Consider the following 53057-nt stretch of genomic DNA (forward strand, 5'->3'; position numbering starts at 1 on the left):
TCGGTACCTCGTGCTTCACATGGGTTTTTAGCTTGTAACCAGAAGCTTTATGCTTTGGGAGGCTGTTGTGGGTTTGAAGATTACCTTGATTCTGCAGAGTGCTTTGACTTAATGGAGAAGACCTGGACTCCCATATCTAGGCTGCCGTTTGCTCTGAGCTGTTCCGCCTCTGCTGCGCTCAAGGACAAACTTTACTTAATAGGTGGGGAGAGAAACTACTTGTTCCCAGAGATGTATAAGGGGGTTCTGATTTATGACATTAACTCTGGCATATGGACACAGGTTCCTCTGGCTGTAGAGTGCTGCTCTGCAGGTGCTGTTCCCATGAATAATGGGATCTATGTCATTGGTGGCTATGCCAAGGAAAGAATGAGACACCTTCCTGTTAGGTCCCCTTCTCCAGGAGTTATTTGTGGCTCTGCTCTGTGTTTCTTCATCAGTGAGGATGGCAGAATGGACGAGGATGTTTTTGTTCCAGAGTTGCCAAGAGGAATTGCTGGTGCTGGTGTGGTGCAGTGGGAGAGGAGAATCTATGTGCTGGGAGGGGAGAACTGCTGGGTATATACTAACCCCAATGTACATAATGAAAGTCCGGGCACATATTATGACACCATTTACTTTTGGGAACCCAGTGACCTCACCTGGACTGAATGCCCAGAAAACCTCCCTATCATTGCTGATGGAGTAAGTGGGTTTGGGTGTGTGACTATGAAGATACCAAAAAAACACATTCTTGCCCTCTTGTCCTAAAGGGGACAGTACACGTGCGGCTACTCATCAGGTGCACATATAGCTGCTGTTAATGTTTTCTAAAGCCTATACCTCACAGGGCTGTCTGCAGGGGAAAACCACAAGAATATCTGCCCACAAGAATATCTGTCTTGTCTTAGCCTAACCATAGATTTTTAACCTGAAATACAAGGGACAGCATTTGAAACTGACACTTGATTCAACCAATAGTATGTGAGAATGGAAACCCAGTAACTATCTTTACATGCCTTAAAACTTCATGCTGACCCATTTTATTCCCAAAAGTTGACCAGCCTCCCTTTTCTTTGCTATGAAGTCTTGGTAGCTGGGGATGGTCACTGCTGGGATATATGATGATGACTCAAACTACCTGCAGCTAATATTTTAAGTATTGTATGAGTGAAGATTCCCTTCCTTCCACACTTGCTTCTTAAACGTGTTTTAACTGCATATTTATTGATGTCTGGCAGGGTTTTATCTTTGACACTCTGGGGTTCTTTGACACTTGAGGTGATGCTAGAATCTTCCGTTCATTTTTCATTTAATTGATAGGGGGTCTGGTGGTACAGTTGGGGCACAGACAGTCAATATCCTTCTCCTTAGATGTGGAGGTAACTTAACCTTCTTTGCTTGTGGTACCTGTTTACTGTCCACACTGATTTAAAATACAAGTAAATGCACAGAAACTTTCAGACTCCTTGAGAACGTCAATTAACTCTTTAATCCCTAAACGTCTTTCCAGACCTGTTTTTAAACATCCTAAACTTAGGCATGTAGCTAAGTGGCAGATTTGCTTCTCGCTACTAAAACTGGGGACCAGATGTCCTTTATCTGGTGTCAGGTGCTAAAGGGAAGCTCCCCTGCCACTACCTGGGCTGAACCTGTTCTGTAGGCAAACTGAGCTCCCCAGGGCTCTAAACTGTCACCAAAACCGCTCTAGTGAGAAACTATTGAAATTCCTCTTCCATGTCAAGGAGTCAGCTCTAAAAATGTGATGCCTGACTGGTAGGTGTGATCTCAAAGGGTGTTTTATCCCCCAACTCAACAAACAATTCTGTTGTAGCCCTAGGGAGCAGGAATGAGGATTCCAGATATGGCTGTTCTAGACTGAGTACCTGATTATTTACACAGACACAGACAGACACACAACCTGTATGAGTCAGACATGTTAGTTCTGTATGTCAGACTACAATGGAAATGTCTTGTAACATTACTGGACTGATTGAATAAAGTATAATAACTTCAATGATTCTAGCATAACGTAGCCTTGATTCCTCTCCCTGTAAGAAGGGACCTATGAACAAGAGAGCAGTTATGGCCCATATGTAGTAACAATTCTAGGGGTGGAAGTAAGAGGGGCATGTGCCTCTGTGTTCATGGCTATAAGGTCCTGGCCTGGGCCAAATGGAGCATCTGAGCCTGCCTAAATGAAGGCTGGGCCTCAGGGTCAGAACTGCAGGACTAGAAGAGTCGCATTAATGTTCCAGAAGGATGAAGCTGAAGGTCAGACCCATCCTGCATCTTCCTGTCCCCTGCCCCTTCCCCTGTAGGGCCTGCAGCCACTTAGTGCTAAATTCAGATCTCCTCCTCCCAGCTGCCATGTGAGATGCTGTGTGCAGGGTTGGGAACTGCCTCTGTCTGGCAAATGACAAATCCCACTCTAGATAATAAAGGGAGGAAAGCAAGGCCCTCTGTGTCCCTTGTCTTGCTAGTGTAAGGGGGGGGAATGGTCCCATTATTGTGGGGAACTTTCCTGGCTTATACATGGCCCTGGTGTGACGGTGCTGCCCGTGGGAGCCAGCTGAGGTCACTCAATCAGGGTGAACTGCAAACCAAACGGGGCAGACAAACCCCAAATGCTGGTGGTTATTTCAATACTTAGATTTACCAACCAGCACAAAACAGCTTCTACAGCACCTCACTGGTCACTTAGAAGTCCAAACCACGCAGTTCCCTTAAAGTGCCCAGCCTCAGGCCTCTGTCCAGACACACCTGTCAGATATGATGATGATTCCTGAGAATCTTACTTCATCATATAAAAGAAAAGGTTCTTCCAATCCCAAAGGATCAGCCACATACCCAGGTCCAATTATAACTTAGATCTTACCCAAAATACACGCTATAGCCAATTCTTATTAACTAAGCTAAAATTTATTAAAAAAGAAAAGATAGAGAGTGTTGGTTAAAAGATTAATCTACAGACAGACTTGAATTCAATTCTTGAGGTTCAGATACACAGTAGAGATGAGCTTGTAGTTGCCAAAAGTCCCTTTAGAAATAGTCCATAGGTTATAGTCCAATGTCCATATTCAGGGTGGCTCCAGTCAATGACTGGGGATCTCAATCCTTATGGCTTAAGGTTTCCCCCTCTTGAAACCCAAAGCAGATCTGAGATGAAGAAGGATCGTGTCCCAGGCTTCTTATACATTTCCAGCAGCCTTTCGGCCTGAGAAAACAATAGGCTCAACTCCTTCTCCCAAACATCCTGGCAATTAGCACAGAGTAATTTACCCATTAAACAGTTCAGATACAGGTTAGCACAACCTTCAAAGAGACACAGAGACAATAATACTATTTTACTCAAGTATCATTATAAATGTTAATATTCCTTTTTTTGATTTTTGAATTAAAACTCTAGCAATAGACAAGACTTGTTTGCTGCCATCACAAGACCTGAGCAAACATCTCCCCTTCTATCTCTAACAATGCAGACTTGCATTTCAAAGCTCTAGTCATTTACATATCTTCCTAACCCGTCCTCAAGGTTCACCCATGGGTTAGGTCAGTTTGTGAGTTAATTAACTCTTTCTGTTCCTGTCATCTTTCGATGAGATATTATATCACAGTCATAACGTCACACCTGGTGAAGTGGGCTAGTGAAAGGATCTGAGTCCTCGCTCCCACTCCCTTTTGCCCTGCCTGACCTCCCCTTCCACGGTCCCATGTGGCAGAGTCCTTGTAACCCCAACAAGGCTGGGCCCAGGATTCCTGTGGGGCTCAGCCCCCAATCTTGTCACTTAAGGCAGGGGCTAGGGTGTCCCCACTCTGGGCTGCTCTCTCTGCACTGATCATCACAGTTCAAAGCAAATACAATTTATTAAACAGCAACCAATTAAAAAAATAAGGAAAAACTGGGAAAGGTTGAAGGAAAACCCATCACCCTGCTCTGTGGCAGGGGAACATCACAACCAGTGGCTCTGGGATGTCAGGGAAGTTCAGTCTGTTCCCAGGGCCGGTGCAAGGAAGTTTCGCGCCCTAGGGGAAACTGCCACCTTGTGCCCCCACCCCATGCCCTGCGGCAGCTCTGCCTGGAGGCGCCCCTCCTGTGGCAGCCTCCCCCTGGGGAGCTGTCCGGCACCTCCCCACCCCAGCTCACCTCTGCTCCAGAAGCCCTGCTGTTGGGAACCCCTGGACTGGCTGCCGGCGGCTCAGACTCCCTCTCCCTCCCAGCGCAGCGGTTGCTGAAAGGCTTTAAAAAAAAAATTGTGGGCACCGCTTTTTGGCACCCCCAAATGTTGGCGCCCTAGGCAACCACCTAGCTGGCCTAAATGGTAGCACCGGCCCTGTCTGTTCCTCACATGTCCCAGGCCCTTGCTGTGCTGCAGGGACGCTGTGGGTCGGACACTTGCTCTGGGGGTGGCGCCACACCTCCTGCTCAAGGTGGCAGGACCCTTCTTCCCAGTGTCACCCCCACCCCGTCAGGCTTACGATCCCCCTCCCAGTGCAGCCTGCAAGGCCTCATGCCTGGGGGCCTCTCCCTGTGCTGGCCCCACTGCCCAGGGTCCCCCTCGCTCTCTGCAGCTGCTCACCGCACCCAGCTCCAGTTCCACCACTCTGACGCAGCACAGCTGTTGCTGTTGCTGCTCTGCCTCCAGCTCCCTGGGCTGCTTCTCTGGCCCGGCTCTGCTCCCCAGCTCAGTTTGAGAATCCACAGAGTATTTTGTTTTCAGCCCCACCCACAAAGTCATGGAACCTCCTTGTCAGCCACTTCCTAGCATTCGCCACCATGGCCATCTATAAATCAAGAAGGAGAGGATTGGACAGGAGGATCCCCAGCATCCGAGGCTGAATTTTGTGCGCTTGCCTCTTCATGTCTCCAGGTGGGGTTCCTCTGGTCAGCATCCACTAGTTCCTAGCACTCTTTTTGAGGAGCAGTGGACGCTGTCCAGGGTTCTCTGCTTGGTATCCCCTTTGGGAAGCCTCATTCTAACCCTATGGCTTTCAATTCCACTCCTCTTTTTTTCATTTGTTGGTCCTGGAATCAGGTGATCCCTGTGTTTTCAGGGTTGCACTCCTTCTAAAGAAGGGTGGGCCCTTTCGTATGCTAGATGGATCCCCATAGGGATTCATCAAGTTCATGGGGACTAAACAGGCAATCCTAATTTATTTGCAATGAAGAATCTCCACGAATTGATCAGCCCTGAGTGCACAACAGTGATTGTTAATGGGTTCATAACCAAGAATCTCTGCAAACTGATCGGCCCTGAAAGGTCAGCAGTCACTCCGAATTTCCTGGATAGTGGCAGTCTCCAGGACCTGTAAGCCCTGAATGAAATGCAGGTACTCCCAACTTGCTTGGAAAGAAGAATCTGTGCAACTTGATCAGCCCTGAAAGATTAGCAGTGACTCCTATCTTGTTTACAGTGAATAAATCCCTGGAACTGATAAACCCAGAATGATCAGCAAGAATTCCTAATTTATTGGCAGTGACTGCAGCACTTATCAGTTCCTGTGATTGTTCAACAGTCACTCCTATCTTGTGGGACAGGAGCAGTCTCTTGGGATCTGTAAATCCTGAATGATCAGCAGTAACTCTTAACTAGCTAGTAATGATGAATCTCTGCTAACTGAGAAGCCAAGAATGGTCAGAAATGACTCCTCACTTATTTGTCATGAAGAATCTCTGCAAACTGATCAGCCCTGCATGGTCAGCAGTCACACCTGGTACACTTGACATCGGCAGCCTGTATGCCCTTTATGCCCTTACTGAAAAGCAGTGAAGCAATAAGTTATTGCAATGATGAATTTGCGCAAACTGATCCACCCTGAATGATCAGCAGGGATTCCTATGTTGTTTGCCATGAACAATTTCTGCAAACCAATTAGCCCCTGAATGGGCAAAGGTCTTTGCAATGAGGTATTTGCACGAGCTGACCAGCCCGGAAAGGTCAGCAGTAACTCCTAACTTTTTTTCAGTTAATAATATCTAGCAACTGACCCCTCTGAATGGTCAGCTGGGACTTCTAACTTCTTTGCTATGAAGCAGCTGAGTGAAGTGATATTTTATTGGGCCAATGTCTGTTGGTGAAAAAGACAAGCTTTTGAGCCTATCAGTCCTCATCCTCAAAGGAAACCTTTCAAAAGACAAGCCTGGGAGCTTAAATTCATAACTCTGCTAGACAGGAAACATCATGGTCTGAACAGAGGCACTATTTATGGCTTATTACCAGGCCTGAAGAATAGATCTGTGTGGCTTGAAAGCTTGGCTCTCTCACCAACAGAAGTTGGTCCAATAAAAGATATTACCTCACCCACCTTCCCTCCTTTTTGTTTTTGGAAACTAACCCTGGCAGAAAAAAAATTTACTCTATTTGGGACTGGCTATCAAGGGAGCATTAGAGGAGTGGAAACTGCCTTTAACAAAGACTGTAGCATGTTAAGTTAGGTCTTAGACCTTAAAAAGAGCATTTTTACTTTGTTTGCAACCCTTTCTACCTTTATTCCTTTTACTTGGTCTAACTTAACCCAGTGGTTCTCAACCAGGGGTACGTGTACCCCTGGGGGTACCCAGAGGTCTTCTGGAAGAGTTGAGTGCTCCCTAGATCAGTGTTTCTCAACCTGTGGGTGCAGGACAGGTTTAGGTCAGTTGCAAGTGCAGGGCCAGTGTTAGGGGGTAGCAAGCAGGGCAATTTCCCCAGGGCCCCAAGAAGCTAAGTTACATGCTTCAGCACTGGATGGCGGGGCTTGGGTTTCAGCCCCTCTACCAGGGACTCCGGCTTCAGACAAAGCTCACAGGGGAAAAACAAGGATCACACTGAAATGTAAGTACAATATGTATTTTCCAATCGATTTATTTTATAATTATGTGGTAAAAATGAGAAAGGAAGCAATTTTCCAGTAATAATGTGCTGAGACATTCTGTGTCTGATCTGGACTTCTGAAAGGGGTACAACAGTCTGGAAAGGTTGAGAACCACTGACTTAACCTATTTTCTTTTTTAATAAACTTGTTTTATTTTTACTATAAACCAACCCAGTGTTGTCTTTGAAGGGAAGGGTGTGTTTACCCCAGAAAGTTAATAAGCTGTAAGGTTCTGACTCTTTAAAAGAACAGTAAATTTAATATTTTCTGTGAATTTGCTGTGGTAGGTGCTGTGCATTGCAAAGAAACATCTCGGAGGTGCTTAGGGGGCTGGAGTTCACTGATTGTTGCCTGCTAGGCAAGGTCTGGGCTGGGAGAGCCTTGAGGTGTTTGTTGGTGAGGAGGACAGACTGGTGTGGCAGGAAGCTGATGCACAGTCTAATCCCCAGCAAGAGGTAACTCAGTGGTTCCCATTTCTGGGCATTTCATTCTACTATATCAGTGCGCATCAGTGTAGAACTGCCATGTTCCCAGGACAATCAGTAATCCTGGCTGTAGTCAGCCTCCTAACAAAGATGACACACTTCCTACTGTTCCTGTACTGTACTGTTCCTACTGTGTGGGAGATGGCTCAACTCTTCCTGCAAAATGTCTTCCATTACCCCAGGTTACTGATGTGCATTGAATTGGACTAGGTACCACAGGTCATCTCTCTATTCTGGTGGGAATTTCTCAGACACCTTGGCATCAAGTCCCTCACCTCGTCCATCTATCACCTGCAAACTAATGGGCAAACAGAGAGAGGCAATCAAATCTTGGAGCAGTATTTTCAGTGCTTTCTGTGTTGCCACCAGGATGACTGGTTCCCCGTGATGTTCCGCACTGAACTCACGTATACCAATGTGGTCCATGTGTAGGGTAAATATAACATTCAAGTATTAAAGTTAGCTTAAGTTTGGTTAAGGAAATACAGATCTGCAGCAAAGAAAGGCCCTGACTAGCAAGTAGAAGGAAGGCCTTGAGAATAATCATAGAATCTCAGGGTTGGAAGGGACCTCAGGAGGTCATCTAGTCCAACCCCCTGCTCAAAGCAGGACCAAACCCAACTAAATCATCCCAGCCAGGGCTTTGTCAAGCCTGACCTTAAAAACCTCTAAGGAAGGAGATTCCACTACCTCCCTAGGTAACCCATTCCAGTGCTTCACCACCCTACTAGTGAAAAAGTTTTTCCTAATGTCCAACCTAAACCTCCCCCTCTGCAACTTGAGACCATTACTCCTTGTTCTGTCATCTTCTACCACTGAGAACAGTCTAGATCCATCCTCTTTGGAACCCCCTTTCAGGTAGTTGAAAGCAGCTATCAAATCCCCCCTCATTCTTCTCATTCTTCAGACTAAACAATCCCAGTTCCCTCAGCCTCTCCTCATAAGTCATGTGCTCCAGCCCCCTAATCATTTTTGTTGCCCTCCGCTGGACTCTCTCCAATTTGTCCACATCCTTCTTGTAGTGTGGGGCCCAAAACTGGACACAGTACTCCAAATGAGGCCTCACCAGTGCTGAGTAGAGGGGAATGATCACATCCCTCGATCTGCTGGAAATGCCCCTACTTATACAACCCAAAATGCCATTAGTCTTCTTGGCAACAAGGGCACACTGTTGACTCATATTCAGCTTTTCGTCCACCGTAACCCCTAGGTCCTTTTCTGCAGAACTGCTGCCCAGCCATTCGGTCCCTAGTCTGTAGCAGTGCATGGGATTCTTCCGTCCTAAGTGCAGGACTCTGCACTTGTCCTTGTTGAACCTCATCATATTTCTTTTGGCCCAATCCTCTAATTTGTCTAGGTCCCTCTGTATCCTATCCCTACCCTCCAGCGTATCAACCACTCCTCCCAGTTTAGTGTCATCTGCAAACTTGCTAAGGGTGCAGTCCACACCATCCTCCAGATCGTTAATGAAAATATTGAATAAAACCGGCCCCAGCACCGACCCTTGGGGCACTCCACTTGATACCGGCTGCCAACTAGACATGGAACCATTGATCACTAACATGGAACCATTGATCATGAGTTGTAAGGCCAAAAGAAATGTAGGGAGGATGTTCGGTTCAAAGAATAACTAATGAAATTAGGGAAAGTTTCTAAAAAGAAGGCCTCTGACCGATAGGTGTGACCGGCACATAGTTGTCAATAAGACACAAAGAATCTCTCTGAAAAGGGTCAACATGGATCTTCCCACCCCATATACCAGTGTTATCTCCCTTGTGAACCTAGGTGCAACTAAAACACAGTTGGTCAGCAGGAAGGAGTGCAAGAGATAAGGAGGAAAGGCCTTGAGGAGAAAGAAGGTTGTAAATCTTATCTGGTTTAAGACTGGAAATAAGAGTGAACTGTCTCAAATTGGTTTTTAGCTGAAGCCAGTAATTGGCAATGACATCACTTGTTTGTTAAAGGGTATAAAAAGTGAACTCTTACAGGGTTCATTGCTAATCCTGCCTGACCACACTGGAGCCAACATCCCAACAGCACGCCCTGGGTTTGGCCCGCTTGTAAGTATCTTGATCAGATGCTTATAAATGTTTTATTAGTGTTTGGAGGTAGTAAATTGCTTATTTTGGGGGCATGTTTAGAGCAATTGTATAAGTACCATGTGGCCTTTGGATTTAATAAAGGAATTTCTGGTTCAATTAGTGTTTAGTGATTTCCCCCAGATTAATATTAATAATTTCAAATATTATTAATAATTCCAACCCCACATACCTATTCTTTGAAAACTCTGGCTTTCATCCCTCCTTCCACCCAGACTTACCCATAAATTCACTAGTACTGGCCCCCACAGATTTAGCCTCCCACCTACACCAGGAGCTCCAGAAACATTTGCAGTCCACCAAACAAGCCTATAAACACCATGCAGACCAAGACTGGCCCCAAATCTGACCCTAGAGGGAAAATAACAGCTCTTAGCCCAGAACCTTAAAATGAGCCGCCCATCTACCACACTAGACTACCAATACCTGGGCCCCTTCAAGATTATAGAATGGGTAAACCCTGCGGCCTTCAGGTGAAAGATGTTCAAGTCCTTTTACTTTTAAAGCCCTATACCAAGAACCCAAAGTCAAACTTCTCCCATCTGCCACTGCCACCTACAACAGTCCATGGACAGGAGGAGCACTGGGTCCGAATCCTCAACTCTCCGGGAGTTAGGGGAAGGCTGCAGCGCCTGTGGACTGGGAAGGCTATGGGCCGGATGAGCAGTCTTGGGACCTGGTAGAGAACATCCGTGCCCCAGACCCATTGCGATAATTCCATCGGACGTACCCCAAGAAACCAGGCCCCAAAACTCCTAGGAGGCACCCTCAGTGGTGGGGGGATACTGTCAGGAATCGGCCTGCTGAAGAGCCAGTTCCCAGGCAACCTAACAAGTTCAGCTGGCCTGATTGACGGCACCGGATTGGTGAGAAGAGTCAGCAGACCAGTTCTTAAGCCCAGCAGCAGCAGCAGTTAGGTGGCTGCTCAAACCATCTGTCCATCGCAGCAATAGCTCCTGTACGTCCTTGTTCCAGCCCTGCTCCTGCCTCGGACTCTGCCTTGCCTCCTCTCCCTCCAGGTAACCTGGGGCTGACCCTTGACTCCGATTCCTGACTCTGGCTCTGACCTTCAGCTCTAGTATCTGGCCTCTGCTGCAGTTGAGAGCCTTAGCTCTGATTCCTGGCTCTAACCACTGGTCCTGACTCCAGCACCAACCACTAAGCATGACTGCCCATATCCCTGTCTCTGACACTCAGTTAAATATGTCCCTTTGTAATTTTTTTATCACTTTTATATTTGATTTTCCTCCCAATAACGTTTTTCATGAGGTACCCAGGAATATTGCTTGTAACCCACGTGGTGTTCTTGCTGAGAGAGTCCGTGTTCACAGCCAGCTGAGGCAGGGTTCCTGCAGTGCCCAAAAAACTCCTCCAGAATATAAACCATCCTTGAGTTTTCACTCACAAAATGCAAGTAAATGAGTGGATTTTTCATATCTATTCTAGCCAATTGGTTCATTTGATCATTGTGTCATCTATTGTTATGGTCATTGTAATCAATGGGTGCTAAATAGATGTAAAATGGATAGATGTAAATTAGGAGTATAAGATTGACGAGTATTTAGGAGTGATGAGTGTGCAGAGATAAATAAGTAAAGTGTGGCTGCAATGCAAGGCCTGCAGGCTGAGGCCTGTAAGATTTCAGTTTAGGAACTCTAGCCCTCAGGATAAGGACACTTGACGTAAGGGGGTGACCTAAGAATAACCCTATGCCAGTAAAGTCACAAAGAATGTGCCAATAGGTGATGTTCTGGAAAATAGACCGCAATGTACTGTTCTAGACTGAAAGACACCTGACTGTAACGTCATAAATTCTGCTTTCACCACAGATTACCCTGGGAACAGATTGATGTTAATAAAATGCTAGTGAGAATAAGGGGAGCTAAGAGAAAAACCTATGAAAAATGGGGCACCCCAACATTGATAGGGTGTGGAAGCACAGATAAGGAAAAAGAGGGTTGGAACCCTCATGCATATGCATAAGGTGTTAGGTGCGGTCAGAACTATAAGATAAAAGAGATTCCCTGATTGGGCAACAGTAGGAAGACCTCAGTGGAAGATCTCATTGGGAAGACCCAAGCAGGAACCATCCCTCTGTCAATGACCACCCGTAAAAAGATCCACCAGACTTTACTGGTTTCAGAGTAGCAGCCGTGTTAGTCTGTATCCGCAAAAAGAACAGGAGTACTTGTGGCACCTTAGAGACTCTACAATGTCTTTGGGTATGTGACTATGAATATGGAATTGGCTGTTGCTTGGGCTCTGGGAATGGGAGTGTAACTTATGACTAAGGTCAAGATTTTGTCACAATTATTTTTAGTAATAGTCATGGACAGGTCGTGGGCAATAAACACTAATTCACAGAAGCCCGAGCCCACTAGCAGGTCTGGGGTGGTTGACAGCCCGAGCCCTGCTCCTGGTGTGGTGGTGGTGGGGCTGACAGCCCCAGGGCACCCGGCTGAAGCTGAAGAAGTCATGGAGGTCTCTTAAAGTCATGGAATCCGTGACCTCCATGATGAAATCGTACCCTTTACATATGACAAAATGACCAAGATTTTTATTTATAACTCTGTTTGTGGTCACTATATTCATTCTTTGTGTGCTCCTAAGGCTCTCCCAATCTAAGAATTACAAAGGGTAACTTTCACCCTACTGATCTGGAAATTGTAGCACCATAAAAGGCGAGCTCACTCCTTAGGGTCAGGGACACTGTATTTTAACACAGAACCTCTATGTAGTGGGTGACATTTGCATTGGAAGTCAGTGAATTCAAAAGCTTATTAAAAAACTGTACCTATAATATGTCCTTTGGGTGGATAGTGCTGACGGGACAGAGTTAAGGAGCATTTTAGCACCTTAAACTATGAAGTTCTTCACTTTCAAATGTTGTTTTTATAGATCAAAACTCTATTAATACTTTGAAGTCATGACTATTTGTGTCAAATCTTTGCTATCTTAAAGAATTTTCTTGCGGCTTGTCTACACGGGATGTTACTGTACAGAAAGCTCGGGTGTGAATCTACAGTGCACTGGCTTAACATGCAGTAACACCCCCGGTGGCCAGTGCACTAAGTACACTTAATGCACTGCAGCTGAGAGGGAGCCTAACTAGAAATAGCCGTGTGGATGTTGCAGCTCTAGCGGAGGCTCGGGCTACCCACCTGAGCTCAGACCCAGGTGAGCTTGAGAGCCTGAGATGCCACCTAAGCCGCAGCTCTCTCAATGCTATTTTTAGCTCAGTAGCTCCAGCCCTGCAAGTCTGTGTACCCAGGCTAGGAGGGTCAGTCTCAGCTGGAGCATAGACATACCCTAAATATTTTGACGCCCTGGGATGCGGTGCATTAACAGGGCTGTGTAGAAAAGCCCTTAGTTTCTTATGCAGGCCTTGTGCAAGTCAAATGCTTTCTGTCTGTGTTGGTGACACTGGCTTCTTTCCAGGGCTGGAGCACAGAAGTTATCGTTCTGCCGCTTATGCCAGTGGATGTTGTGATAGACGCAAAAGGCCCTGCTCTGCCACCGACGATTATAAGAGAGGGTTTTGCGATGTTTCATTGACAGGGCTCAGAACTGGAACATGTTGTAAAGGAAGCCGCACAAAAGCTGATGGTTTGGGGTTTTGCTACAGATCTGTAACACACTAAGGTTCACCACGCTCAGGTTGACATTTTGCACCAGCTGGTGCCTGGCCATCTGTTCCAGTGCACAGCCCACTCTGGAGGACACTCTTGTGCTTAGTGTCTGAGCTAAACATTAGGGTGAATTGCAAAAGAGGTTTCTATCTCTCAAGTGATGTCTTGAGTACAGGTCTCTGAAGCAAGGTGGGAGGATTCAGAGCATTTCCAGCAAGCAGGGCCATCCAACTGGGTACTAAACCAGACTCGAGAGATTTAGGCAGGACATTACAAGCTTGAATCCCAGCCAGGACTGATTTTTAAGGACCTCCATGAAAGTCTAAATGAACAGGCAGCCCTTGCACTTCCTAAGTGTGGAGGGGAAAGAAACCAAACCTTTCACAAGTGGAGTCCTCTTTTCAGCTGCCCTCTCTTCCCAGTCATAAACCTCCCTTGCATCCCTCTCACCTGCCTGCCCTCCTCCTAGGCAGACATGCAATCCCAGTCTCATGAATCACAACACAGTATGCAAAACAGACTGTGACTCATCTCCCAGTCTGACCAATTGGGAAACAGAACGCAGATCGAGTGGAAACAGCAACATCTTCACCCCTTGGCCGTTGTAACCCAGGTGTCCCCATTGTTGCAGATTGTAAAGGCTGCAAAACCACACAGGCAATAGCAGGAGGAGGAGCAGGTAGGTGAGACCACACAGAATGTGGGTGAGAGAATGTGGTATGATTGTACATAAGGGACTGGGGTTAGGAATGGGGGAAGAGTATTTCCCAGGATGATCTCGATTGATGAGCCCATTTTGCAAAGAAGAATCTTTGGTGTCACTTAAGATCCCAGGTCAGTATGTAACAAGAGCTATTTCTTCCCTTGCAGGGAACACCTATGTCTTCTCCCCAAAGTCTAGTGTTTTGTAACTGAGGCACCAGCCTACCCATCTTCCAAAACTGGACCAGAATGGGGGAAACAGTTTCCTGTTCATATGGTCACCTGCAGAACCCATTCTTCCTTTAGGATCACATTTTCAAAAGTGACCAGACAGCACTTCCCATTGAGAACAATGGGATCTGCCGGGAATTGAGCACTTCTGAAAATCTTGCTACTTTGCTTGGGTGCCTAAATGGGAGATACGATCTTCTGGCAATCTGATCCCTGTTGCGGATGCTCAGCACTTCTGAAAACCTGTCCCTTAGATCCTCATTTCTCAGTGAATGACTGTCCGTCGATATCTTTGAGAAGGGCCTTTTGATAGCAAGTTATTGAGCAATCCCGTCAGAGCAATTGTCAATGGAGGAGATTTGACTCACTCTCAGTAGTGAACAGTCATGCGAGTCCAAAATGTTTAGTTAAGATAGATTTACTCACAAGTGCAGCACAAACTCACATCCCCCAAGAATTATATGACATGGAGGCAGGCTCTTAATAAACTAGGCTACAGATCCGGGGGTAGTTAACTGTAACCATCCCTAAGCGCTGCATCCTCCCTACTCACCAAGAGGGAAGGGGCTAGGTATGTTTTGCAGGCAGCATAAGGGATGAAAATGGGGAAATCTCAGGAATTCACATGCATTCTTTCCCTCTTCCCCCCATCCCCTTAAGAAATTCAGAGTCCCAGTTCTGACTCCATTCCTGAACTTCTCTGTTAAGCCTAGTTGTGTATGGCAGAGATGTCTGATCAGTGTGGCATTTTACCTGCTATCCACACTGCGAAACCAAGGGGTGAGAGGGGTGACCTAAATAGACAACTCCTATCAGTTACACTGTCTTGGCTTTTGTGGTTATGTCACACCTGTAATGTCACACCGGGGGATTTCTGTGAATGTTTTCTTCTGCCCGTCACACCACGGACTATTCAGGGAGCAGAATGTGAGAGCCAATCACTTGGAAACCCAGAGACTTTCCCGGCTGTAGATCTGAGGCAATGGTTCCTAGTGGCTACCACGCTGCCGCACCTAGAGGAAGACCCAAGAGCATCAGAGAGACTGGATCATTTGCTTATTAAGGTAAAAGAGCAGCAGACATCACTTAGCTGCAGGAGAAGTGGGGGGACAATGGAGGGGGACTACCTCAGGACATAAGGGTCTTTCCCACTCAGCTACCCCAGGCAGGTGGCTGGAAAATAGTGACCTAAAGGATGCTCTTGACTGACTGGGAGATATTGGGGGTAGTCACGAGAGATCTCTGCTGAGCTAGCACTGCAGAGACAGGACGTTAAAGGAGCTGCATCTCTCTGATGATCAGTGTGAGCTTAATTTCCTGTTCCTCTAGCTGGGCCCACCTGTGATAAACCCTGAGGTCCAGCTGCACTTATCAGAGGTTCCAGGCACATCTCAGAACCGAACTGATAAATTCCCAAATGGTCATGGAGGAGGATGACACAGAAGAGGCACCTAAACCACTGGGACACTATATTCGAGAGGGTAGGTGTGATACTCTTCACATTTGGGTCACATCCCACAGAATGGCTCCCTTCTGGATCAACCATGGAAGATGAATGGTCTTGTGCACAGACATCACCAAAGAACAATGCTGAGCTGCAAACTACTTGCAAGTGTTGTTCCTTCCTTTTATCTTTTTTGGCTAAATTTGGTGCAGGTGAGAGACACTGATGTGGCAGCCCTGGAAACTGAAGTCTCCTATTTATCCTCAGAATAACACAGCTTCAGGAGGCAGTGCAAAGTTCCCGCCCGCTGCCTGATCTGTGTTGCCCTGTCCCGGACTTGCAAGAACCCTGTATAGGAGCAAGAAGGGAGTTCAGTCCCCATGGCATGTTCGGTCCTGAGCCTCTTGGCTGAGACTACCAACAAGGGGAGCCAGCTGTGAAAGTGGACCCCCTTCATTATGTGAAATAGGTGCTAGTCTGAGACACCCCCCTCCCCTAGCTCATTTCACATAGGCCACCAAAGAGCCATCAAATGGGAACAGCTTTTGCTCACCTGGAGCAGTCACTGCATCATTAGTACAACTGACCTGAGATTTGATGCCATTTAAAAATTCCTTTAGACCAAGTTATTTCTTCTCTTGCCGGCTGATGTTTCTGTTGCAATGTCTGTTCTGACACACCCTTGGCTTTGTCTTCCCCTTCCTGCAGGTTTGAAGCAGCTGTACCAGGAGCAGCGACTGTGTGATGCCACCATAGTGGCTGAAGGAAAGAGGTTCCCATGTCACAGGTTAGCAAGGTTCTGCATATGCCCCTCTTAATTTCTCGTTTTGTTTAAATGGAAGATCATCATGTAAACATAACACAATAACCTGACATTTCTTAAGCACATAATTTAAAAATCTCATTTATCTCCAGTCAACCTTGTGGGTGGCTTTATTTGTCTCTGACTTCCTTGGATATTTCCTTGTAAAAATGTCTTAGCCATTTGCAAAATCTCTTTTATGAGCCTCTTAGCAAAGAGAAATACATGCTGCAGCCATTCAGCATCTAGACATTTGTTTTACTTCTTGTTGGTTTCATAATTGGGCAGCCTCTTGAAATCAAATAAATGTTCTAGTTACTCTCCTCCACGCTTCTTCTGTGGTTACCACCCACCCTTCCCTTTGTGTTACCTGTCCTGGTACCAGTTTAAATATAGCAATTTCCTTATTCTGAACAGGCTGTTTCACGCCTACCATGCACCTGAGTCTACTCTCACTCACACCGGTGTAATTCAGGAGTAATGCCAATGAGGTAAAGCTGGTGTGAGAAGGGGACCAAGACCCAGCATGGCAGGGGTGAGGGTGAATTGCAGTTGAAATCTTGTTTGATTTAGTTCATTTCTTGGTCTCTTTTTCTGACTGTCAATGATGCTTAGATGATTTCAGGTAGCTGTATTCTCAGTGATCTGTTAAAAGGGGTTTGCCTCACTTCCCTGACCATAACTTTTCAGAAAAGCAAGGGCCATGGATAGCCATATATATATTTGAATTGGGAATGGCATTTAGCATCCCATTTAGCCCTGAGTAATCCTTGAACCCAGGTGCGGATCACAGAGGGAGAGACTAGTTTTTCTTCTTGCCAGCCAGAGGAGGCAGATTGCTGAACAGCCAGGGGCATGGAGTAGTAGAACCAGAATCCTCTTCAGCAAGCCTGGAGAGGGCAGCATCTAGCACCGCAACATAACAAAGACCAACAGTAATTTCTGGGATGGAGGGGCAGGACTATCCAATACTTAGGACATTACAGAAGGTGATGGGGGATCTGGCTGCAGTGAAATTCTCTGTCCTTTATGAAGCAGGAGGTCAGACTAGATAGCCAAAGTGATCCCTTCCCTCCTTCAAATCTAGGGGCGAAATCCTGACCTCACTGAAGCCAATGGCCATTGACTTCAGTAGGGTCAGGATTTTGCCCTGTGTACCTGAGGTCCCAGCCCTCCAGGAGAGAACAAGGACGGGGTGGAGGGAGGCTAATGTCACTTGTGCTCTGATAGTCCCCTTTCCCGAAGGCAGCGCCTTTGCTCTCCCATTTCCAGGAGACACATTTGATCAGTCCCTCTGCTCCATTCCTCCCCATCTCTATTCAGAGTGGGGGACTCACCCATCCTAGGGCTAGTGGTAGGGGAGGGGGATCTGGCCAATCTCTGCTCCTGGAGAAGGGGGAACCATAACTCCTTCCAGCATTGGAGGAGGAGCTACATTAAGAAGCCCTCATAAGAGTTGCCCCTTCCTCAGACAAAAGGGTGGTTGTTGGACAGAAGGTCTCAAGGCCAGAGGCAGGAACCAGGAAATTACTGAGGAGCGAGGATGCCCCGCACACCCACCCTGGGACTCTGTCCAGCTTCAGAGAATCTCAGAAGGAAGAAAATAACCAAACAAGGGCACAAAACCACGTTGGGAATACTGGTTATAACTGGCCTCTAGTCAGAAGGCCTATCAGCAAGCCAAGGGGCAGGTATGGAACATGTCCTCACTGGCCAGCTGGATCAGTGCAAAAGCAATGGAGTTCCTTTTCCAGAGCCGTGAACATGCTCCATTGACCGTGTTTCCTCTCTCTCTCTGCACAGGATGCTGCTGGCTGCAGTCAATCCCTACTTTCGAGCCATGTTTGTCAGCTCCTTCAAAGAATCCCAGGATGGAGAAGTTCTGTTGCAGGACATGGCCCCCTCCACTGTGCAAACCATCTTACAGTATCTGTACACAGAGAAGATATCAGTGACTTCAGAGACAGCCCAGGCTGTGTTCGTAGCAGCCAGCAGGCTTCAGATCCTCCCTCTGCTGGAGATCTGCTCCAGGTAAGGCTGACATGGCAACAACTGTGATTATGCTGTAAATGTGCACAGTGCTGGCTGTTTGGAGAGTCCTGCCAAACAGGTCACGTTCCCTACCCAAGGGGGCTTGTGTTCCGTGGATCATTCTGTTCTGTACAGGCTGGTATAGTAGAAGGGCAAACAGGACAAAATCTGCCAGTATTTTCATCAAAACTGACGTGCACCTTGGATAACGGGGGTCTAAGGGCTCTTTCTAAGGAGAAAGCTTTGTGTGTGGGCTGTCTGGGAGGGTCTCCCAGATGTGATGGTGATTATGGATGTAGACAGGAAGTTGGGAACAGGCAGAAACAAAGGGAGTAGCAAGGATACAAGCCAGACGAGTACGGAAATGGGAGGTGGTTATTATAGGAACCCATAGAACAAAGTGGAGGTGGGGATACAGTACAGCATTGGATGCAAAACGGAGAAGATCAGGGTTAAAGAAGATTCAGAAAGTCGGGAGATGAAAATTATGTTGGCTGCATTGTTTTGGATGGACATGAGTGGGGATTGATGGGAGGGTGGTAAGCTGCAGAGCGAGAAGCAGCATTGATCACAGCAGGCAATAATGAGGGAATGAACTAAAGTTTAGGATGAACCTTAGAGACTGTGGAGGAAGAAACGGAGGATTCACTGGGAGTCTGGGTGGGAGTAGAGAAGGACTGAAGATGGCTGTACAGTTACAAGTCCAGTGGCAGAGAGAGCTTGTGGAATTGCTAAAGAAAGCGGTGAAAGGGGGCAGAGGAGAGGAAAGATAAAAGGCTCTTCTCTGGACATGTCCAGTTTGAATTAGTGGCACCACATCCAGAGGGAAAGGTAGCAGAGCCAGGCAGAGAATGTGACTGCCGGATGTAAGCACCTGGGTTAGAGAGGTAGGTTTGAGAGTCATCAGTGTGGAACTCAGAGTTGAATCTATAGAAATGAATATCAGTTTTGAGAGAACAGTGGGATGGGGTGGGGGGGTGCTCAGCGGTGTGTTTGAAAGAGAGAGAGGGAGGAGCCAGAGTTAGAGATCAGAGTTGATCAGGAATTTTTCAGTGAAACAGTTTTTCTTTGGCAAACAGCAATTTGTTGACACTGCAACTTTTCCCAGGACCATGGCAGGTTTGATGAACGTTTCCTTGGGAAGGATTATTTGAGTCCACAGTGGAATTTCTGGTCAAAGCCACAGAGACCCACCAACACCTCAGAAAAGCCTAGTGGTTAGAGCACTCACCTACGATGTGGGGGACCTGGGCTCCGGGCCTGCTTTGGAGCAGGAATTTGAACCTGGCCTCTAATCACACAGGGAGCGCCCTAACCAAAGGCAACTCTTCCAGGGTAGTCTGCTTTCAATCTCTCCTACTGGAGCTGTTCTACTTTGTCTAAATAAATATTCATTGTAGCAGGAACTTGAATGTGACACTCCTACATCCCAGCTGAGCATCCTGACCACTGAACTATAGAGTCAGCATTTCTCCTTCTCTCTGGTTTTAACACTGGCAAACTTTGAAAGCTCTCAGATTTGACCCAATGTGGAAAGGAAAAAACAAAAACCCAAACTCAAAAATAGTTGCAGGATGGACAAACTGTTTCCCTCCCAGCTCTGTGAGAGGATGATTAAAGTTAAGGGCCAGAGAGGGAGTAGGAGAGGATGCAAGGGAGATGAGCTGAGAGGGCCTGGCACAAATTGTGGGATTGGAGGAAGGCAAGAGACTATACTTTTCTGATCCAAAGAGATCTGGGAAGGGATGGTTCTGGGAAGGGGATAAAGAACAGGAGGAGGAGAGTTTTTGATGGATGGTGCCGATGTTTCCTTAGCAGAAGCCAGCTATATATTGAGAGGAGGTGGGATGGACGCTTCAGGAGGGAGTCAAAGGTTTAGAAAGGACGGTAAGGTTTGTATCCCTGGGAATCTGTGAGGAAGGAGATATAAAGGCTTTTGGCAAAGAGGAAAGCAGAACTGACAGGATACAGAGCAAACCCATGACTGGAAACAGCCACCCTTCACAGCTATCTGGATTTTTATGGCTGTACAGGGAAATCACGTGTCCTTATGTGAACCACAGAATTTTGCCTGGAATTTGTCTACATGGGTAAAATTTTCAAAAGCACATAAGTGCCTTAGGAGCCTAAGTCCCATTGACTTTCAGTGAGATTTTGGATCCTAAGGCTGGGATGCTGTAACGGGTCAGACTCACCCCTGCGGCACCTCCTGCTGGTCGTCCTTGGGAATTAGCTCAGTCCAGCGTTCGGAGCACCCTCTGCAGGCCGGTGATCCACCTGTCTTCTCCTGTCCCCCATGTCCCTCCCAGGACCCCGGTGCCCCTTTAACTGGGTCTCCCCCTCCCCAGGGGAACCCACACCCTACTATCCCCACTTTGCCTCAGTATTGGCCACTGCCAGTCATTCTCTAGCCCCACATCCTGGGGCAGACTGCAGTATCAGCCTGTTCATCACTGGCAAGGAGGGTTTGGACCTGCTGCCTTGGCCTACCCCTGGGCTGCCCCCTGCAACCCCCAGTACCTGTTAGCCCTCTGTTATGCCGCAGCCTGGGGCTTTCCAGGCTGGAGCTCCCCAGTTCCTCAGCCTGTCCCCAGCCCTACTCCACTCAGGTACCCGGTCTAGCTCCCTGCAGCCAGGCCCATCTCCTTCTGAATACAGAGAGAGACTGTGTTTCTTCTGGCTTCCCTGGCCTTCTTATAAGGCCCTGCAGCTCTGTTTGGGGCATGGCCCCAGCTGCAGTCACTCCTCCAATCAGCCCAGCCTAAAGCCCCTTCCCAGGGCTGTTTTAAAGCCCCAAAGTGCAGGAGCGGGTAGCCACCCCGTTACAGATGCATTAAAGGAGTTAGGCACCTGGAAAAATCACAGTGCTAGACAAAGCCTGAGAGAGGTCCTCTACCATAAATGGGCAGAGATAGGTGCCTCAGACTGCAATTCACAAAGCTAGCACGCTAGGCATGTAGCTGTCTCAGCTACAATCATAGAATTGCAGGACTGGAAGGGACTTCAAGAGGTCTTCTAGTCGTGTCCCCTGCACTCAAGGCAGGACCAAGAATTATCTAGACCGGGGTAGGCCGCATCCAGCCTGTCAGACCTTTTAATGCAGCCCTCAAGTTCCTGCCAGGGAGCAGGTTCAGGGGCTTGCCCTGCTCCACACATGCCATGGCTCTGCGCAGCTCCCGGAAGCAGTGGCATTTCCGCCCTCCAGCTCCTATGCGTAGGGGCAGTCAGGGGGTGCCGCACGCTGCCCCCGCCCCAAGCGCCAGCTCTGCAGCTCCCACTGGCCAGGAACTATTTGTTCTTGACAAATCCATGCTGACACTTATTTATCACCTTATTATCTTCTAGGTGTTTGCAAGCTGATTTCTCAATTGTTTGCTCCATTATTTTACCAGGTACCGAAGTTAAGATGACTGGTCTGTAATTCCCTGGGTTGTCCTTATTCCCCTTTTTATAGATGGGCACTAGATTTGGACTTTTCCAGTCTTCTGAAATCTCTCCCATCTTCCATGACTTTTTGAAGATAATCACTAATAGCTCAGATATCTCCTCAGGCAGCTCCTTCAGTATTCTAGGATGTATTTCATCAGCCCTGGTAACTTGAAGACATCTAACTAGTCTAAGTAATTTTTAACTTGTTCTTTCCTTATTTTAGCCTCTAATCCTACCTCATTTTCACTGATGTTCACTATGTTAGACATCCAATCGCTACTAAACTTTTTGGTGAAAACTGAAACAAAAATGTCATTTAGCACATCTGCCATTTCCACATTTTCTGTTGCTGTTTTTTTTCCACCGTCATTGAGTAATGGACCTACTCTGTCCTGGTCTTCCTCTTGCTTTCAATGTATTTGTAGAATGTTTTCTTGTTGTCCTTTATGTCTCTAGCTAATTTAATCTCATTCTGTGCCTTGGCCTTTTCTAATTTTGTCCCTACATCCCTTTGTAATTTGACCTTGTTTCCACTTTTTGTAAGAATCTTTTTTGAGTTTCAGATCATTGAAGATCTCCTGGTTAAGCCAGGGTGGTCTCTTGCCAGACTTCCTATCTTTCTTACACAGTGGAAGAGTTTGCTCTTGTGCCCTTAATGATGTCTCTTTGGAAAACTGCCAGTTCTCTTGAACTTTTTTTCCCCTTACACTTGCTTCCCATGGGATCTTACCTACCAACTCCCCGAGTTTGCTAAAGTCTGCCTTTAGCAAATGGGAGATGCTGATGAGAGGGGTGTTTCCTAAGCCCAACCCCTCTCAGGGAGACAGGCCCTTACATCCAGGCTTCAGGGAGACACCAATTTCTGCTTGTGATTCACAGCTGGGAACCCTCTTTGGAGTTAGGGAAGAGGATCTCCCTCAGACTTCTAGCCCAGTAGTTAGGATCCTCACCTGGGGTGTGGGAGAGCCCTACTTCAAGTTCCCCCTCTGCATGAGGGAGCTAAGTAATTTGATTTGGCATCTGCCACCTCTCAAGGGCACACCCCAGCCCCTGGCCTGTGGGATACTCTGATGTGGGGCTCTCACGGTCTCTCCTGTTGAAGCTCTTGCACAGTGGATAAATAATTGAAGAGTAATTAGAGACTCAGGATTGGATCTTGGGTCTCCTATTTCCCACATGAGCACCAGGGTACAGAGTCAGTCTCAGCCTGGTAATCCCTTTCTCTGTCGGAACGGTGGGCGCCTCAGGCCTGGTCTACATGGGGAGGGGGTCGATGTAAGATATGCAACTTCAGCTACGGGAATACCGTAGCTGAAGTCGAAGTATCTTATCCCGACTTACCTCCCGTCCTCACCGCGTGGGATTGATGTCTGCGGCTCCCCCACCGACTCCGCTACCACCGCTCGCTCCGGTGGAGTTCTGGAGTCGACGGGAGCGTGTTCGGGGATCGATGTATTGTGTCTAGATGAGACGCGATATATCGATCCCCGATAAATCGATCGCTACCTGCCGATACGGCGGGTAGTCTGGACGTACCCTGAGAGTCAGACTGTTGTTGCTATGTGCACTAGCTGGGTTTCTGTTAGTCTGTGTTTGGTTTGGTTTTATTACTAGCTGTTTCTTTGCTTTGTCACCTCCTCTCTTCCTTGGGGCTGGGGGGGTTCCCCATGGGGTCCACCTCAGATGTGTTTAGCCGTTTGTCTCACACGCATGGGGTGCGGTGTGCACCTGTTGTCTCCAGCACTGTGGAGAGTGCGGTGCTGAGTGGAGAGGTTATTGGCTGTGCTAATATAAAATCTGCATCTCAGATGAACAAATCTAGGGTGACTTTCCTGGCCTGGGAATCGATTGGTACAGGGAGGACTCTGGATCAAGGAGTCTTTCGTTCAAGTTTTTCCCTTGTTTACTCCTGCTACTGTCATTTTTTCCAATGTCTCCTCCTTCCTTCACAATTCGATGCTCGTGTCTGAATGTGCCTGTCATGGGAAGGAGGTTTCTGCTGTTAGGATGATTCCATTAGGTTGCAAGAACCCAAATGGGAGGCTTGTGGTGTCATTCCGGCACCGGGTTTGTGTGGTTCTAAATAACGCCGAACAGCCCTTGAACCTGGTTTCAAAGCACCACAGAGATGGGGCAGATTATACAGTGTTTGTTACCTCTAAAAATATGAAATGTTTCCTGAGTGGTGACCCTGGTCATTGAAGGGTCCCTGCCCACACACTGCTGGCTCAGGGGATCCTGGTGAGAAGGTGGGACCCCAGGATAGTGGGGAGTAGGCTGGGACATGAAGGGACCAGCAGGACACAGAACCTGCATCTGCACTGCCTGGTTCTATCTCCCCACCCCTCACTAGTGTGTGGTCTGTCATTGTCCAGGGTCCATGTTGTGACCCCATCACTTGGACCTAGACAGAAGCGAGTCCTTGAGGCTGAGGGGCGGCTCCCTGCAGAGGAACTACAGAGCGGTTCTAGAGCTGGGAGTGAAGAACAGCCCAGTGGGACCAGTTTATGCAGGACTATTTCTAAACAAGCGAAGACTTTGGAGCCCCATGAGCTGCTGGTAGCTGCTGCGGATGGAGCTGCGGGCCCTGAGCAGGAGGATAGTGTCGTGCTGGGTGGTGGCTCCATGCCTGGAGCTCCCAGTAGGGCACTGCCTTCCCCTGGAAAGGGGAGTCCTCAGGCCCCCAATCGTGCATGCTGCAGTGAGGATGCTGGGTCCCAGCCTGGGGCTGCACTGCCTGCCCCTCTTGGGGAAAGGGATTTGCCAGCTGCCCTCCTGAATCTCCTTTGTGAAGGAGAATGTTACAATGGCGGCTCAACGTTCTCCTGAGCTGCTGGGCACTGAGGGAGATGAAGAGGATGACAACGGTCTCTGACTCATCACTGGTCCCTGATGTCTCAGCTAGTCACTTGTGTCGGAAGGGTGGGTACCGTGTGCAGGAGATGGGTGACTTTTTGGAGACCACTAAAGGGAAGCGGGGAATTGAGGTCGAGGATTGATGTACAGCGCTTTGTTCACTCGGCTGCCCTTGTCTTGAGAGAGACCTCGGTTGAGTGTAGGAAACATTTGTCTCAAACCGTGGTTGAGGAAGATGAGTGAAGCGCCTCCTCTCCACCTGGTTACCTCCTTCAATGCCAATCTTCTTCCAGGTTTTGATGGACAGGCCTGGGCTCTTCTGGATTCTGCCACCACTCAGCAGGGTGTAACTGATTTATTGTCTTCCCATGGGAATTTATTTGGTGGTGTCTCCACCCCCTTCACTCTTTCCAGGCAAGGTCACCAGGGCAGCTGGGAAGGGAAATTCTAATCATAGGGTAACCCTTGTTTACTTGCCAAATAACACAAGAAATAACACAAATATATACACTATATTCAACACAGTAATTATACTAAACAGGAGATAAATATAACATAACAGGGTAAAACACGATTCTCAGGGTCACCGGTGCCCATGCTGATAATACTCGTAAAGTTCCCCAGTCACGTGACCTGATATAGCAAATGTAAAGTTAGTTTCCCGTTGGCACACGTACTTTTTTGGGGCCCTTGATTACCTGTGGCCTTGATACCTTCTGTGCAGCAGTTAGCAAGGTGGCTGACTGGGTTCAGTACAGCCCAAAAGACTCACGAGTGAGATAAGGTGGTAAATCCATCTGCAGATTTAATAGGCAGCAGGTAACAAAATCCCCAACCCCTGATGCCATGGCCTGAGGACACAGTTCAGGAACTAGGGGTCTCCCAATTTCCCTGACTAGCTTACTAAGAGATGGTGACTCTCAAACTCTGTGAATAATCCTCAGGGTCAGAGATGGCTCTGGACTCCTCAGTCACCGCAGGAGTCGGGCTACTGCTGGCCCAGGATTTCCCCTCACAATCAAGGGGCGCAGGACTCCAGGTGCAGATTACAAAACTGTAGTGACATACCAACGGTAGTCTCCCCCCGAGCGCTCAGACACACTCCCAGCAGGCAGCAGCCCTGGACTAGCAGCCAGAGCAGAGCTGGCCATGTGGTGACTGGTCTCACCTAGGGAGCTGGGCGGCTAACTCAGCCTGGCTGGGGGAAGTTTTCCCAGCAAAACTCTACGAACTGGGTGTCGCCATGCAGCAGGAAAGGCTCAAGCTGGGGGATTTCGCTTTCTGGTCTCCAGAGGCCAGTTCTCAGGGGGAACCCTGCATGCAGGCCTGGGACTCACCAGCTCCTCACACAGCCAGTCCTGCCCTTGCCCTGGCTGGCTCCAGACTGCTCCAAAATGGCTCCCCCCACCCCCATTCTGAGCACCCAGGGAAGCACATGCTGCCTTGGCTCCCGCTCCCTACCGGGGACAGTGTGCCTCTCCCTGAGCTGCCTGCACACAGAGCCCCAGGGGCCCAGGTGAGCTCCGGGCCGGGGGTGGGGGTTGGGCAGGGATTGCTCAGATATATAGGCTTCCCCATGGCTTTTTCTTTTTTAAAGCATTTCCACTTTTCATTCTCTCTCTGCTGCTGCTTGGTTCTCCCTTTCTAGTCTCTATGGTGCTGCTCAGCTTTGGCTCTCTAAATATTAACGGGTGATGGGATTAGGGTGACCAGACATCAAGTGTGAAAAATCGGGGTGGGGGTAATAGGAGCCTATATAAGAAAGTCCCAAAAATCGGGACTGTCTCTATAAAATCGGGACATCTGGTCACCCTAGATGGGATGGTCATAAAAGGGCACAACTCAGACAAAAACAGGTCAATGTTGTCCTTTGGCAAGAGACACACTCAGAGGCAGCTAGGGTCACCAGACAGCAAGTGTGAAAAATCGGGACAGGGGGTGGGGGGTTAATAGGAGCCTATATAAGAAAAAGCCCCAAATATCGGGACTGTCCCTACAAAATCGGGACATCTGGTCACCCTAGACCCCGATAATCAGGGGAACTGGCTGATGGCATGGGAAAGGAAAGCTTTCTCGAGCCATGGCTCCAGTGTCACAGCTGGGGTTACTGTTCTCTTTCCTGGGGTTCAGGGGCACAGATCCTGCCTGTGAATGAGATTGTGCCAGGCTGGCTCCTCCAGGTGGAGACACGTATGGGCACTATTGTTTTTAATCTTTGTACTGTGTATGCCCCCACACTGTGTCTCCTTTCTGCGGACACTTGCCCTTCCTATGCTTGGCTGTGGCCCTGATGCTGCTATTGTCCTGGGAGGGGACTTCACTTGCGCTGTAGATGATGTTTTAGACAGGAGCCATGCGGAGCCATGCCCTCCGTCGGCCAGGGAATTGCATTGTACTGCCTTGAGCTAGTAGATGTTTGGAGGTTCTCTCACCCCACTGTTAGGCCGTACACTTGGCTGAAGGCTGCTCCCAACCAGGTCTCAGGGGATAGACTGGATCACTTTTATAGCATGAAGTTCGGTCTTCCATGTCTCCCACTCACTTGTCTGACCATCACTGTGTTTATGTCAGTGTGTCTCTTCCTGCCTATGCTTCCCACTGGTGCCTTAATATCAAATTATTACTGCCCTTGAATTTCACCCAGGTATTAGCTGTGTTTTGGGAGTGTTGGCAGCAGCACAAGCCCCTGTATGAGTCCCTGAGTCAGTGCTGGGGTGTCAGGTCCAGATCCAACTGTTCTGCCAGCAGTAATTCCCAGCTGCCACACAGTCCTTGCATCAGACCATGAGTGTCCCGGCATGAGATACCTTGGGCCTTCATGGCAACCTTGACATGGGAAACCCAGTGTAGACTCCCTAAGCCTTAACTGGCTCTCAAGGCACTTCTTGGAAGAGCAGGTGCAAGGAGCATCTGATGGCTGGCCCTGCTGAGATCCAGAAAGCAGCTGTTTCTTTCTACAGTGTTCTGTATTCACCTGAAGCCTGGGATCTGCTGGCAGTGGAGGAGCTGAACCAGGGATTATCCCCATCTGACTGGTGACGAGCAGCAGTGCCTGGGCACCCTGCTGTCACTGTTGCTCTCTGTTGTGGTCCAGCAGCTCTCGACAGGCCAGGCCCCAGGTATTGATGGGCTGCCACCTGAATTTTACAAGCCTTTCTGGCATTTTCTCAGTCCTGACTTTTTTGTAGGGGTGCTGGAGTGTACCCAGGAGAAAGGGCTGTCCCTCAGCTGCTGCAGGCAGTGACCACCCCGCTACACAGGAAAGGGGATCTCTGTGACTTATGGAATTGGACACCTATTTCCCTTCTCTGCTCTGATTATCCTGACTATCCAGGGCCTTAGCCAACCAACTAAAAGAATCTCTGGACTCTGATACACCCTGATCAAACATGTCGTATTCCTAGCCACTGTATTTTTGATCATTTGTTTTTAATTTGTGATGGTATTTACTGTTAACAAACTTTGTAATCTGGATGTGGGGCTTGTTTCAATGGATCAGGAGAAGGCCTCTATAGACTTCAGTATAATTATCTTTTAACAGCATTAGAAGCTTTCGGGATTGGGTCAGTTGCTCTTCGAATATATTTTTTTGTACCACAACATTTTCAGTGTCCTAAAGATTAATAGGGGTCTTTCTGCTGCTTCCCCTTTTGCAGAGGCATTCATCAGGAGTGTCCTCTGTCTGGGCATTGTACTCTCTTAGTTTGGAGCCATTCCTGCTCCTCCTCAGAAGCCATCTGACTGGCCTTTCTGTGCCAGGGTGCTACATGCCTTCCTGGTTCACCTCTCAGCCTATACTGATAATAGCTCCATTTTTATTACATCTGACAGTGATGTGCAGGCATTTTGCACTTGTTTACAAGTGTAAGAACAAGCATCTTGTGCCCACATTAACTGGGCTAAGAGCTCATTCAAATGTACTGGGCTTTTGGCAGGGTAGTGATCCCTCTTTCTTGTCCCAACAATTGCAATGAGGCATCTCTGGCATTAAGGAATTGGAGGTCTTTTTTGGATCTGAACAATATGTGTTAAAGAACTGGGAGGGGGTTGAAGGGCGGGTGCAAGGCTTCTTGCAGAAATGCTGCTGGCTCCTTTCTGGACTCTTTTTGGAGAAGGGTTTTGATTGCCAACAACCTTGTGATCTCCATGTTGTGGCACCAGCTAGTGTGTCTGGACCCTTGCTGAGGCCTTCTGGACTGGATTCAGATGCATATTCACTTTTTTTTTTTTAATAGCTACCACTGGTTGCATCCTGCTTTGCTGTTCCTGCAATTAGATGCAGGGGCCAGGGCTTCATTGACTTGTCAGCAGCGTGGCAGCCTTTTGCCTCCAGTCTGTTCAGCAGCTGCTGTGCTCTGATTCCCTGCTGGCCTGAAAGTCCCTTGTTTTCTCTCCCTTCCGTCTTGCTATGGGGTTGGGCTTTGACTATTTTTGCTGGCACCTGGTCGATTACAGAATCTAGATTTTCCTCCATTCTATAATGGTCTTTTTAACACCTGGCAACTTCTGCAAAGTGCACAACCGGACCAGGTGTTTTCCATTTTATGGCTGTTGGAAGAGCCACTGTTTATTAACCCACTTTTTCCTGCTGAAGTTCTCTCCTGCATGAGCCTATTTTCTGCCTCTACTTAGACTGGGTTGACAAAGCTCTCACCTGATTGTTCCTCGTTGGTCAAGCTGGAAGTCTTGCTGTTCAGACCTGAATCTGGTCTGTGCATTTGTTGGAGAAAGTCCTCTCTGAATTTCAGGCGGCGCTCCCTCAGCTGGCTGCTCAGTATTTGCAGGAGGTTTTGGCTGGGATTTTTCTAAGAGGCAAGCCTGTGTTTGCCTCACTAGCTGTCTCCCCTTCTGTGCATGAGATCCTTGTACAACCGAGCAGATTGTTGTCCTGGAAGAGTTTGGTGAATGTTCCTTTTGCAGCCATGACCAAGAAGCAGCTCTATGATACTTGTGTCAAGGTGCGGCATTATGCTGCCCTCTCTAATCTCCCTGATACAGCCTGGAGGATGCCTTTGTCCCTAGGTGTCTCTATGCCCCCAGCTTGGAGGATGTTATACAATGTCCTCTTCCTAAAGGTTCCTGCATGGCATTGTAGCACCCAATCATTTTGCACACCATATTATCCATGAGATGTCCATGCAGTGCCCCTTTTGTTTGTCTTCAGACACAGGCTACTTATGTCAGGATAAGTTCTGTCGCTCAAGGGTGTGAATAAGCCACCCCCTGAGCGACGCAAGTTACACCACCCTAAGCGTCAGGGTGGACAGCACTGTCTTCTCCCACCGACATAGCTACCACCACTCGCGGGGGCTGGTGTCATTAAGTCTACAGGAGAGCTCTTCCCATCGGCTTAGAGGGTCTGCACTAGTAGCGTAGAGCGGTGCAGCTGCATCAGTGCGCCTGTGGCGCTGTAAGCTCTGTAGGATAGTCATAGCCACAGCGTTTCAGCTCTTCCTACGTGTCCCCGTTTGATTCTATTTTTTATTTTTTTGCAGCAGATTTTCAGCAGTTTGGGCCTGGTTTCATGCCAGAGTGAGATACAGTGCTTGCATTCTGCTCGTTTCTTGCCTGGCTAACTTTTTGCTGGGTCAGGCAAAGCCATTTTGAAATCTCGCCGGAACAGAATGGCCGGGTTACAGCGGTGTGATGGGCTAAGGCTGGTCCGGGCACAGCTGTCCAGATTGATCACACTTTTTAGAAACTGACTTACCACCTGCAAACTTTTCAGTTGACTTGGTATGTTAACTATATTTTGAGTGAACTAAGTTCACTCAAAATATTGTTACTTTAGTGACGATACTTTAGTGATCCAGGTTTAATGTTTCCTTAAGGTGTGTTTTGATTTGTGTTTTTGTGTATATATTGTAATTTTATAACATTTTTAAATACTTATGATGTGACTTCATGTGAATAAAGGTGTTTTTCTTGTCCCCTCTCTCGTTTAACCCCCCCCCCACACACACACACACTCAGCTGGTTTGTATGAACTCACCTGAGGGGCCTGACCCAGTAGGTGGCCTCTGAACATGCTGACCGGATTGGGCCTTACATGACTTAGGTAGCTTATCAGCTACCTTCCCCGGTTTGTGAATTGCTCTGGGCCTTAGGTGGGAGATGGGCACCCAGACGCCCACAGGGAGGCAGCCATGTGCATGTCCAGAATCAGAAACCTAGGTGCCTAGAAAACTTTCAGTGGAGAAATTTAGGCACTGAGTGAGTTTAGGCACCTGCAGGGTTCAGTGGGAGCGGGGAGGGTTGTGCATGGCAAGTGGTACCAAAACCAGGACTTAGGCACCTCAAATAGGAACTTAGGTGCCTAATTCCTTTTGTGCATTCAGGTTTAAGTGCCTATGGGCTTGTCTACACTTAAAACATTACAGCCGTACCGCTGCGCTACTGTAGTGCTTCGGCAGAGACATTGATGGGAAGAATTCACCCATTGGCGTAGGTAACCCGCCTCCCCGAGAGACAGTAACTTGGCTGATGGATGAATTCTTTCATCGACCTAGTGCTGTCTACACACGGACTTAGGCTGACTTAACAACACTGCTCAGGACTGTGGATTGTCACGCCCTTGGCCGATACAGTTAAACAAACTTAATTTTCTTGTGTAGACCCAGGCCTAAGTCTCTTTTGAAAATGAGACTTAGAGTCCTAAATCAGTGAGATATTTTTGAATATTTTACCCTATATCTATTTGAAGCCAATTTTTAGTAGAACTCTAGTTTGTAAATCACGTTGAGGTCCTCAAATAACAGGTATTCTCTAAATACAAAGTCAGTGGTGCCAAACACCCAGCCTATGGGTCAGACCCGGTCCCTCAGGGTCAGACTCTACGTAGAAGCACCATTGCCCTCACTGGAATTACATTGATTTACACCAGCTGGGAATCTGGTTCAAGATTTTAAAGTAATGTAGGTGGTGGTGTATTAATTTAGATAGAATATAGGGGCTAACGAAATTAACATAACCCAGTGACTGTCCAACATTAAAGAAGGTCTGGGGTTTGGTATACAGACACCTCAGCCTGCTTAGTACTATGGCAAACGCGTCATTAAACATCATTTTAACCTTTCTTTAAAGATAAAGAAAATGAGGAAAAACAGTTACTACTTTACCTTTCCAATGCTTTAAGTCAGGCTTTCATTGTAACATTATTCCCTTTTCCTTAGCTGGAGAGGGTTTTTAGAAGGAAAAAACCCTTGTTTTGCAGTCTTTAAGATGGTATCAAAGATGGGGATAACTGTCCTTGGGTTGAAGGGAAGAAGTTGGTTGAGATGACCTGTGGCAAGTCCCACCCTGTTTCATCCCAGCTGGTAGTTGGATTCAGCTGAAGCCAATAGAAGTGCTGATGTCATGTGGGTCACTTTCTCTGGCCCAGTCTGGTCAGGACATCTCTCAGGAGTAGGATGATGAATGCCTGGAGTCCCAGGGGACAGTAGGGGTGGCAGCCAGGCTGGTGAAGTTTGCTCTAGTAGCTGCCATCTGTTCTTCTCGTTTTCCCCAAAAAGTATCTTTCTTAAAAGACCCAAAAAGGAAGTGGTGGGTGGAATAGCCCATCCTCTCATTATTTTGTACATCAGTCAGTCTTAGTTTCCAACACTCCAATTTTGATTCATCAGTTTTTGGAGTTGCTTACTTTCTTCTTTACCAACCATGATCTTAACACAGTCTTTGAGTTATATCAGGCGTCCTTTTTGTTTGGACTAATTACGTTTTTCTGTCTGGTATTCTTGCACCTGTTTATAACATTCTTTATTAAAAACAACTTGACTACTTTTCATGGTTAATTCCCAAGCAAGTAAAAAGTGATAGGCCCATTTACTACAACAGTGCGTAGTCATCGCTGTTGTGTGCACAAATTGGAAATTGCGGGTGAGTACATGTAAGTGTTATGTTCATGGCATATACACAGAGAAGTTAGATAAAGATATAAATACTCTTGCAGGAAGGTTACAATGTGACATAAGAACATAAGAATGGCCATACTAGGTCAGACCTATGGTCCATCTAGCCCAGTATCCTGTCTTCCAACAGTGGCTAGTGCCAGGTGTTTCAGAAGGAATGAACAGAACAGGTCATCATTGAGTGATCCATCCCCTGTCGTCCATTCAGAGCTTTTGGGAATCACAGGCTAGGGACAGTCAGAGCATGGGGTTGATAGACCATTGATAGACCTATCCTCCAGAAACTTATCTAGTTCTTTTTTGAACCCCTTTATAATGTTGGCCTTCACAACATCCCCTGGCAAAGAGTTCCACAGGTTGACTGTGCATTGTGTGAAGAAGTACTTCCTTTTGTTTGTTTTAAACCTGTTGTGTAGTAATTTCATTGGGTGACCCTCTGGTTTGTATGTTACATGAAGGAGTAGATAACATTTCCTTATTTACTTTCTCCGCACCAGGCACGATTTTATCAACTTCTATCATATCCCCACCTTTAGTTGTCTCTTTTCCAAGCTGAAAAGTTCAATCTTTTTAATAAAAGAACAGGAGTACTTGTGGCACCTTAAGGTGACACAAGTACTCCTGTTCTTTTTGCAGATACAGACTAACACGGCTGCTACTCTGAAATCTTTTTAATCTCTCCTTACGCAGAAGCTGTTCCATACCTTTAATCATTTTTCTTGCCCTTCTCCGTACCTTTTCCAATTCTAAAGTATCTTTTTTGAGATAGGGCGACCAGAACCCCACACAGTATTCAAGGTGTGGGTGTACCATGGATTTATATAGTAGCATTATGATATGTTCTGTCTTATTATCTAGCCTCTTCCTAATGGTTCCTAACATTGTTCGCTTTTTTGGCTGCCGCTACACACTGAGCGGATGTTTTCAGAGAACTATCCACAGTGACCACAAGATCTCCTTCTTGAGTCGTAACAGCTAATTTAGACCTCATCATTTTATATGCATAGTTGGGATTATGTTTTCCGATGTGCATTACTTTCCACCTATCAGCATTGAATTTCATCTGCCATTTTGTTGCCCGGTCACCCAGTCCTGTGAGATCTCTTTGTAAGTCTTCACACTCTGCTTTGGACTTAACTCTCTTGAGTAATTTTGTATCATTTGCAAATTTTGCCACCTCACTGCTTACCGCTTTTTCCAGATAATTTATGAATATGTTGAACAGCACTGGTCCTAGTACAGACCCCTGGGGGACACCACTATTTACCTCTCTCCAGTGTGAAAACTGACCAGTTATTCCTATCCTTTGTTTTCTGTCTTTTAACCATTTACTGATCCATGAGAGGACCTTCCCTCTTATCCCATGACTGCTTATTAACGCTACTTTATTTCTTAGAATTCAGAACAATGTCCCACAAGAACCCCAAAACAGAGAGGCAGCTCACTCCGCTTTAATCTAGGCTGGCTGTCAGCAGACTGACTACTCCTATCCTCGAATTGCATGCTTCCCCTTTGCCTGGACCAAGAAACTCCCCTGAAATTTTAAGTGACAGCATACAATTTTGACAGTTTTCAATACACTACAATACATGATTGGCAGATATCTTAGATTGATCGATCGATCGTATGGGGATAGATAGATGTGGTGTGTGGGCATAGATTAGACTGTATGGGGATAGATTAGATTAGATTAGACAGATGTGCTAATGGCCAGACAAACAAATAGGCAGAACTAGCTATGGTCCTAAAAGTGCCCTGAACCATGTTTTGCCATTGACTAATGCTGAATGCAACAGTAAGTTTCCTAACTCAAAGATAGTTAATATATGAGGGTCACGCTCTAAGCCTGATCTTTGCACAAACCTCACATTGTTTCCAGTGGAAGAGCTGTGTGAATTGAAGGTGGTATCTAGTTTAAATACGTATCTGGCCCGCATAACCAAAGTATCTGAGCACCTCACTTTAATGTATTTATCTGCAAAATACACCTGTGAGGTAGGGCAGTGCTGTTCTCTGCATTGTACAGATGGGGAAACTGAGGCGCAGAGAGTAAGTGACTTGAACAAGGCTTCACGGAGAATCTGTGGACTGGGTCACAAATCTTCATTAAATATGTAATTTGATCCTCTCCCTTAGAATGACTTTAGCTCCTTGTATTAAGTGTTGCTATTACCCCAATGTCTAAGGGAGAAGTGTCTCACACTTGTGACATCCCCAGTAACATTTATCCCCATTACTTTCACAGCTTTCTTCTGGAACAAGTTTCCCTTGAGAATTGCCTTGTGCTTTATGAACTGGGTTATGCCCATGGTGAGCAAGCTCTGCTCCGAGTAGCCATGAGACAGATCAGCCTGAATTTTAGGCACCTCTCTCTGGAGGACAAAAGCTTCCTACATCTGAAACCCAGCACTTTGATTAGCATCATCTCCTCAGACAGCCTGGTGGTCTCTTCTGAGATAGTTGTCTACCGGGCAGTGCGACGCTGGATGAAGTTTCAAACTTCCAACCGCCAGCCGTTCCTGAGTAAGATAATGAGGCATGTCCGCTTTCCACTCCTTACCCAGGAAGAGCTCCGAGAGGTCCAGTTAGAATCAGCACATTGCGGGGACATGCGGTTGAGATGGAAGCGTCTCAACAGACAAGAGAGGTTGCAGGAGTGTGGAGGTCTTAGACAGGGCATGTACAATAAGTGTATTGTGTGCGTGGACCTGTTCAACATGGAGGGCCCAGAGCTGAAAACGAAGGATTTTCAGGTAGGCTGTTTTGACCCCCAGACAGAAAAGTGGGAAAAGATGACGCCTTTGAAATGCCTGTACTGTGCTCGCTGCCTGGCAGTGGCAGATAAGCTCTACGTAACCGGAGGTGTGCACACAGATGACACTTATTCAGATACTCTCCATGAGTACAGCTCTTTCAGAGGCCGGTGGACACAACTCCCTTCCATGTCAATGCCCCGTGCTTCACATGGGTTTCTAAACTGCAGCCAGAAGCTTTATGCTGTGGGGGGCTGGTGCAGGTATGAAGATTATCTCGATTCTGCAGAGTGCTTTGACTTGATGGCGAAGACCTGGACTCCCATCTCTCGGCTGCCATACAGTCTGAGCCATTTTGCCGCCACAGTGCTTAAAAATAAATTGTACCTGATAGGTGGCGTGACAGACAAACTGGGCTCTTGGTATGTTTCCAGGAAGGTTTTGATCTACAAAGTTAGCTCCAATGTGTGGACGCAGGTGCTTCTGGATGCAGAGTGCTACTGGTCGGGAGCTGTCTCCATGAATAATGGGATATATGTTATTGGTGGGTATTTTAGGAGCAGAGTGAGACATCATAATGAGAGATGGCCTGATTCAGGAAACCTGCATTGCAGTCGAAAGTGTTTCTTCCTGGATGAAGATGGAAGAGTGGACAAGGATGTCGTGATCCCAAAGTTGCCAGTTGAAATTGCTGGCGCTGGTGTGGTGCGCTGGAAGAAGAGGATCTACGTGCTGGGTGGTGAAAATACATATTTATATAATAACCACGAGGGTGAAAATGAAGAGGAATATTATAACACAATTTACTATTGGGAACCTGGAGACCACAGATGGACTCAGTGTCTGGAAAGACTCCCTTTTAGCAACTGGGGAATCAGCGGATTTGGGTGTGCAACGCTGAAGTTGCCCAAAAAAGCTATTCTGTCTCTTTTTCGAAAGACATCTGTAGCCCTGACTGCTGTTGAGTTATCAGAGAGTTAGCGGCTTTTTATCCACGTGCCAGATTGCCTCATGGTCAGTGTATCCTGTCCCTAAAGCTGCATTTGCGAAGATCACCTGCCTGTACCTTTACTGTGTGTTTACCTGTGTTTATATGGAACTCCAAGGCATTCCACTGGAAACCAGCAGATTGTTGGTAAAGGAAAGGGTGTGGTACAGAGGGACCAGTTCACCACTGCCTTGTGTTGGGGCTGTCCTTTAGACTTGTGCAAAGTGGGTGTAAAATCCTACCAAGTCAGAGCTCTCCCCTAGAATCATTTTAATATCTGTTTGGTTCCTCGAAGGAAAGAGGCTGTAGTAGCAGCAAAAAAAGCACAGCCCTGTGGAAGAGAGGGAAGGAGAGGGCGGTAACCGATTGCTAGGCCCCTCCCAACTCTGGGGCTAGCCCCCGACAGCGTCTGGGGTGTTCTACATTGCCCCAGCTGCCAAAGACTTAAGGCCTTTCTGGGGAGGACAGGGCTGTCCAGATACCAGGGACAATTTTCAAAAGCATCTACGTCCTTAGGAGTCCAGGTCCCATTTTCAAAAGTGACTTTCACTGGGAATTAGGCACTTAAGTCATGTAGGAGCTTTTGGAAATGGTACCTGCCATGGCTGCACCCCCTTTCTCCTAATTCGGCCCCTGCCATTGAAGGTAAGAGATTAGCGGGATTCAGGAAAGGGTTCGACAGTGAATGGGTAACAAGTACGTACAGAGTTATTGGAGCAGTGAATAGTAAAAGAATTATCAAAAGTGTTAGCTGGGGGATAAACCTGCTTCAGGGCAAGTCAACCTCTAACTACTGAGGATCAGGAAGAACCTTTCCTTGGAGCATGTTAGCCCATAACTGCTGCTGCTGCAGGGTTTCTTCCGGTGAAGGATCTTGCGCTGGCTGCTGGACTGGATGGAGCACGGTCTGTTCCTGTGTGGCAAATCCTACGTTGCTGCACTGAGAGCTGGGAGAGGGGTGGGCGTAGATGTCATTGCAGTGCTCCTTTGGAGCCCCCTAGTTCTTCCATCCAGGGAATCCTCCCGGAGATGACTCTGTCACTTCCCAGTAGTGGGAGGGAAGGTATAAGATTTGCATGGGTAGCAGGGGCTGTGGAGTTGGGGGACAACAGAGGACATGGAGGGCAGAGTGAGGGACTGAGCAGCCATGTGCCGCATTGGTGCTGATCACATGAGTTAAAAAGAAAAGCAAGTGCTAGCATATTTGTGCCTTCTCTGCCTAGTGGACCAGTTGTGGCTCCCTTAGAAGGGCCAGGCTGTGCTGCCAGGTATTTCAGGAATAGAGCTGGTTGGAATCTGTTTTTTCCCATGGAAAATTTTAACTTGAGCAAAAAAAATCAAAAAGTGAAAATGTCAGTTCAAAAATCATAGATTATTAGGGACTCAGGAGATCACCTAGTCCAACCCCCTGCTCAAAGCAGGACCAAGCCCCAAATGGTCCCCTCAAGGATTGAGCTCACAGCCTTGGGTTTAGCAGACCAATGCTCAGACCACTGAGCTATACCTCCCCCAGAATGTATATGGAGCTATACCTATCTGTCAAAGTTAGACTCAGGACTCACAGTTTGTCAGACCACTCTGTTTTATTAGCACAGCGCTCCTGCTAATAATACCCAGATAATGTGAGCGGCCATGCAAGACCCAAACAGTCTTATTTATACAGATAAAAGAGCGGGAATCAAACAAAGGAACAAAGGAGAAAAACAGCAAAGTTCACCTGGGGCATAGCATGCATATCCTACTTCCTTACTAACTCCTATCGATCTAAGGCTAATGCTTCACCAATTGCCCTTAAACGGTGCAATTGTTCTATGTTAATGTCTATATTCCTGACACCTGGACTCCAGCATTCCAGCGATTTTCCTTAAAGGTACAGACAGCATTTCTTTAATCCTATCTATTTTTGTAATATAATTCATTCTACTTTCACAATCCCTCCTTTTGGTCACGCTTCGCCATGACCAACGATGGACTGGGTTCCACATATTAACCGTTCTTTATCTTTTTGTTCATCAGCGATATTTAAAATCATCATATTAGCACTCTGTTTTGGGGCAGTCACCTGGGTGGCATATTTTACACAATTTTGGATACAACAGGAGATTAACTGAAAACATACAAAAATCACTAAGATTCCAAACAGGATAGTCAGGGCTCCTGAAACAACCAGTTTCCTATGCCAGAGAAATTGAACAGGTTACTTAGCCACTTCCATAAAGAACTCGGCTCTTCATGGGGAAGATATGCGATTTGTTCTAAGTGGCTAGCGTGATCTATTACCTTATTGGTATCGTCAGGTATAAACACACAGCATTGTTTTCCAGTGAGAGCACAGGTCCCTCCTTTGGCCGCCAGCACTATGTACAATGCCTGACTGTTTTGGAGGCCACCTGTCGGATTGCCCCTGTTTCTTTGGCCAGGGCTCTTAAACTTTCTCCAGTTTTATTTGCCATTATTTTAACTACTTCTTTTAACCTCAGGAGCCTTTTTTTTTTTTTTTTTTTTTGGCCTGGTGTATTACTCCCCCAAGTGAGTTAAAGGAACTGCCAATAGTCTCTTCCCAGGTGTCATTACTGTTCCATATTGTGTTAAACGGACAAGGTCCTCCAGTGAGGTCTGGGGAATTGAGTGGGATAGCCAGGACAGGAACATCAGTTTGAGAGTGGGCTGGGATGTGGCTGCAGATCCAGCAATTAGAAATATTAAGGGTCTGAGCTATCCACACTTGCTGCTGGATAAAAGAATTGTCATTGTGGACTCCCCAGACCTTCAGACACCAACAGCCGAGGAACAGGCACCACATGTTGGAGGCAGGGCCCTTCTGGTTCTGACAACCTCAACTGAGGGAACTGTAGTCACAGTTTTATGTCCACCAGGCAGCAGGCGCTAGGCTCACTACTGCTTTTTCTTGGGCCTTGCTTTAGGGTAGTCGTCTGCTTCTGGCAACCCTTACGAGAACGTAGATTGTAAGGTATTGCAGGCTGTTCCTCTACGTCATCTTCTGGAGTCAAAATTGACTCTGCGTGGTCCTGAGGTGGTGATTGGTTCGCTGAGGGTGGTGCATTCTTACACGGCAAAGCATGTATTCATGCTGCGGATGCCAGACAGTTTAACAGCCGTCTGGGTAGTAAGCAGTGCCTGATGATTCTTTGATACTCTTTAAGTCTTTTTGCTTCTTTCCTTGACTCTGGCTATAACAATGGCCTTCACACCTTATCTTTTCCTGATGCATTCATTCCTCATTCACACAAACAGATTGAGAATACAAACAGTAGTATTTTATATTGCGCAAAAAGGCATTGCAAATTAAACCTTGCTAAGTTTTACAATTAACCAAGACAATTTACATTGAGACCCAGGCCTTCAATGTTTCTCTAATTTACTTAACATAGACACAATAGAGAATCCTGTCTCTTACTACCTAAATCTTAAAACAAAGAGTTAGAGAGGGCCCAATTTGTAATGCATATGGGAAAACAGAATCTTATAGTCCCAGAGGGTCATTTCTTTCTGCTATTCAAAAAGGGTGGCTGGTAGGATGAAATCAAATTATACATTATAAAGTCCAGCTCCAATTATACATTATAAAGTCCAGCTCCTACATATCCCCCTTTTGACACTAAGATTATGAATCGCCAGTGTCACTTCTTATGTAGTAAAAGTACTGGGAGGTGATTTGGGCCTGAGGCTCTAGCTTTGCATACATTTGTTTTATTCACCAGCATATTTTAAACATTTCAGTTAAACACATATAATTTAAAACCAAAAACAATTAGGGGTAGTAACATTAGTATGCCAGTAGTTGTGGGAGTCCATCCAGATAATGTGACTGGTTCTGTTTCCCACATTGTTTTGTTTGTTTGTTTTTAGGAACTATGTTACCTTTTTAAACAGATAATGGGTAACTGTTTGCCATGTAATGCCAAGACTGATAGAGAACTCAGCTAAATCAGTGCTTACAGTAAGCTGAGACTTTTTGGTTGTGGCAAATAGTAAATGTGATTATTGGTAAACACAGTACTTACATTACATGTACATTTGTCTACTGGTGGGTTGCTAACACTTTTATTCTTTTAAAACACTTCTTTTCAAGAATTAATACACACATTGCCCGTTATACAATACTTTGGTTTAATTATTAATTTTATCCCACATACAGGATTCTAGTGAGATGTTTTTACTACAGGGCTTTGGAGCAACAGGCATGGATAAGCATACCCACTTTTGAGGAGTCCACTTGGTACAACCTCTAGTGTCCAATAGTTTCCCTTCCTCCCAGCCCACTGGCTTGAGGTCTGAGGTAGCCAGAAGGATCCCAGGTGCAATCTGTGGAGTGGGCTAACTTTCCATCTCTTTGCTTCCAGAGCCTGTTGGTGTGCAATTTTAACAATTTCTTCACTTAACAAATTTTGTCTTACCGTACTGGAGACATACTGCATCCAGTTATATTGATAGGTATTAAACAATTATTTTTTTCTTTGCTTTAACAGATGTATTAAAACCTTAATTTTTTTTTATATTACCCAAAACATTTTATGTTCTAAATATCTGCATTTCAGTACATGTCATAGCTATTGCAGTATGTTTTTTTTAACTTTCATTTCTGATTTTCTAAAAGACAAAAAACATTTTTCTACCCCTTTCAGGGTGGCATTGATTGTCGCTTAAAAGATTCCTTTCTTTTACAAATACCCTTGCTCCCCATATTTTCCTGTGGTTTTTTTTTTTTGTTTTTTTTTTTTATAGGCAGGCCAGGTTTTAATGGCTTTTACTTTTTAAGGGTTATGGGGAAATTATTCCACTGTTTAGTTATTAAATTCATGAGGTGGTGGACCTCAAGTTTTTCCTCTTATATAGCAGACCAAGTTTGTAATGTTTTTCCTGCTGTGTTAAGTTTTAAGTTTATTCACAGGTAATAGCTGAGAAGCATCATTACCATATTACCTTCAAGGATTTTTCCAAAAATCATACACACTATACGTTGTTACAGGGGTACTTACTAACATTAAATTTATTTCAATGTTTAATATTAACAGTAACATTTAGCATCAAATCTCTTAAAGGGATCTTGTTATACCATGTCTTTTATTTAGGCAATTTCTTTTGTGCTGGCAGTTTTCACCTTCCTTTATCAGTTAGGTAATTTGCATCAACATAGGCTTGGCTTTTGGATTCAAAGCCATCAGCAGAGCTCAGAGACTCTGTCTTAAAAGGGACACAATCAACTTCCACCAGAGTTTTGATTTCTTTCCACTTTCAACTCCTGCTTACAAAACACACAGAGATCTGAAAAAGAAAACAGTCTATTGCGGCTCTTTTTGGAGCCCTAATAGGATTTTAATTCAGTAGCATATTTCATTTGTATTTCTTTTACCCCTTTTTACAATATACACTGCACATGTCCTAGGGAAAAAGCACATTCCTTCTATATTACAACTTTTTTTTTAAACATTAGCCATATTAATTTTTACATACGATGTAACTGTTTCTTTTTTTTCTTACAGAGTTTTTATGTACCCTTATCAAAAGTGACAGTCTGATTACACAGAGCCATTTTAAGGCTCAGTGTTTTTAACATTGCTTCTTTTTGTTTTGTGCACCTCACCTCTGCTGTTGCTTCAGAGGGGCACTGTTAAAATATTTTTTTTAATTCTTTCACTACAGCTCTTATCTGCTATTGTTACCAAAAAAAAAAAAACAACAACCAACCAAACAAAAAGACTCCAGAATCTCTCCCTATTCTCCTGATTTTGACTGCCCTATTGCAGCCATGACTTGGTTTTTATTTAAAAAACATTTTAAATTTTATAAAGAATCAAGTTACCCCTTAAGGGTTAAATGCTAAATCCCAAAGCCAAACAACACTAATTACCTGTGTCTTGCAAAAAGGTCTCTCAGTTTTGCAACTTTGAATTAAGAGTCAAATGAATTTTTAGTGGCATTAAAAACAAAAACAAAACCAATTTATCTTACACCTACAAAACAGGAGTTTTACAAACCAGATGTGCTGGTTTAGCTTCTTAGAACTTTACATATTTTCACAGACAAATAGATACATACACATTTTCTATTCCTTAACATTCCTTTGCACTGCTTTGTTTTTACATAGCTCTATATATATTTGGATTATTTACAGGCATTCTTTTGGAAAAGGGCCCATTTTCCCTTCAGAATGGCTGCAAAGAAACCAAGAATTCTCTCTCTTTAACATGGTCCTTTTTAACATTTTCACAAAGTTTAACTGCTTAATTCTCTCCAGCCTTTGTAGAGTTAACTTTTCACTCTTTCCTTAAATCACTCGTTTATCTCCCAAAATAACACCTTTATCACCTCAGATTTCACCATTTTAAGTATTGTTCCAGGGGTTCATGCCTGCACTTACTGCTTTTCTTACTCCTTACACTATGCCCTTAGGGCTTCCAACCTGTTTTTCAGTTGTTTTTTTTTATCTGTTGCTTGCCTGCTTTTCTGGGCCCGATCCTGCTTTTTGTCCTTTTTACAATGAGATGGGGTTGGATCGATCCGGGGTGGGTTTTTGAGAATGGGGTAAAGGGGAGCGCTCGGTCTGGTGGTGGGAGAGGAGGCTTTTAATAAAGCTTTTAACTGATTATTTGAATATTTGAGAGAGGCGAGTTTTTTATTTTGTCCAGCTACGATTTGCCTCTTCCCACCACTGAATGAAACAATTAACCTCTTCTTTAGCCAATTTAGTTTTAGGTTGGCCGAGTTTGTCCTTTAAGACGTCCACTCGGTCTTTGTTCCAAGATTTTAACAGTGGCCACTGAGTTTTGGGATCCCCCTGAGTTAGCCTAGACCATTTTTCCAGAAATTTACAGGAGTCCGGACCCTTCTTACAGGAGTCTGGACCCATCCTAAATATATAAAATGAGCCAGCGTTCATTTAGGGAACTGTCCTGACTTAGACGTCTGGTTACTCATACAGGAGGACTTCACACACCAATCGCACAAGAAGGAAATTCGGGTTCGTCAGAGCAACACACAAAAGGAGCCCACAGGCTACTGCCTCAATCGCCCTTGCTTTCACACCAAGGCTTTTACTCAAAGTGTGGTGCGGCTGCGATTGTGCAGATTCCACTCACTCAGACCGCGGGGACAGGAACCCCTTGGTCGGCCGATCCCCGGACGGAGATGGCACCCAGACTCAAACACTCCACAGGAAGACGGATAGACACAGAGACAGAACAGTCCTCAGTCCGGACAAAACACAGAAATAATTACCTGACCAGATTCCTGATGTCAGATCCCGGGATCCCTACCAGAACAGAGTGGGAACCAACAGGTTCAATGGCGTAGACTTCACTGTGGTCATGCACCTTTCTGTTCTGGTGGAGGACCGCTCGGGCCAAATGCCCAGGTGCCGGCTTCCACGGTCGTCCTACAAAAACTGTCAGGAATCACACAGCCCTAGTGAAGACGGTTGCCATCTCGGTGGAACCTCCAAATTGTCAAAGTTAGACTCAGGACTCTCAGTTTGTCAGACCACTCTGTTTTATTAGCACAGCGCTCCTGCTAATAATACCCAGATAATGTGAGCGGCCATGCAAGACCCAAACAGTCTTATTTATACAGATAAAAGAGCGGGAATCAAACAAAGGAACAAAGGAGAAAAACAGCAAAATTCACCTGGGACATAGCATGCATATCCTACTTCCTTACTAACTCCTATCGATCTAAGGCTAATGCTTCACCAATTGCCCTTAAACGGTGCAATTGTTCTATGTTAATGTCTATATTCCTGACACCTGGACTCCAGCATTCCAGCGATTTTCCTTAAAGGTACAGACAGCATTTCTTTAATCCTATCTATTTTTGTAATATAATTCATTCTACTTTCACATATCTCATAGAAGGGACCCTGAAATGCCCCATGGCAGTTGTAGTTTGGGTGCCATTCTTCTGTATGGGCTAGGCTACCTTTTCAGACTACATCTCCCATGATGCACCAAGGACTTTCCATTTGCTAAGCTGCCACAGTGATTCACAGGAGCCCCTGCTGCAATGTATCATCGGAGATGCAGTCCTTGGAGGAGAAAGGAGGCATGAGACCCCGAACTATGGCACTGAGGCAACATTTCTCAATCAAAATTTTTCAGTTTTCAGACTAAATTTTTCAGCATTTGACTGAAAACTTTTTGGGTTTTGTGTGCTTCTTTTGATGAAAAGGCTAAATTTTCCATAGAAAACATGCAAATTTTCGTTAAAGTATTTAATCAAAAATCCAATTTTCTATTGGAAAACGGTTTTGATGGAAAATTGTCAGTCAGCCCTAAATAAGAGTCCAGCCGTGGGGATCTCCTCCTGGACAGTCCAGTGGTGCCCAGATGCTCAGACAACAGCAGGTCAGCCTGGCTGAGATGCCTACTGTCCAAACTCAACCTATTGGAGAGAAACTGCGGGCATCTTTGACCTGGATGTAGGGGGACATGGATGGAATACCATAGAAGCCTCTGTCATGATAGCTACCAAGGATGTACATACAAATCAGGGAGGGAGACATGGCAACTTTTCCTTGTGAAGCTAAACTCAGTTGTAACAAATGTCTTTGTGTTTAAGGGTGTAAGCCCTATGGCCTGAAGCTCGAGAAAGAAAATAGCTTGGTCTCCGTGACCATGGAGAGTCTGAGAAGGCAATGGCCATTCCAATTGCTTGGATATTTGGTACCTTGCAACTAATGACCATGGATGGCCCACCCCTCCTCAGGAAGCCAGCAATCTTGGCCCAGGAATAAGAACAAAGGGCTGACGAGAGTCCAGGTGGGAGGTTGTTAAGCATGGGCCGCTGGAAGCTTGAGACTCTCCTGACCTGGGACAAAATAGAGGGATCAGAGGGCTGTGGCACTGCTGTAATTTTCTCTGAAAACATCCACTCAATGTGCAGTGGCAGTCAAAAAAGTCAACAGAATGTTGGGCATCATTAAGAAAGAGAGAGATAATAAGTCAGAAAATATCATATTGCCTCTATATAAATCCATGGTACGTCAACATCTTGAATACTGCATGCAGATATGGTCGCCCCATCTCAAAAAAGATATATTGGAAATGGAAAAGGTTCAAAAAAGGGCAACAAAAATGATTAGGCTGCCATATAAGGAGAGATTAATAAGACTGGGACTTTTCTGTTTGGAAAAGAGATGACTAAGAGTGGATATGATAGAGGTCTATAAAATCTTGACTGGTGTGAAGAAAATGAATAAGGAAGTGTTAGTTACTCCTTCTCATAACGCAAGAACTAGGGGTCACCCAATAAAATTAATAAGCAGCAGTTTAAAACAAACAAAAGGAAGTACTTCACACAACGCACAGTCAACCTGTGGAACTCTTTGCCAGAGGATGTTATGAAGGCCAAGACTATAACAGGGTTCAAAAAAGAACTAAATAAATTCAGGGAGGATAGGTCCATCAATGGCAATTAGCCAGGATGGGCAGGGATGGTGTCCCTGGCCTCTGTCTGCCAGAAGCTGGGAATGTGCGACAAGGGATGGATCACTTGATGATTCCCTGTTCTGTTTATTCCCACTGGGCCACCTGGCATTGGCCATTGTCGAAAGACAGGATACTAAGGGCAGGTCTACACTAAGGGCGGGGGTCGAACTAGGGTACGCAAGTTCAGCTACGTGAATAGCGTAGCTGAACTCGAAGTACCCTAGTTCGCGCTACTTACCCGTCCAGACGCCGGGGGATCGAAGTCCGCGGCTCCAAGGTCGACTCCGCCACCGCCGTTTGCAGTGGTGGAGTACCAGAGTCGACCAGAGCGCGATAGTTCAGAACTCCGAGAAGTCGAACTCACCGCGTCGACCCGGTAGGTAAGTGTAGACTAGCCCTAGGCTAGATGGACCTTTGGTGTGACCCAGTCTGGCTGTTCTTATGTTCTCTATGCTCACTGAGGATTTTCTGCGCTGTGTTCCAGAGAGGTAATAAACCCAACTGCTTGTATCACGCTAGCTTGGAGTCACTGCAAATGCTGAAGGTCGGGATGCACTGTGCCCTTTGGGTGTACAAGCCTCGCTCAGGTGTCCAGCTCAGGTGGACTGTAGAGCAGGGGTTCTGAAGGCTCTGAGGTTCGATCTAAGGAGGCAATGAAGCCAAGTGGCTCACCCTCAGGAAAGAGTGAGACCCTAGGTTGGCGCCGGCACACTGACGGGGTCCTCCCACAGACTGTTCCAGGGCACCTGAGCTGTGGGTCCGTGACACAGATACCATTTGAAAATGAACAACTCACTGATCAATTACATCATGATAAAATGTGGGTAGCAACATTATAAGTAAAATTATGAATTTCCCCCTGAATGATGTTGGTGGCACATGTTCAAACCCACGTAGTCCTGATTCAGCAGAACTGGTCAAGCGTTCTATCTTAAACGAAGGAATGCATGTTTATCTCAGTGAGTAGTAAACAAGGTCCTTGAGACAGCAAGAGGGAGAGAAGGCAACCAGAAGAGCTAGTGAACAGGAGCAGCAAATGGGAGTTTTGCAAGGGAGTTCTCCAGGTGAAGGAGGAGCGACTACATGATATTAAGGGGGGAGGGATAGCTCAGTGGTTTGAGCATTGGCCTGTATGACCCCAGGGTTGTGAGTTCAATCCTTCAGGAGGCCACTTAGGGATCTGGGGCAAAAAAATTGGTCCTGCCTAGTGAAGGCAGGGGGCTGGACTCAATGACCTTTCAAGGTCCCTTCCAGTTCTAGGCAATTGGCATATCTCCAATTATTACCTATGACCATTGGGGTGAGTTTGTTTTTGTTGTGTGCTTGTTGCTTGACTGTAATATATAGTGTGGTCTGTCTGGGGGGCCATGTGCTGAGCCTAGCCGCCTGCAAGGCAAGTTTGAGAGCTTCTTAATGAGGGTTTGATCCCCAATCCCTTTAGGATCTGTTAATTGTTAATCAGGGGGCTGGGCTACTCAGGGAGCACAGGGGTTTAAAAAGCCAGCTCCTAAGCAACCAGAAGAGCTAGTGAACAGGGGAGTTTTGCACGGGAGTTTAGAGAGAGAGTGAGAGAGCCAGATACACCTGACAGTCTCTAAACTTGGGTCAATAAACCCCCCCACCCATCTGAAAAAACAGCAAAAAACAAACAAAAAAGCTGCAGGAATACAAAGAATGCAGGCAGAAGTGCAGCAGCGGGGGGGGAGGATTATCCAGTTTCTTGCATTGAATGCAGCATGTATGATTCCCTTCCTTGGGCAGGTGGCATATGTATGCATTCAGCATAAGGTCATGGCCCTCAGAGACCGAGTATGGGCTCTTGAGACCTCAGGAGCAAGTAAGAGAGACAGAGAGGTATATAGATGAGACCTTAGGGGACACAAAAGAGCAGTCCCAGCCCCAGTCTGACAGCTTCTGTGCTGCTGAGGGCAATGAAAGTCTCAGGGAAGGAGAACATCAAGTTGTAGGGAAGGGAAACAATCTCATTAGTTGAGACTCTCCTTCCAGGCAGGGGTGAGCTGGAGCCGGTTCACACCGGTTCGCACGAACCGGTTGTTAAATTTAGAAGCGGTTTTAGAACCGCTTGTTAACTGGCTTCCCTGCGAGGGAAGCTTTGAAGGGCTCTGATTGAGAAGGGTGTAATTCCTCCTCCCGGCCGTCGGGGGGCGCTGTGCTGCGCTGCGGGAGCCATGTGAGCTGCCTCCTGGCCCTGTTGCTGCTGCTGCTCCTCGGACCTCTGGCTGTGGGGCTCCTGCTGCTGCCTGGTGAGTCCCCGGGAGGGGGGAGGGGCTGCTCCGTGTGTCCCTCCGTGTGTGAGTGTCTGTGTCTCCCGCCCACAGCCCCCCTCTGCCCACAGCCACCCTCTGCCGGAGCCCCTGCCACAGCCCCCCTCTGCCTGCAGCCGCCCACAGCCACCCCCTGCTAGCTCGTGTCTGCACCACTTGCCCACAGCCAGCCCCTGTTGCAGCCAGCCCATGTCACACTCCCTGCCTCCAGCTAGCCCTGCCCCACGCCCCTGTCTGCAGCCAGCCCCATGTCCACTGGTGCCCTGCAGTTCTCAGGGCACTAACCCTGCACACCTGCTTCAAGGAGGTGGGGCAGGGAGCAGCTGGGACCCACACATGTGCACACCCTAGGGTGACCAGACAGCAAGTGTGAAAAATCGGGACAGAGGGTGAGGGGTAATAGGAGCCTATATAAGAAAAAGACCCAAAAATTGAGACTGTCCCTATAAAATAGGGACATCTGGTCACCCTAGCAACCCCAAGGGCATGGCGGGGACCCACACATGTGAAAAGGAGCTCATTTCTAATTCAGGCCCATCTTTTTAAAAAAGAACTTTAGGTAGGGTTAACATACATCTGTATTTTCCTGGACATGTCAGGCTTTTCGGTTCTTAAATCGCTGTCTGGGCGGAATTTTTAAAATTTAAAAATTCCTCCCGGGAAAATACGGACGTATGGTAACCCTATTGGTAAAAAAAATACATGCTCTGGCACATCCCTTAAATCAGAACTTTATAGAGAACCGGTTGTTAAGATTTTAGCAGCTCATCACTGGCCTTATATAGGCTTTTCCAGGTGTAAGAACCTCTTTGTCCTTACTGTGGAAAATTACAGCAAAATGGAGTCTGGAGTCACATGGGCCAGTCCCTGCATACTTCGCTGAGTCACAAGGCGTGTCTGCCTTCTCTCCATGGGTCAATTGTGTAGCTGATGGTCAAGCAGGCTAAGCAGAGCTAACACCAGCTTGTCTGGGATATCACCCAGAAGCACCTCACCAACTTGAAATACAGACAGCATAGAGCCAACATTTATAACTTCAATTAAAAATGATACAGACATACAGACAGCATAATCATAACCAGCAACCCATAACCTAGTCTTAGACACCTTATATGACCCCTTTTACCTAAGATTTGGTGCCACTACAGGACCTTGGTTGCAACCCATGTTCTATATGGTCCCAATTTATATCAATAACGTCACAGGATGGTGTGTGGCAACGCTGCTGCCGGCTCCAGGCCCCAGCACAGGACCGTGGTGGCGCAGCCCAGGACAGCGGCAGCACTACCAGCCCTGCTCTGCGGACTCCTGGCATCGCTCAGGGGTGGGGCACGGGCAGAAGGAGGCAGGACCTTGGGGGAAGGGGGGTGGGATAGGACCTGGGCCGCACCCCACTAGGGATGGCCCTGGAGGCAATGTCAGGCCCACCCCCGTGGCAGGGCCAGGCTGGAACCAGGTAAGGCCGGAGATGGGGGGAAAAACTGCACAGGCAGGAGCCCCTCCCTGGCCACTGCCTGTGTGGTGCTGAAGATGGAGCTATGCAGTTTACCAGAATCTTTTTTTTTGGGGGGGGGAGTGGGGGTGGCAAAGGGGGATTTGAACCCTGGTCTCCCACATTCTGGTCAAATACTTTAAATGCTGTAAGAGAGCCAGCAGCACTGTGACCTCTTCCTGCTCTGGTGGATTGTTTTGTACCGAATGGCCTAAGCACCTAACTCCAGGTGAGGGGCTCCCAAGCAGACCAAGGTCCCTCTCTCCAACCCATACCTGGGTGCCTAAGCTCCAGAGAGGGGTGGGGCTCAGGACACACCCCTCATCAGCATTTTCCATTGGGGTGGAGATGTCCAGCATGCTGGGTTTTGTGGGTCCTACTTTCAAGCACCTCCTTCTTCCCATTGATTGTACAGGAGCCTGGGTGCCTAACTCAGGCTTTCTGGATTCTAGTGACTTTTAGCTGCCTAAAAGTTTGGTGCTGTGAGGTTCCTTTGTCGATCCAGGCCTTAGTTCTTTTACTCCGTAGCTGGGGTGGGTGAGTTTCACCCCAGCTGCCAGGAGCTGCATCACTGCCTAGGACAGGGGTCGGCAACCTTTCAGCAGTGGTGTGCTGAGTCTTCATGTCTACACTCGAATTTAAGGCTTCGCGTGCCGGTAATACGTTTTAGAAGGTGTCTCTGTAAGTCTGTAATATAGAACCAAACTACTGTTATATGTAAAGTAAACAAGGTTTTCAAAATGTTTCAGAAGCTTTATTTAAAATTAAATTAAAATGCAGATCTTATTAGTTTAGTGTGACCCTTGCCCTTGCTTTTCCTTGCTGAGTTTTCCAATGTCTGGCACGGATTTGGATACTTGAAGCTGCGCACAGGCTTCTGAGTGATCAGTTATTAACCGGCTCTGAGGGGGACAGAGGACAGATTTCATGTGTGAAAATACCTGTTCATGTGGATCCAAATGCTGAAAGCATTGCAAACGCAATTTTCTTCAAACAGTTAAATTTCACAGGCAGTGACATCCAGCAGGTCAGAATAGAGGCCCCATGATCTCTCTCGGTAGCTTCAAGTGCACTCCCCAGATCCACAAACTTTGATGTCCACAATTCTGAGCTTTTTAACTGAATGAGCTGCATTTTGAAATCTTCAGCACCCATCCACTGAAATACAGACAAATCCAAGTTGCTTTCGTTGAACTTTTCAGATTTAATTAGAAAAGAAAGCATTGGGCCAAATCGCTGGATATCTTGAAATCGGTCAGAAAATTCAGATTCCAATTCTTGCATGTACTTTCCAATCTCATTGACACTGACAGTGCAACGTGTCAATAGCTCTTTTATGAGTTGGAAGTAGCGGAAAGTAGAAGTTTGAATATCCCTGGAAAAAACTGCTAGTTTCACAAAAAATGCTTTCCAGGCTTCATAAAGATCCAGAATTGTTTGCCCTGCACCCTGGAGACAGAGGTTGGCTTCATTTAGGTGAGCAGTGATATCAGTTAGAAACATGAGCTTACACAACCATTTGTCATCCAGTTCGGGGTAGTTTTGTTCTTTTTCCGACAAAAAGGCCTTGATTGCATCAAAACAGTTTACACAGCCCACCAAAACCTTGCCACGACTTAGCCACCGAATGTTGCTGTGAAGTGGGAATTCGTTATAAGCACTGTCCATCTCTTCTAGCAGTGCTTGAAATTGTCTGTGAGTCAAAGCAGATTGAGCAACAAGAAATTCACAATTCGCACCACTGTATTCATCACATTATTAAGTTCTGAATTAGAAATTTTAGCACACAGGTTTTCTTGATGGATGATACAGTGAAATTTGACTGTCCGACGGCCAATTTGATCTTCAAGTAACTTTACAAATCCCTTCTGTTTTCCGACCATGGCAGGAGCACCATCTGTTGTCACACAGAATATTTTTCTGATGTCAACTCCTCGTTCTTTCAAAACTTTCCAGTATATCTTCCCCCTTTGTTGTGCCACACAGGGCTTTTAGGCAACAAAGTTCCTCTTGGATTTCATCGGAAGCACAACTGCCAAACGTGGAACGTCGTTTATATCCACGCTCTCATCAGCTGCCACACTAAACACTGCTGTGTCTTTCAATGCAGTCGTCTGCTTTTCCTTAATGTTTTCTGCCATTTCACTTCTGCGTCTCTCAACCGTTCTGGCAGAGATGGGCTCAGCTCGCCCCCGCTCTGGGGTTTCAGCCACCGGCTCCTGCCAGCTGGGGTCTCAGCCCCCTGCCAGCCTGAGGTTCCTTCCCCCAGGCCAGCAGTGGGTGCTGAGTGGGGCTGCGGCAGGGGCCAGCAGCGGGAAGGAACCCCAGAGTGGCGGCAAGGGGCCATCAAAAATTGGCTCATGTGCCGTAGGTTGCTGACCCCTGGCCTAGAGTCTCGCTCCAGTTCAACAAGTGCTGGGGCCAGGCTGGAAAGTGACTCTGCAGCAATGGCTCCTGCTCGCCCCATCTCTGCCCCTGAATGTCTGCGCGGCGCAGAGCTGCTGCCCCAGCGCCCCCAGGCTCACTCCCATTAGCAGTGGCTGAAGCTACTGGGGAGGAAACGCCCCCGGGAATGCAGGACAGTGAGCGGCTCTTCATGCAGGAGGGAGAGGGGGAGCCTGGAAGGGGCAGCTGGAGCAATCAGTGGGGAGGGAGGTGCCGGGCACCCAGCCTTGCCCAGCTCCATTCCCTGCAGCCCCCCCCCCTCCCCCGGGGGCAGACTGACTTGCCTGGGACGGGGAGGGGCAGGGAGAGGAAAAGCCAGGTCCTGCCTCTGCCTGGTGCCCGCACTGCTGGGGAAAGGTGCTGCTGGGGGGACAGTGTCGGGGGATCCCCCAAAGTGGCTCCTTTGAGTCTGCTCTTTTCTGGCGTTTGGCTCAGAAATTCTGTTCCTGGGAGAGTGTAACAGCGTCTGGTGGGTTTATTCCCGGTGGGAGAGGTCGGGTCTGTGCTGTAATAGCATCACTGAGGCTTCGCCCAGCATGGCAGAGTCTAGAGGGACAGAGCCTGGAGGGTCGGGGTGTGAAATGGACTAACACTAATTCATAAACCTCCCGAATTTCCCTTCTCACCCTGACAGGCTGCAGACTAACGACCCCGTTTTTCTCCAGAGCATCCCATCTTCCCAGGGGCCGGGCCAGGGAAATGGCTGTGGTGGATCCAGCTGAGGTAGGGGATTTGGGGGAGCTGCTGGGGAGGGTTGTTGTTGAGGGGGAGGGTCAGGAAACACTCAGGGTGAGGTGGGGGGGACAGAGACTGATAAACCTGCTGGGACATGCTCAGCCTAGGGCCTGGTTTTGAACAGACCCATTGGGAGTGTGTGAACATTCCCCCATTTCTGAAGCTGGAAACACCCCCTGGGCGGGGCTGGGAAACCAGAGCAGAGCACTGGAGCCTGAACCCCCCAGGCAGAGACTGCGATGAAATACAAAGGGGAGGGGCTGGGATTCCTGTCCCTGTTCTCTGCACTGAGCTCTGCCTCCCACCTCAGCCTGTGCCTAGTAGGTGGGTGGGAAATGGGAAGACCCTGCCCTCCTCCGCCTGCTGGGAGGGACAAGGAGCTCTCCGCTTCTCTCTGTTCCCTGCAGCCTCCTGGCCACTCTGGGCAGGGTGGGGTGGGATTCTGCTCCTCTGGCCCTCCCAGACCCGTC

The 53057-nt window shown here is 47.0% G+C and overlaps 2 protein-coding genes and 1 long non-coding RNA gene across 11 annotated transcripts in view; 2 read left to right on the forward strand and 1 right to left on the reverse strand.

Annotated features, from left to right (window-relative positions):
* LOC120387692 (kelch-like protein 26) overlaps positions 1–1999 on the forward strand; it is an 8313-nt gene extending 6314 nt beyond the window's left edge. For all 5 annotated transcript variants that reach the window (XM_039508671.1, XM_039508675.1, XM_039508672.1 and 2 more), the window contains one exon: positions 1–1999. This exon is cut by the window's left edge and continues 700 nt beyond it. In XM_039508671.1, the coding sequence (XP_039364605.1) occupies positions 1–750 (750 nt within the window). In that variant the 3' untranslated portion in view covers positions 751–1999.
* An 11624-nt stretch (positions 2000–13623) lies between these two features.
* On the forward strand, positions 13624–36254 carry LOC120387949 (kelch-like protein 6). Of its 4 annotated transcripts, none has more exons than XM_039509374.1 (6): positions 13624–13723; positions 14895–15041; positions 15307–15458; positions 16130–16208; positions 18027–18254; positions 34692–36254. In XM_039509374.1, exons 3-6 carry the CDS (start codon positions 15395–15397, stop codon positions 36178–36180), a joined length of 1860 nt encoding a protein of 619 aa, XP_039365308.1. In that variant the 5' UTR covers positions 13624–13723; positions 14895–15041; positions 15307–15394; the 3' UTR covers positions 36181–36254. The 4 variants fall into 4 exon arrangements, with proteins under 4 accessions (XP_039365308.1, XP_039365311.1, XP_039365310.1 ...); XM_039509376.1 differs by having other exon boundaries at positions 13689–13744; XM_039509375.1 differs by lacking the exon at positions 13624–13723 and adding an exon at positions 13751–13878.
* On the reverse strand, positions 13668–23106 carry LOC120387950. Of its 2 annotated transcripts, none has more exons than XR_005590450.1 (3): positions 23025–23106; positions 16009–16180; positions 13668–14990 (listed from the first exon to the last, which is right to left on the reverse strand). It is a non-coding gene; the product is annotated as an uncharacterized LOC120387950 (long non-coding RNA). The 2 variants fall into 2 exon arrangements; XR_005590451.1 differs by lacking the exon at positions 23025–23106 and adding an exon at positions 20450–20504.
* Positions 36255–53057: the final 16803 nt, after the last annotated feature.

The sequence above is a fragment of the Mauremys reevesii genome, linkage group 21 (genome assembly GCF_016161935.1).
Source record: "Mauremys reevesii isolate NIE-2019 linkage group 21, ASM1616193v1, whole genome shotgun sequence".
NCBI classification, from domain to species: domain Eukaryota; kingdom Metazoa; phylum Chordata; order Testudines; family Geoemydidae; genus Mauremys; species Mauremys reevesii.

What these genes read in the sequence shown, in the direction of transcription:
- LOC120387949 (XM_039509374.1), top strand. Translation starts at nt 15,395, where the DNA reads ATGGTCATGGAGGAGGATGACACAGAAGAGGCACCTAAACCACTGGGA. An exon ending in GGGACACTATATTCGAGAGG is followed by an intron (nt 15,459 to 16,129) that starts GTAGGTGTGATA and finishes CCCTTCCTGCAG; the next exon opens with GTTTGAAGCAGCTGTACCAG. An exon ending in CTGCTGGAGATCTGCTCCAG is followed by an intron (nt 18,255 to 34,691) that starts GTAAGGCTGACA and finishes TTACTTTCACAG; the next exon opens with CTTTCTTCTGGAACAAGTTT.